We start from the raw sequence: 70,463 nt of genomic DNA, 5'->3' as shown, positions 1-70,463 counted from the left end.
GTAAAGGGCATAGCAGCTGATCTTATGAACTAGAACAGCTAAAAGAGCTAGAAATCTGGATTTTCATGTGAGATGCAAACACTGTGCATCTACCAAACACTTGAGGAAGAAATACAGCTGATTCTGCACATCTCTTCCTGAAAGCACTGCGAAGGAAAACCAAACACACAGGCAGATCACATCCAGGACATACAAGTTTGCAGCCCCTCATCTGGAGCAAATCAAGCTTGCATGTGCTTATGTCCAAAGTGGAGCCAGGGACTTCTGGGTTCTCTTTCAGGAGGAGGGGAACAGGTAGGTTGTATGGATCCAGGGTGCCAGGTGCCAGGCCGTCTGAGGAGCCCTTCACATAGTTTCATTCATTTAATTGATATATAGAGACTTCCCTGGTAGCTTAGAGGGTAAAGTGTCAGCCTGCAATGCGGGAGACCCGGGTTCCATCCCTCGGTTGGGAAGATCCCCTGGAGAAGGAAATGGCAACCCACTCCAGTACTCTTGTCTGGAAAATCCCATGGACAGAGGAGCCTGGTAGGCTACAGTCCATGGGATCACAAAGAGTCAGACACGACTTTGTATAGTTTGTTTGCATAGTAGGCCCATTGCACGCATGTGAAAATGGAGGCTCTGTAAAGTAACTTGCCAGTTTCCTCCACACCCCACAGACTCCTTGTCACTCTGAATGTCCGTCTCCCCTCCTCCTTCTCTGTCCTTCTGGCACCTCCTGCTTCCTTCCTCTGTCCAGGCCATGACCTTCCTGGCTCACTGTCTTCCAGTCCACACAATTGGCTACTGGGCCGGCAGGGTTCAGCCACATCCAGGCTGGGCTCTGAAGGGGGCACCATGCCACACTCACAGATTAGAGTGGAGGAGGGGCTGCTGGGAGACTCAGGCAAGCCTGCTGATTTACAGGTGGGGAAACTGAAGCCAAAGAGGGCACATGCCTTATCCAGGGTCACACAGCAGGAACCCCCATGCCTTTCCTCCAAGCTCTCCCTCTGTGCGATTAAGTGAATCTAAATGCTCCCCATCAGCATCAGACAGAGCATCCTTGTTCATTTCCAACCCCTTCTTCCCAGCTTCGAAGCTGCTAACCAGTCTCCCAGGCCAGGAAAATCCTCGCTCAGGTAGGAGTACTCCTAGATCTTTCCATACTCCTCCTGGATGGCAGCTTTGGAGATTAGAAGCCAAGCACTATGCTAATTTATTTATTTTTTATTGTTTTTATTTTTTATTTTTTTTTACTTTATTTTACTTTACAATACCGTATTGGTTTTGCCATACATTGACATGAATCCACCATGGGTGTACATGCGTTCCCAAACATGACCCCCCTCCCACCTCCCTCCCCATAACATCTCTCTGGGTCATCCCCATGCACCAGCCCCAAGCATGCTGTATCCTCCGTCAGACATAGACTGGCGATTCGATTCTTACATGATAGTATACATGTTACAATGCCATTCTCCCAAATCATCCCACCCTCTCCCTCTCCCTCTGAGTCCAAAAGTCCGTTATACACATCTGTCTTTTTTGCTGTCTTGCATACAGGGTCGTCATTGCCATCTTTCTAAATTCCATATATATGTGTTAGTATACTGTATTGGTGTTTTCCTTTCTGGCTTACTTCACTCTGTATATTCGGCTCCAGTTTCATCCATCTCATCAGAACTGATTCAAATGTATTCTTTTTAACAGCTGAGTAATACTCCATTGTGTATATGTTCCACAGCTTTCTTATCCATTCATCTGCTGATGGACATCTAGGTTGTTTCCATGTCCTGGCTACTAGAAACAGTGCTGCGATGAACATTGGGGTACATGTGTCTCTTTCAATTCTGGTTTCCTCGGTGTGTATGCCCAGCAGTGGGATTGCTGGGTCATAAGGTAGTTCTATTCGCAATTTTTTAAGGAATCTCCACACTATTCTCCAAAGTGGCTGTACTAGTTTGCATTCCCACCAACAGTGTAGGAGGGTTCCCTTTTCTCCACATCCTCTCCAGCATTTATTGCTTGCAGATTTTGGATCGCAGACATTCTGACTGGTGTGAAGTGGTACTTCATTGTGGTTTTGATTTGCATTTCTCTAATAATGAGTGATGTTGAGCATCTTTTCATGTGTTTGTTAGCCATCTGTATGTCTTCTTTGGAGAAATGTCCATTTAGTTCTTTGGCCCATTTTTTGGTTGGGTCGTTTATTTTTCTGGAATTGAGCTGCATAAGTTGCTTGTATATTTTTGAGATTAGTTGTTTGTCAGTTGCTTCATTTGCTATTATTTTCTCCCATTCAGAAGGCTGTCTTTTCACTTTGCTTATATTTTCCTTTGTTGTGCAGAAGCTTTTAATTTTCATTAGATCCCATTAGTTTATTTTTGCTTTTATTTCCAGTATTCTGGGAGGTGGATCATAGAGGATCCTGCTGTGATTTATGTCGGAGAGTGTTTTGCCTATATTCTCCTCTAGGAGTTTTATAGTTTCTGGTCTTACATTTAGATCTTTAATCCATTTTGAGTTTATTATTGTGTATGGTGTTAGAAAGTGATCTAGTTTCATTCTTTTACAAGTGGTTGTCCAGTTTTCCCAGCACCACTTGTTAAAGAGATTGTCTTTACTCCATTGTATATTCTTGCCTCCTTTGTCAAAGATAAGGTGTCCATATGTGTGTGGATTTATCTCTGGGCTTTCTATTTTGTTCCATTGATCTATATTTCTGTCTTTGTGCCAGTACCATACTGTCTTGATGACTCTGTGGCTTTGTAGTAGAGCCTGAAGTCAGGCAAGTTGATTCCTCCAGTTCCATTCTTCTTTCTCAAGATTGCTTTGGCAATTCGAGGTTTTTTGTATTTCCATACAAATCTTGAAATTATTTGTTCTAGTTCTGTGAAAAATATGGCTGGTAGCTTAATAGGGATTGCGTTGAATTTGCAAATTGCTTTGGGTAGTATACTCATTTTCACTATATTGATTCTTCTGATCCATGAACATGGTATATTCCTCCATCTATTATTTTTTATTTTTTAAATTATGAAAATATGATAACACATTTACGGGAGACTTGCAAAATACAGAACAAAGTTACATATGTATATGTAATATAGATATGTATGTAATATCCACTACATATTACAACTACTTTTTAAGTAGATAAAGTACAATTTTTAGTTAGAGTTTTAATAGCAAACTCCCCAAAATTAATAGAATGAAAATGCAGAAACGTATAGTAGACCTGAAAAGCACTATGAACCATTCAACATAATTAAGATTTAAACAATTTTCACACAACAGCAAGATACAAATTCTATTCAAGTTCCCATAGACTAGAAACCCAGAGACACTGGAACATATCCAGCGACATAAAACAAGTGCAAAAATTTTGTGTTCTAAATGTGTTCTGTGGTTCCTCCAGGACACTCCTCCCTGGAGTCATGCTGGGTGGGGGTCTCTCTTCCCTAATGTGGAAGAGTCACATTAAGTTAAGGCAAAACTGGGTGGAGGGGATTCACAACAGTTGCTACTTCCCATGTCATCTTGTTCCCATGGCCTTGCTTAGGGGTCTCCCTTCTCCAATGGGGAATAGTCACATGTGAAGGCAAAACCGAGGGAGGGGATTCACAACAGTCCCTACTTCCCATATCATCTTGTCCCCACGGCCTTGCTCTCACCCCATGGCTCCTCCCTGCTCACCCTTGAGGCTGCCCTCCTCTGGGGGGCAGGGTGGGGGGCTGCATCTCCTCAGACGGCAGCTCCTTCTAGTGATGCTGCAGGGAGGACAGGCCGGGACACTGTGTCTTAGTTTGCTGTGGAAGGAGGCTGTGGCCCTGAAGGCATGTCCTGGGTCCTGGAGCCCTGAGGCTTGATCCTGGGCTCCCACCCGTGGGCCTTGCTGACACGTGGGCTGTAGAGTGAAGTGTTCACACACACAGCTTGGCGTTTTCATCTGGGTTCCCACTTCCTAGCCTAACAACCTTAAGCTCCCTTTTGAGGCAGTCTAAGTGCAGGTTGGAAAAGAATTTCTGGACACAGCATTTCAGAAGGAAGTGAGTTTATTAAAAAGAAAGAACAGAGATAACAAATTGGGCACTGCAAGCACAGCAGGCTGACCTGACAGACCAGGGAGAGTCGACAGTTTTCAACAGTAGCCAATTTTTATAGCTTCAAGACAAAGAAAATTCCTGCTGGAAAGTTGGTGTTAGGTGACTGGTTAGGGCGCTATAGGGTGACTACCAGGGTGGGCTTTTTTTGTCTCATTTGGGGCCAGAAAGCCTGGTGGTGATGATCTGGAGGTCTTTTGGTCATGGTGACAAAGGGGCTCCAGTCATCTTCTGAGGTGACCTGGGTTCTCAGCTACTCTTCTACGGCTTTGGTACAAGGTCTTGAACCTGTGGCCTTGGGGCAGGACTCAACATCTCCCAGCCTTAATTTTCTCATCTGTAAAATGGGTTAGCAGTCCAATCCACAGTCTGTTTTTTGAAACTCTTGGGGTCAGATAAGGGCCAGAACTCAGAATTTTTCAGCTTCAGACTGGTGACATGGTGTATCTACTCCATATGACATAACAACATCCCCTGGGGTCTGAAAGCATCTTGTAAACAAACATATTTGTATATCCTCAACTGAACTTTTGACCATTCACACTAAGTAAAATGTCTGTTCAGGTCAAATTTTGTTACCAAATAATTTTTTAAAATTTTGCTTTCAATTTTGAGAGACTTGAAGGGTTGGGATTGTAGATCACAACCGTCCTAACCTGTGTCTCTGTAGATAATGACACGCAGTCAGAGCAATCCAAAATGTTCATAGTTTGAGGCCAGATTCAACCCAGCTATGAGTTTGGGGATAAGACAAGCCTCCTGACAAGGCCAAAGGTGATGGGTGGGGAGAACCATTCTGGAGAGGCTGTGCTGTTACCCAAGCGTCTGAGTCACTGATTCTAACTCCACAGATCCTGAGCCTCAGCCATCACAGGGCCCTGAGCTTTTTCCAGGCATCTGACTTACTCCCCCTCCACAGCTGGATCTTTCTTTGGTGAGTTTTCAGTGGCCACTGCTATAGCAGTGACTGTCATCTGCCTGACCGTCACAGCGCCGTGTCCACCAGGTGGACATCCCCAGGCCTGGACAGCTGGGTCCATGCGTGCTGCCTCCCCAGCCTGCCTCAGCTCTTCTCCACCTGCATGGCCTTCTTGCTGGTGGTCAACACGGGCGTTGAGAACAGGGACAGAGGTAACTGGTCCATGTTCAGTTGGTTCTTCTGTTTCACTGTGACCCTCATCATCTCCATGTAGAGCTATGTAGGCTCCATCCAGCTTTCCTCTCTTCTGGTACAACCTCCCTGTCACCTACGCCTGCTATGCCGCCCACGTCTGCCTCTCCGCCTCCATCGTCTACTCCATTTCACTCATCCACTCCCTGCCTGTGGTCCTTACTGGGACCAGGGCATCACCACCACCGCATTCTCCAGCTTTGTGTGTGTATATGTCATGGATGTGGCCTTCACATAGAACAGCTACAAGCTGGATGATATCACTGGCTGCGTGCATACCATACCAGGCCTGCTGAAGGTGCTGGGGACCTTCGTGGCCTGCGTCATCTTCATCTGCATTAGCAACACCTTCCTGTACCTGCACCATCTGGCCCTGGACTGGTGTGTGGCCATGTACCCCATCTGCTTCATCCTGGGAGCTGTGGCGCTCCTGCTGAAGCTGGCTGAATGGGAATACCGGTTGCCCATCCTGTACTCCATTTTCCAGCTTGTTGTACTCACTCTGTTTTACATTCTTCTATACTTTAGTGCTCTGATCCTCTGGCAGCTCTACCGGTTCGATGAGGAGTTTGGGGGCCAGCCCCAGCAGTCCAGGGTTGTGAACTGCAGCAACGAGCTCACCTACACCATTTGCACCATGGACCGGGAACTGGCTGTGGCCATCCTGACATTCATCAACCTATTGGTTTATGTGGCCAAACTGGTGTACTGGGCCCACCATGTTTCTGTAGGGTCTCAGGATGTCTCCAGTGCTCCAGACTGTTTGGTCCTATCCGGTGTCTCTACAGAGCTCTGTCGTCTCCCGATGTCGTCTTCATAGCTCCCTCTCTCCCTCCTCACATCCTTCCCCATTCATCTCACTCTCTTTTCTGTTTCCTTCCCTCTTTCTGCTCTGTCTTCTTCCTGTTTGTGTGTTGCCAATATCCTGTTTTGCATCTTTCTCTTGCTGCTCTGATCTTTTCTACATTTTCTGCTTTTTGTTCTTTTTCTGATTATCTTTGGGTTTCTCATCTCCTGTGTCTTGATCCCTTCTCCCCATCTTCCTTCTTCTGATCCATCAGGACCTGAGACTCTTTCCTTCTCTGCCCACCACCCCTTCCCACCTCCTAAGGTGCTGACTCCACAGCACACAGCCCTCTGTGCAGCTGTTCATACCCGGGGCCTCTGGAGGGACCTCATTGCCAAAGCATGCCTGTCCCCTGGTATATGTGTGATGGGTTTGAGAGTGGGGGTGGGTAGCTAGGCAATGGGCCCTCTTTCTCCCAGGGGAGGGAGTATACACCCTCCCCATTAAGTTAAAAAAAAATCTCTCGAGTTCAGTAATTTCCAGTGGGTGGGAGTCTTGAAGCAGAGACACTGGTTCCTAGGCCCTAGGTGGTGTTCAACCCTGCCTGACGTTGGCTCCAAAAATTTTCCAAGCTTACTGAAAACCCACTGCCTGCAGAGGCCATCTTAAAGGAAACAAAGGTTGAATGCCTCCCCATCCCAGCTACCCTCTGGGGAATCAAACTAGGAGCTGGTAAAGAATCCTAGAGTCATGAAGACACCTGTCTGCAGTGTTGATGGGGGGCAGTGATGAGGCCCTCTTGTCTCCGTGATCTAAACAGCAGGTCCTGCCTCTGCAGGGAGAAGAGTAGGGCCATTGTAGCCTTAAAGGTGATGTTAGCCTGCCTGGGATTTTTCCTTTTCTTTTCCTGGTCATGAGGACAAAATTGACTGAATGGACCTGTTCTTAAAGGTGAAGTTTCTTTTCTATTTTTCTGGCGAAGGTGGGTTGACTGAGTGGGGATTTCAGCTGCTGTAGTCAACTGAATTGCAGTACTCGAGTGTGTGGCACACACACACATGTTTCTGCATGTCTGGCTTTTCGCCACTGCTTTCTGCTTCTCTGAGAATCAGGCATAAAGTGACCTATATAAATGTAGAGAAAAATATGTATGGTTTCTTTTAATTACCTAGGGTTTCTGATCCCTGTCAGTCTCTGCTGTCAACCAGAGAGAGAAATCTTGTCTTTTCTTCCACATCCACAATGTTCTTTTTTAAAAACCTCAATATAAAGATAAAATAAAATGAAACCAAAACCGTCAAAGTCCACAGGTCCTAACTGCCCAAATTTGACTAGAAGTCAGAAGCAGCCTAGGTCTTAAAGGGGCCCTGCCAGCCCCTGGATGCCTCTCTTTAAAGGTGTGTGCCTTGTGCATACGGACTGTGTGTGGCTGTCTATGTCAATGGGCAAGCATGCATTAAGACCAGCAGCCCTTTAAGTAACTGGTGGCTGTGAAGTCACCCCAAGCCTTCTTCCTCTCTTACTCTAAGATACAAAGCCTCAGAGCCCAGCATCCTTTATGTCACCAGGGGCAGAGGAGCCAGGCAAGCAGAGCTGTGGGGGAGGGGCAGGGGAAGGACTGCGCTCCCCTCTCACCACCCCAAACCCCGCCACTACCACTCACTCTGTACTGCAAGGAAGCCATTTGATCTTCACCCAGTGGCAGGTGGGGTGAATGGGAAGGGCTCCCAAGAGATGATCCCCATCATGGGGAAATCTTAAGAAGGACTGAAAATTTCATATTATAAGGCAAGGCAAGAAACATTTGAACATAAAATTTCCTCTGCCCCTTTGCGCCTCCTCCCTCCTAGTGAGCATTATGCATCTGCAGTGTGTGCTAACCAACCTCTCTGGGGGCAGAAATACCCGCTCAGCCATAAAGATGAACTGTCCTTCTTTTGGCCCCAGGCATGTAGCTCCTCAGAAGATTAACACAATTTATGACTTTATTAATGTCATAGTTGTATTATTTGTTTTCTGCCTATTTTACAAGATTATTGCTTTGTCCACTAACAAATGTGTGATTGAGCCTCTGGTGAAAAATAACGTTGACCTGAAATGATTGACCTGATTGTATACTCGCTAAGATCCATGATAGTAATAGTGTGACTCTAGATATGGGAAGAAGCAATAGGAAGGAACCATTTCCTGGAGCTGACAGTCTAGTAAGACAGGTGGTCCAGAGGATTAAGTCTACTGTTACCAGGACTGGGTGAGTAATAGCACCTTATGTGACCAGGAATAGACATTCCTAGTGACCTGTGACAAACTGGCCACAAAATGCCTCCCAAACTCTGGTCAAAATTAAGAACAAAAAGGAGAAGACTGTGAAATAAAAAATGTCGCCCACTACCCCATTCTACAAGAATCAAGTAATTAGCCACCACAGTCACCAACATACAATCTACCCTGGAAGGAGTTTAGATCGAACATCAGGATGAGACACTGTGATCTATAAAACTGGACCTCAAATAGCAAGAGTTTTCAAGAGAAAATTTTATGATCCCAGTTTCTTGCATCTTCCCATACCTAGAAAAGCACTAAAACTGTTAACTAAGGGATCCCTTCTTCATGAAGAGCAGTAACATTCTACCAAAACAATGTGCTTGGTTGCATGTACCGCTTCCCTGAAGTCACATACATGCTGGCCTCTCCCCTTACCTCTTCTGAACAGTTTCATAGCTTCCAGAAAGATTGTTGCTCGGGTGGTATTCCTCATTGTTGTTGTTTACTCGCTCAGTTATGTCCGACTTTTTTGACCCCATGAACTGTGGCCCGCCAAGTTCCTCGGTTCATGGGATTTTCCAGGCAAGAATACTGGAGTGGGTTGCCATTTCCTTCTCTAGGGGATCTTTCCAACCCCGGGATGGAACCTACGCCGGGCAGGTGGATTCTTTACTGCTGAACTCAAGTAAAAAATTCTACTCCTTTCTTAGATTGACTAATGATTTATTTTTCATCAAGAAAAGGAAGCATGCATAGACCCTCCCCAGGCTTCCTTGATGGCTTAGTGGAATCCCAGGGTAAGAGAGAGGGGCAGATCTGGGGTCCACGTCTGGGTTCACAGTCATGTTGGTCCTGCCTCCAGTCCAGTGGCCCCACCATTGTGGTTTGGTTCCAGGGATGAACCATGAGGAGTATAGAGAGCAGAACCCAAGAAATCTGGTTTCTAGTTCTAGTTCCACCACCATATAACAGATGAGTCTTGTCCTTGATCTGAGTCTCAGTTTCCCATTGATAAAATGGGATTGGGCTAAAATCATAGTTTTTGAACTATGTTCCTGGAGCCCTTGGTTTCCGGTGAGGTGAAGGGAGTTGAAAATAGGGTGTTGGACTCACCCACCACTTTTTCTAACCATAGAAGCCTGGTGAGAATCAAGGTCCCACTCAAGATCTCTCTCGAAAATAAGATTGGAGAGATTAGAAACAACTCACATGGTCATGTTTGGGATGCTGGTTAATAAACCAAGGCGTAGAGAGAAGAGGGAATACTATACAACTGGGAAAAATGAGGATGCTTTCAAAATAATGATAAAGAAAAATGTCCAGGATACCCTAAGAAAAAATAGTAAGATACAGAAAATGCATTATTTTCTATACATTAGAAAATAACAATTTATAATTTATATACATTATTTACATACATATATAATTTATATACATTATTATATACATGTGAAAGTGCTGCACTCAATATGCCAGCAAATTTGGAAAACTCAGCAGTGGCCACGGGACTGGAAAAGGTCAGTTTTCATTCCAATTCCAAAGAAAGGCAATGCCAAAGAATGCTCAAACTACTGCACAATTGCACTCATCTTACATGCTAGTAAAGTAATACTCAAAATTCTCCAAGCCAGGCTTCAGCAATACTTGAACCATGAACTTCCAGATGTTCAAGCTGGTTTTAGAAAAGGCAGAGGAACCAGATATCAAATTGCTAACATCCGTTGGATCATGGAAAAGCAAGAGAGTTCCAGAAAACATCGATTTCTGCTTTATTGACTATGCCAAAGCCTTTGACTGTGTGGATCACAATAAACTGGGGAAAATTCTGAAAGAGATGGGAATACCAGACCACCGGACCTGCCTCTTGAGAAATCTGTATGCAGGTCAGGAAGCAACAGTTAGAACTGGACATGGAACAACAGACTGGTTCCAAATAGGAAAAGGAGTATGTCAAGGCTGTATATTGTCACCCTGCTTATTTAACTTCTATGCAGAGTACATCATGAGAAACGCTGTACTAGAAGAAACACAAGCTGGAATCAAGATTCCGGGAGAAATATCAATAACCTCAGATATGCAGATGACACCACCCTTATGGCAGAAAGTGAAGAGGAACTAAAAAGCCTCTTGATGAAAGTGAAAGAGGAGAGTGAAAAAGTTGGCTCAACATTCAGAAAATGAAGATCATGGCATCCGGTCCCATCCCTTCATGGGAAATAGATGGGGAAATAGTGGAAATAGTGTCAGACTTTATTTTTTGGTGCTCCAGAATCACTGCAGATGTTGACTCCAGCCATGAAATTAAAAAACGTTTACTCCTTGGAAGAAAAGTTATGACCAACCTAGATAGCATATTCAAAAGCAGAGACATTACTTTGCCAACTAAGGTCCGTCTAGTCAAGGCTATGGTTTTTCCTGTGGTCAGGTATGGATGTGAGAGTTGGACTGTGAAGAAGACTGAGCGCCAAAGAATTGATGCTTTTGAAGTGTGGTGTTGGAGAAGACTCTTGAGAGTCCCTTGGACTGCAAGGAGATCCAACCAGTCCATTCTGAAAGAGATCAACCCTGGGATTTCTTTGGAAGGAATGATGCTAAAGCTGAAACTGCAGTACTTTGGCCACCTCATGCGAAGAGTTGACTCATTGGAAAAGACTCTGATGGTGGGAGGGATTGTGGGCAGGAGGAGAAGGGGACGACCGAGGATGAGATGGCTGGATGGCATTACGGACTCGATGGACGTGAGTCTGAGTGAAGTCTGGGAGTTGGTGATGGACAGGGAGGCCTAGAGTGCTGCGATTCATGGGGTCACAAAGAGTCGGACACGACTGAGAGACTGAACTGATCTGAACTGATAATGTATATAAATTATAAAGTTATAATTTATATACATTAAATTACATTTAATGTAAAAAGAGTGGGAGAGATAGAAAAGAAATCTGTATGGACTTGCTCTGTATCTTGGAGCACTGGAAGGGCTCCCATGAGTGCAATGGAGCAGTTGCGACCTGGCACCGATGAGAGAGGGCAGTGGAGGGGAGAGGGCGTGGAGCACACGTGGAAGCAAGGTTTCTCAATATGTGGCTTTTTGGAGCAATTTTATTTTGAAACATATAAGTAAATTACCTTTAAGAAAACAAAATTTCAGTTTGAAAAATATACGAAGTGAAAAAGGAAGGTTAGAAGAGGGATAGTTGGCAGCTGGTCTCCATGTTCCCTGCAGTCTTGATGGAAGAGCTGGTGGAGGAGCTGAGAGATGCCTGCATGGGCCTGTCTCCAAAGGCAGAGGGGAGGGAGGTGCCCTGGGTCCAGGGGTCTGGGGAGGTGGAGCTGTGGCCCTGAAACCCCCTCTGTTGGATTCCCAGGGCCTGCCCCAGCCCTTTAGCAGAAACAGTTGATGGAGAAGCCCTCTGGTGCCCAAGCCTCAGGCCTTTCTCTTGCTCTCTGCTGCCTGGCCTGGGCTTCCTGCCTCCCAGGACAGTGGCCCTACCCTTGCTCCTCTGGCCTCCTCCACGCAGGGGGGTTTCCAGATGAATCTCCCCCAGACTGTGTTCTGAGCTACCTCTAGAACAGAGCTCAGGGCACAGATGTTCCCATTCTCTGGCTTTTCTTGGAAAATCGTGGCAATGACTTCCTCAATCTAACTTTGAGTGAAGAGAAGAGGAACCTTTCTCTCCTGCAGCCTCAGGCACCTGTCTGTCCACCCTTTTTGGGGCAGCAGTGATGGCTGCCAATCCATGCAGCCCTTGTCTGTGGGGCTGGCTCCTCTCAAAGGTCCCTGTAGAGAGGCTGGTGGGTAGAAAGAGAATAGTTAGGCTCCATTAGCCCCTGCCTTGGAGAAGGAAATGGCAACCCACTCCAGTATTCTTGCCTGGAGAATCCCATGGACAGAGGAGCACGGTAGGCTACAGTCCATGGGGTTGCAAAGAATCAGACATGACTGACTGCACACACACACACACACACACACACACACACACACACACACACACAGCCCCTGCCTAGAATCTCAACATTCTCTGGCGTTTTCTGACTGGCTTTCCAACAGGAAGTGGTCTGGCTGTTGCAGGACCTCTGGTTGGGGCACTGCGGTCAGAACCAGGAGATGATTCCTGGATTGAAGAGAAGAGGGAAGGGGCTCTGCATTTCCTGAGATTCTATTACCTGCTGAATTTTGCAGAGAGACAGACCTGTATTCAAATCCAGTCTCTGTCAGGGAGTAACGTGTGATTTTGTTTAAATTACATAATGTACTCTCCGAGCCTCAGTCTCATCATCTATAAAATGGGGATGACAGTAATAATCTCCCTGAAGATAAAATGAAATAGAGGTAATAAGTCACCAAATCAGACAGAAAAAATATTGGCTACTCCCATTCTCTGGGTATAAGTTGCAAGGTGAATGCCAAGGAGAATCCTACACCCACATGACTGGATTCAAATCCAGTTCTGCCACCTAAACCTGTGTGATCTTGGCCAGTTGACCTCTCTGTGCCTGTGAAAATGGGGACACTGAGTGCATAGTTCAGGGGCTGCTGGGAGGAGCAAACGAATCAACAGCAGAGCTTGACTTGCAGTGAGCACGACACATATGTACTTATATACAACTTATAACTGTTGTGTCCACAGCAGCCCTGGTGCAGCCCAAGTCCTAAGGGCCCCTTTCTCAGCCGACAGAACCTGTGAGCTGTCATCTGAGGTCTCTTCTGAAGCCAGGTTGGGAGTGTGAGGGTTTGCTCCAGTTGGTCTTTTCTGGGTCTGCTTCTGACCAGGGGTGAGGATGTGAGGAGGAGGAGCTCAGTTCAAGCCTAGACCCTCACCCCAACTCCAACCGGCACCTCTTTCCATAAATCCCTCCAGTGCTTTGCCTGGAAGGAGAGTAAGTTTTGTCATGTAACAAAGTTCCTCCAAAGCACCCATCTGGGGCCCCAGGCTGCTCATGGGGTGGGGGGTCCCTCAGGCCTCCTCCCCTCCCTACATTGACCCTGACAAGCCTTAGGGCCAATGACACCCTCTCAGCACTACTGTCAAGGGAAGTCACTTCCCCGTCCCAGCTGCAGCCCCCCTGCCCCTTGAGCTCCTGGCTGCCCACTGCTGCCCGCAGCACACCATCCCTCAGGCCACCTGGTGACTGCAGTGGCCCATGTCCATGCTGAACCGGGGCCAGCTGCCCATCAGCCCAGACTACTGCCCCCAGTAATACTCCTATTGTTAGTGTGGGACCACTCCTTACTCAAATTTTGAAAAATAAAGGGAGTGTGGTTCTTTCTGGTGTTTCAGGGAGAAGGAGGCACTTCCAGAATATTCTGTTCCTGGAGCCTGCAGAGGCTGGCAGGGGGCCAGTCCCTCCATCATCTCTCTTACACTTTACCCCCTCTCCCACAAGACCCAGTTTCTCCTCCATCAGCCAGAGGAGGAGTATCAACCAGAACTTGCTCAAATATAGGCACATGAAGACACCGTTTTCTGTATCTTCAAGCAAATAGGGCAGGGCAGGAACCAGCTCATTCATAACTTTTGTACTGAAATATACCTGACATGTTATGGGTGTATTATTAGCATTATGGTCCTGTTACAAAATGGAAGGGAAAATTCTGCATTCACTTTCAAGGAAAATAAGAGGTTTCCAAGATAAACCCTGGAATACAGATCCACTGAGTAGGGATGCCGTGTCCTTTGTTCACTGTTGTAGTCCCCACGCTGAGGCCCTGGCACATGGCAGATACTTGCTGACTGTATACAGCATAAGACTGAAGCCTCAGGCTTCAGCTTGGATCTCCTAACCAGAATCCATTCCATTTCTTCTGCCTTTAGCAGAAATGTTTAAGAATCACTGATTTGCATATTATCTCATTTTAATCTTCCCAACTGCCCTGTGGCCTTGTGTGACAGACACCTCCCTGCATGGATTCGTTGAGAACCTGAACTCCCTACCATATTTGAGGATGTCCTCCTTCTGTGAGTCTCAGTGAGAGATTGGACCTCACCCTCAATAAGAAACTTAAAAGGCTAGATAAATATTTGAACTGCCCCACAACTGGGGCACACCTAAGGAGCAGATGACACACAGATTCCAGGACAGATCGGAATCCCTTCTGTGGGGCCTGCAGTAGCACTCAGCGTGTGCTTCCAATGGCCAAGGAGCCTGGACCAGCTGCCCTTGGCTGCCTCGCTCCCACCTTCCTGGTCTCTGCCTGATCTCGGGCTGCTGCCTCCCTAATGATTCTCCAAGTTATCCAGCGTCCTTCTAGTACAGCTGTTCTCTGCTTAGGATTCCAGAAATGTTCTCTTCGTGGTGTAATCAAGAGCCTTCATGTCCAAAAAGCAGGTGCTATTAACTCCACTTTCTGGATGAGGAAACTGAGGCTTAGAGTGGCATAGACTGAGCACAGGATGACCGTGTGCCAGGCTGAGCTCTGGTCCCAGTTCAGGGTTGAGGGTGTGTAGACATGCCAGGGGAAAGGCCCTGAGACGACCAAGAGGAACTGGAAGATGTTCTCTGTGGCTGGAAGGAGGGAGGTGAGGAGGCTGGAGAAGTAAAAAGGGGTGTGAGTTTACAGGGCTTTGGAGGTGATACTTTAAAGTTTGTGCTTCATCCCAAGGCAGCAAAGAGAAGCCTTCAAAGTTATCTCAGTTTGAGTTCAGCACAAGCAGACATTGAGGGAAAGAATGGAAATAGAGGAAGCAGCTAGAAGCTAATGGCAGGAATGCAGGTGAGGGGATGGAAGGATCACAGGTGTGTCTTTGTTCAAAGCTGCCTTTCACCAGGGCCCCTCTGTGCCTGGCCCCTCGTATCATTGTCTCTGACACTCACACTAACTTGGGAGGGTTAATTATTATCCCCAGTCTACACATCAGGAACTCAGCAGGGCTAGAGCTCAAGACCTCCCAGCCTGGGAACCACTGAGCAGGGCCAGGTCTCCAGTCTCTGCCCACCAGATTCTCCCTTCCTGAGGCTGCACCTCGGGCCAGGCTCCTGGGGCTTCCAAACAGCAGGGGAGCCCCAGCCGTGGTCACTGTCTTCCAGCCTTTCCTTCCCTTAGAGGGCAGATGCTAGTTACATAGACAGAGTTCTTATTACAAACCCACCCCTCTTTTCTGTAGACTCCAGTGAGTCCTGGTGCAGTTAGACTGAACCACCAGGAATGCCAGCTCCTCCTTAGCCTCAGCTCTTCCTCCAGAAGGAGGGTCCTGGGTGGGGGTCCATCAGGTGGAATGACTCCAGCCTCCACTGAGGACCCCGGGGGTGAAGAGCTGGGATTGGCTGGCAGGGCGGTGTCTGCACCCCTGTCCCTCTATCTCAGCCCTAAACCTTGGAGATAGAAGGACATGAAGAAGTGAAGATGCTCAGTCTTGAGCAAGGGACCAGCTCAGGGCCCTAAACAGGATCCCGACAAGCATCCCTCGGGCTCCAGCACCTGGGAACAGAGGGCAGTGGTTCTTCACAGACATGAGAAGCTGGGCTGATTGGCACCTGCCAAGTGTAACTGACCCTGCACTGAGCCAGAAGCAGAAAGCTCGGTTAGAGATTTGAAAGCTCTTTCTCTGGGAATCCTGGTTCCTTTCCTTCCAAGAAAGCCTGAAACCCTGGAAGGAACCTGGGCTGAGAGGCAGGAATCCTGGGGTCCCCTTCCACATCAGGCTGCAACACTGCCCCAGGCCTCTCTCATCCTCAGCTCGATGGCTGAGAGAGGGCATCTAGAGGGTCCCTGGAGCCGCCTCTAACCAAGTTGGAGACCCAGGCCCTCCTGCTTCCTGCCAGAGCGTCCCTCAGGCTGGTTCTCCCTGCAAGTCAGCCTGGGGGAGAGATGGCACTAGTGCTCCACCTGGTGGCCACTCACAGCCAGACACACAGCCGCCACCAGCAGAGACCCCTGAGAAGTCAAGCTGCACCTCCCCGCCCTCTCACACTGGTTCCCAGGTGTCATAGGTGGGAATGGAAAAACTGCCATTGTAAAGCTGTCTGAATGAAAAACACCGGCATTGCTGTCAGATGGACCTGCATTTGAATTCCTTGGGTTCTTAACCTCACCTGGAGCCCCTCATCCCTGCAGTGGGTTATTTGGGACACATCCTTTGGAGCTGTACCCTCTGTCTGCATGAGCAGGCAGCCCAGGGAGATGTCAGGGGTGAGGCTGGAGCAGTGACTGGAATCCCCCTGGAGGTGCTCAGCTCTTAGGCCAGAGGCTCCTCCGTGGCTGCACATCACGGTTGCCTGATGTGGACAGTGCTTCTCAAAGTGTGGTCCTCGGACCAGCAGCACAACATCAACAGGAAGTTACTGGGAATACAGATTCCTGGGTTCCACCCCAGACCTGCTCAGTGAGAAACTCTGGGATGGGGCCCAGCAGCCCCCCAGGTGATGCTGATCCTGGTCCAGTGTGAGAATGCAGTGCTCTGGTACCAGGGTGCTGAGACAGCTCCTCAGGGGATCCCAGGGTCTTAGGCATCGGAAACATCTGTGAAGGTCAACAGGGGCCACCCCGCCCCCACCCCTCTGCCTCACTCCCCACCCCCAGGGCTTCTGCTTCCATGGAGCTGAAGCAGGACCCAGGCACAGATCTAAATAGTATCATGAAGGTGACCCTAATGTGAGTCACTGCTCTGGCATGGACACTTCGATACGTACACTATGCATGCTCTTCCTTCAGAGGCCAGGCCCTGCAGCACAGGACAGCTTCTCTCTGCTAGGTCACTGGACTGTGCAGAGAATAATCACCAGATATTGACATTTAGTGGTAGCTTGAGCTGGAATCAAGATTGCCGGGAGAAATATCAATAACCTCAGATATGCAGATGACACCACCCTTATGGCAGAAAGTGAAGAACTAAAAAGCCTCTTGAGGAAAGTGAAAGAGGAAAGTGAAAAAGTTGGCTTAAAGCTCAACATTCAGAAAACGAAGATCATGGCATCTGGTCCCATCACTTCATGGGAAATAGATGGGGAAACAGTGGAAACAGTGTCAAACTTTCTCTTTTTTTGGCTCCAAAATCACTGCAGATGGTGACTGCAGCCATGAAATTAAAAGACGCTTACTCCTTGGAAGAAAAGTTATGACCAACCTAGATAGCATATTCAAAAGCAGAGACATAACTTTGCCAACAAAGATCCGTCTAGTCAGTTCAGTTCAGTTCAGTTGCTCAGTCGTGTCCGACTCTTTGCGACCTCATGAATCGTAGCACTCCAAGCCTCCCTGTCCATCACCAAATCCCAGAGTTCACTCAGACTCGCTTCCATTGAGTCAGTGATACCATCCAGCCATCTCATCCTCTGTCGTTCCCTTCTCCTCCTGCCCCCAATCCCTCCCAGCATCAGAGTCTTTTCCAATGAGTCAACTCTTCTCATGAGGTGGCCAAAGTACAGGAGCTTCAGCTTTAGCATCATTCCTTCCAAAGAAATCCCAGGGTTGATCTCCTTCAGAATGGACTGGTTGGATCTCCTTGCAGTCCAAGGGACTCTCAAGAGTCTTCTCCAACACCACAGTTTAAAAGCATCAATTCTTTGGTGCTCAGCCTTCTTCACAGTCCAACTCTCACATCCATACATGACTACTGGAAAAACCATACCCTTAACTAGACGGACCTTAGTCGGCAAAGCAATGAATATACTTTTGAATATACTATACATCTGCTTTTGAATATACTATACCGTCTAGTCAAGGCTATGGTTTTTCTGGTGGTCATGTATGGATGCCGAAGAATTGATGCTTTGAACTGTGGTGTTGGAGAAGACTCTTGAGAGTCCCTTGGACTGCAATGAGATCCAACCAGTCCATTCTAAAGGAGATCAGTCCTAGTGTTCTGGAAGGAATGATGCTAAAGCTGAAACTCAATACTTTGGCCACCTCATGCGAAGAGTTGACTCATTGAAAAAGTGATCGATGGACGTGAGTTTGAGTGAACTCTGGGAGTTTGTGATGGACAGGGAGGCCTGGGGTGCTGTGATTCATGGGGTCGCAGAGTCGGACACGACTGAGCGACTGAACTGAACTGAGCTGTAACATGCTTGGTGCTCAATGATTTGTATGTAACATCTCAGAAGAGCCCAGTGAATTGTTAGAATTCCCTGCTTTACAGATCGAGAAACTGAAGCACAGAGAGGTTAAGTTGTTAGTCACACAGATGCTAAATGGCAGAATCAGATTTTGAACCTATTCTCTCAGACTCCAGAGTCCACCACTTTTGTTTCCTTGTTTTACAAATAAGAGTAGGAATGAGGGGCTGAAGGTCACCAGGCAGGGCACCCATTCACTTCTGCTGTGCCTTTGCCTGAAAACTCCCTAGTGCTGGGGCATCAGCTTCAAGAGGTGATGAATGTGCCTCAGAGCTGGGTGTCACCTTCAGGAAATAATGCCTCCCACCTGGGCATAGATGTAGTTGTAAGAGGACAGTGAGGTGGAGTATTAATTAAGTCACAAGGATTTCATCCTGCATTCACAGGATTCAGGATGTTAAGGAATTTGACACTTGCCCCATCCCAGCTCAAGTGTTCCTTGTAGGGTCTTTAAAAGTAGAGAAAATATAGATTTATTTTACTGTTAAAAATGCATTTTCCAAAAGCAAGAGAGTTGCTATCCTAAAGAGATGAAGGCCTCTAGTCCTTGGAAAGGGGCTGCTACTGTTAGGGGAAGCACACTGGTTGAAACTGCCCACCCTGGCCAGGTACCATAGTAACCATTTGCATGAGTTGTTTTATGGCAGGAGGTCCCAGTAAGGAACATGGAACTAAGAACCCTCCACCAACCAGAAGAGTTCGGGAAAGGTCAAAAGGAGATACCACATGTCCGACCACCTGCCAGAATCCTTCTCTCTGGCATCCATTTGGCTGAACAAGGCATGCACCACCAGGAAGGACTCTGAGTCAGAATGATTGGCTATGGACAATCCGGAAACTAATCCCATCACCATAAAACTGGAGACTGCATGCCATGCAGCAGAGCTGTTCTCCTGAGTTCCCTTACCCTCCTACTCTCCACCTGGGTGCCCTTTCCCAATAAAAGCTCTTGCTTTGTCAGCACGTGTGTCTCCTCGGACATTTCATTTCCAAGTGTTAGACAAGAGCCCAGTTTCAGGCCCTGGAAGGGGTCCCTCTTCCTGCAACAAACCCTCACTGCTCTCGATTCTCCTGGAGATGCGGTAGAGCTCTGTGGCTGCCCTGGTGTCCACCGATTTGTATCCCAGCACGCTGTCCTGCAGACACAGGACAGAGAGGGGCTGGGGGCTGAATCCAGGCACCATGGGACCCGGGCCTTTTCTGCTCACACCCTGACATTGGGCTGAAGTGGGTCAGGGGTGAGTCTCCCAGGCCTCTGACACCCTGGGCTCGGCAGATGTCTGGAGCAGGCCTGGCTTCACCCATGAGCCCAGGGCCCAGGCAGGGCCAGGCAAGGAATCCAGGTCCTGAGGCCAGGTGTGCTGTCCAGGGGCTCCCATCTGCTGCATGGGGGCAGGAACCTGCAGGCTTGGCCTCAGACCCAGAGGGGCTAGAGCAGTTCCCACAGGAGCCCAGGGCCTGGGGAATGGGGACAGAGATGTTTCTAGAGTGCTCCTTGCTCAGCACATTGTGAACAGGGCTCTTCAGTGAATCCAGGAGCTGACACTCTGTCCTGGGTCCCTGGTGCCACAAGCCCTAATAGGGGCCCAAACTCAGGCCCATCCCCCGCCTCCTGCACATCCTGCTCCCCAAACAAGCTGCCCCCACTCCTCAGACTGGGGCTCCAGTTCTCCTCTCCCCAGCCACCCCCTCTGCCTCCTCCACTAAGACTCACCCTTCAGCCTCCACTCAGACCTGATGTCCTGTCTGCCCCCATCCTCTGTCCCTGCTCAGGACACCTGCCCTCCCTTCTGTGGACACAACCCCCAGATGTGCTGATGGTCAGGTCATGGGTCACCCTCCCTTCCACCTTCTCAAGGACAGGCCAAGCCTTGTTCACCCAGGTCCTCAGTCTGTGATCCAGCCTGGCCCAGAGCAGGTGCTTCATAGAACATCCACTGAGAGAGAAGGGCCCACATTTGGTCACAGCTCCTAATGTCCAGTCTGTCTCCCTGGGCTTTTCTACCTGGTGAGCTCCCACCCCCCAGCACATGCCAGCTCCCTCCCAGGGCTTTGAGGGAGCCTGTTCAGTCTGTGGGTTTGGATTCAGTGTTCCTCTCTCACTTTTTGAATCCCTCTCATTAGACTTCTGCTATGTTCTTATCCTGATTGAGGGGGGAGGATTCCCAGAGGCTTCTCTATAAATGAATGGTACCAACATGGGCTTCCCACTGAGTCCCAAATGCTTAATGTGGTGCCCAAGGCTGGGACTGGCCTGTCCCTGCCAGACTCTCCTCTCTCTCTCCCGTAAACATCACTCAGACCGCCTGCCCCCTGTCTTCTGCCCCTTACCACAGTAAGTGACCCTCCCCCAGCACAGCCCTGGTTCAGGAGCCCCTCATTTCCTCACGGTGCACCCTCCAGACCAAAGTCTACTCTCTGAAAAGGGATTAATCCAAATATTGGAAAATACAAAGCAATGCACATTTGCAAATCTTTCAACAGTCACCCTCTAGAGGGTCATAAATGGGGTTCCCCAGGGTCTGAGACTCACAGAGGAGGATCCACTGATCTAGAGAAGGGGGGTCAGTCCAAATGCCCATGGGAGCCAGGTGGGAAGGAAATAAGTAAAGAGGATGGAGAGGACTAGGGTCCCTGGAGAGGACCAGCTGCACCTGTCAGGGGTGGTGGGAAAGATGCCCTGGGCATGACACGAGCTCATGCATATGAAACAGGAAAAAAGATACAGATACTCCCCACAAACACACGCGCATGTATGCACACACATGTCTAAATGTGATTTCAGAGCACATGAAATGTGTTGAAGGCTGTACATGAGGTTGAGCATATGGATGGAGAGGTGGACAATCCTGTGAGCAGCTGGGAAGCCTGGCCACGCCCAAGAGGGGAAACCGGGACATGCGAGATGATCATAGTCCGGCTTTATATCAGTGATAAATGAGAATAAGTGAAATATGGAAAACTACGCAAAGATATGACTGGAAAACAGTATAGAGGACAGAGCAGAGGCTCAGCTCCAGCCACCTCCCCCAAGGGAACACAGCCCAGTGACATCAGATCTCCTGAGGCTTTTAAAGGAGCAGGAAGTTTGGATTTTCACGTGAAAACAATGGGCAGCTACCAAACACTTAGGGAAGAAATAATACCTTTTCTACATCTCTTTCAGAAAACACTGTGAGGGAAAACTAAACGCATTAAGGGATCACCTCTAGTACAAACTGGTTTACAGCCCCTGATCTGGGGCAAACCAGTCTTGCATGAGCTTCTGTTCCGAGTGGGGCAGGGCCTTCTGGATCCTCCTTGCGGGGGAGCGGGAGGGGAACAGGTAGCTGGGATGACTGAGTGTACCATGTGCCAGGCCCTCTGATGAGCACGTCATGTAGTTCTTATTCATCGACTGACACAGAGTAGGTACTCAATCCATTGCACAGATGGGGAAACTGGTTCTGTTAAGTAGCTTGCCAGGTTCCTCTATGACACACAGCCTCCTTGTAACTCTAGTGTCCATCTTCCCTCCTCCTTCTCTGCCCTTCTGGCACCTCTTCCTTCCTTCCTCTGTCCCAGCCATGACCTTCCCGGCTCACTGTCTTCCAGTCCACACGTCTCGCTGCTGGGCAGGCAGGGCTCAGCCACATCCAGGCTGTGCTCTGACAAGGGCACCATGTCCAGGCTCACAGATTAGACTGGAGGGGTTGCTGGGGAGACTTCTGTAAAGCTGCTGCTTTCCAGGTGGTGGAACTGAGGCCCAGAGAGGGCACAGGCCTGACCCAGTGTCACACAGCAGGAACCTCATCCTCTCCTTCTCCAAGTCCTCCCTGTGTGGCATGAGAAGGATCCAAACTTGTCATTTACCCTTAAGCAGCATGTGTTTGTGTCAGTAGCTGAGTTGTGTCCTACTCTTTGCAACCCCATGGACTGTAGCCTGTCAGGCTCCTCTGTCCCTGGAATTCTCCAGGCAAGAATACCTGAGTGGGTTGCCATTTCCTTCTCCAGTAGCATTCACAGGGTAAATTCAGAGAGGCTGTGGGAACAAAGTGGAAGATAGATACCGTGACACCCCCAGTGCCCTCCCCACCCTGGCAGTGCCCAATGGGAGGCCCGCAGGCTCCAGGGCTCCACTGGCAACTGGGGCTCAAGGAGCTTTGTGAGTCCAGGGAGGTTGTCAAGTTTGCTCTGCGTTTCTCTTTCAGCCTCAGCTTGTCCCAGGGTTTATTATCAGCAAAGGTGATATAATAATCCCCTGATGGCAGGAAGCTGACTGGGGCTCAGGGTGCTGGCCCTTCCACCCTGGGGGCCTCTCAGCAAATAGTCCCTTGGAAACAGGGCAGCTGTCCCTGAGGAGGGGGCGGGCTGGGAGGGGCCACACTCCCCCCACACTGGACCCTGGAGGAGCCCCTGTGTGAGCAGGACTGCAGCCCTGGCTGGCGGGACTGTCTTGGGCAGGTGACCTGGGCAATTCCGTGGTCTCCAGGGTCCCTGCCACTCTGGCTACGGGTCCCTGTCACAGCCCTGAAGCCCCTTCAGGCCCCTGTTCTCCTGTCTCAGTTCCAGTCCAGGCCCCTCCTCCATGGGAAGCTTGGCTCCATGCCTGCATCTCTTCTGGGTCAGAAGACCCCTACTGGGCTGCCTCAGGGCCCTGAGACCCTGGGATCCCCCCAGTCATCTCCACTCTGCCCCCCGCCCACCCCAGTCCCGGGAGCATCCTCAGGGTTGTCCCCTCCCAGGGGTCCTGCAGGGCCTTCCTCTTTCAGCTCCTGCCCTTAAAAGGGGGTGATCATCTGTCTATCCCTACCCCCTCCCTGGGTTGCCCTGAAAGTCTCCACGTCAGCATCAGACACAGCATCCTTGTTCATTTCCAATCCCTTCTTCCCAGCTTGGAAGCTGCTAACCAGTCTCCCAGGCCAGGAACATCCTGCTCAGGTAAGACTGGTCCTAGATCTTTCCAGACTCGCATCTGGAAGGCAGCTTTGGCGCTTAAGAGCCAAACCATATGTACATAAATTTATTCTGTGGTTCCTCCATGATGCTCCACCTTGGAGTCATGCTGAGTTGGGGGGGTCTCCCTTCTCCAGTGGGAAAGAGTCACATGTGAAGGAAAAAGTAGGCAAAGGATTCAAAATGTTCGTACTTCCCATGTCATCTCTTCCCCACAGCCTTGCTCTCACCCCATGGCTCCTCCCTGTTCACCCCTAAGGCCTCCCTCCTCTGGGTTGGACTGTGTCCCCTCAGATGGCAGCTCCTTCCAGTGATGCTGCAGGGAGGAGAGGCCAGGGCAGGTGTGTCTCCAGGTTGCTGTGGAAGGAGGCCTGAAGGCAGGTTCTGGGTTCCAGCTCCCATCCGCAGGCCTTGCTGACATGTGGGATGCAGAGCAAAGTGTTCACACTTACGGCTTTGGTATGTTTATCTGGAGTTTCCACTTTATGATCATGCCACCTTAGGGAAGGACTTAATACCTCCAGCCTTTTTCTTCTCATCTATAAAATAGGGTTAGTGCTATAATTGCAATCCCTTCTTCGAAATCCTTAGTGTCTGATCTGCTCCTGAATTCAGACTTTCTCAGCTCCAGATAGATGACATGGTGCATCTACTCTGTAGGGCATAACATTCAACTACGGTCTGAAAGTACCTTGTAATTAAAGACATTAGTGCTTCTGCAACTCATCTTTTGAACATTCACAATAAAATGAAAAAAAAAAAGAGGGAGATCATAAATTGTCTCATGTCTCTTCATGTCAAATTTTGTTACCAATTTTTTAAACATTTGTTTTCAATTTTGAGAGCTTTGAAGGGTTGGGATTGCAGATAATAACCATCCTACCCTGTGTCTCCATAGATAATGGCATACAGCTATTTAGAGAGACCCAAAATGTTCGTGGTTTGAGGCTAGACCACACCCAGCTGTGAGGTTTGGGATAAGACAAGTCTCCTGACAAGGCCAAGGGTGATGGGTGGGGGGAACCATTCTGGAGCAGCTGTGCTGTTACCCGATTATCTGAGCCATTGGTTCCAACTCCACGGATCCTGAGCCTCAGCAGTCACAGGGCCCTGTGTCATTTCCAGGCGTCTGACTTAACCCACCTTCGGAGCCAGATCTTTCTCTGGTGGATCCTCAGCAAAGACCACTGCTGCACTGGTAACAGTGACCTGCCTGGACATCAAAGCATCATGCCCACTCGGGCAACAGCCCCAGACTATGATGACTTTTGGGGAGGGTTCTGGTACTTCCGCTTGCCAGAGCTCTTCTCTACCTGCGTGGCTTTCTCCCTGGTAGCTGACATGGGCTTTGAGCGAGGGGACCTAGGTAACTGGTCCATGTCCATCTGGTGCTTCTGTTTCGCCATGACCCTCATCATAGTCATGGTCGAGTTATGGAGGCTCCCATCCCGCTTTCCTTTCTACTGGTACAACTTCCCTGTCACCTTTGCCTGCTACGCTGCCCTCGTCTGCCTCTCGACCTCCATCATCTACTCCATCGCCTACGTCCAGTTCCTGCTTTATGGTCCTTCCCGGGACCGGGCCATCGCTGCTACTGCATTCTCCTGCATCGCGTCTGTGGTTTATGCCCTGGATGCGGCCTGGGTATGGGATTGGTATGATCTCACTGATATCCCCTGCTATGTGCACACTGTGCCAGGCCTGCTGAAGGTGCTGGAGACCTTCGTGGCTGGTGTCATCTTTGCCTTCCTCAGCAGCACCTCCCTGTACCTGCACCAGCCGGCCCTGGAGTGGTGTGTGGCCGTGTACTCCATCTGCTTCATCCTGGCAGCTGTGGTCCTCCTACTGGACCTGGGTGAACGGGAATACAGGCTGCCGGTCCCCGTTCCCATTTTCCAGCTAGTGCTCACCCTGCTCTCCGTCCTCCTCTGTATCAGTGCTCTGGTCCTCTGGCCGCTCTACCAGTTCAGCGAGGAGCTCGGCGGGCAGCCCCAGAGGCCCAGTGATGGGGACTGCAGGGACGAGCTCACCTACGACATGTGCGCCTGGGACCAGCGCCTGGCTGTGGCCGTCCTGACAGCCATCAACCTGCTGGTTTATGTGGCCGACCTGGTGTACTGGGCTCGTCAGGTTTCTGTAGGGACCGAGGACCAGCCCAGGGACTCCTGATCCTCTGCTCACAAAGGTATCCTCACCAAGCTCTGACGTCCTCTGATGTCCTCTTCCTGGTTCCTCTCTCTCTTTCCTCATATCCTTCTCCATTTCTCCCTTCCCAAAGCACTCAGTGCTCAGGTGCGGGTAGGGTGCTGGGAACACCTGGGATGGGGTCTGAGATGTAAAGGGAGCAGGAGGGAGAGGTGGGGTTGCAGCTGCCCTTGGGGGCACCAAATATCTGGTAATTGCTGCCCCTTCTCTGCCTCTGCCCTTCACTCCTAGAATGTCTTTTCTCAAGGCCCATCATCACATACTTTGACTACAGAATTAGCCTCCATCCATTTTCCTCCTAATGTCAGAATGTCAGTTTCAGAGTGAGCCTCTGACTGATCAGTCCCTCCTTAGAGAATGTCAGTGAGGCCTCCTCACTTACAGCTAAAATCCAACCTATGTCTCTGGTGTTCAGATCCATCCACAGTGGGCCCTGTCTGCTGCTCCTGCAGCACCTCCCTGCCTCCCCATCTCACCTGTCTTGCCCAGGTAAGACCCAGAAGCTTGTGATGACTTGCCTGCACCAGGCTGCTTCACAGAAAGGCAAAGGCTGAGAACTGTCAGTCTGGGAACAATGAGACATGGAGCTGGTGGGATCCAGGGAGGTTTCTGGGAGGAGATGACTTAGAGTCAAGGCTTTAAGGAAAAGTTCAGGGTCACAGGAAGAAGAAAGAAAGGACATTTAGAATTAATTGATTTGCTCAAGGATCTCATGAAGTTTCAGCGGCAGAGCTGATGTGACTGCTGCTTGTGTGTAGCAGGGAGGAAGGATGAGGGAGAAGGGAAAATTGAGCCTGGCCAACTGGAGGCTGGTCTATTTGCCCACCTGGGTCAGGAATCAGGCTTTGGGGTGGCACAAGGTGAGGAGTTGGAGCTGAGACACTTCCCTAAAGCCAGGACTATGGGGCCTGCAACGTCAGAACAAGGGTAGACAAGGAAAGCGCTGCCCTTCAGAGAAATATCATATGACATCCCTTATATATGAAATCTAAAAAGAAATGATACAAATGAACTTAAAAAACAGAAAAAGACTCGCAGACTTAGAGAAAAAATTTATGGTTGCCTGTATACCCTGTTACATTTAAACTGGATAGCCAAGAAGGACCTACTGTATAGCTCATGGAGCCTTGCTCAGTGTTATGTGGAACCTGGATGGGAGGGGAGTTTGGGGAGAATGGATACATGTATATGTATGGCTGAGTCCCTTTGGTGGGCATCTGAACCTATCACAGCATTGTTAATCAGCTATACCCCAATGCACAATAAAAAGTTTAAAAACAAACAAACAAAAACAAAACCATGCCCTTCAGGACAAAGTTGATATCTGCTTCCAAAGGAATTTGGGATTTCTTTTAAGTCTCCATAGGGGAAATAGTATTCTAAGGTCTTCACTTCTGGTGTATTTAGACCAAATGTACCCGATCCCTGAGATCCAACAACTCCAACCTGGGAAATTTACGCAAGTGGGGACCAACAAGCAATTGGCCTGAAGGGTCCTGAGCAGAAGCAGATGCTGTTATTCTGGCGGAAGCTCCCAACCCAAGCAGCAGGATCCTCCCAGGAGAAGGACTCCTGTACAAGGGGCTCACAGCGTAATGACAAAGTATATGAGGGAAAAATCAACTGTGAGTCCCAAGAACTCCAATGAACACATACCAATCTGAAAGAGATAGCAAACAGCTACATGTATGATTAAACACATTAGAAAAAGACACTATGAAAAAAGTACAGGAAGATATGAGAGAGAACCTTAATGAGTCGAAGAGTGACCCCTACCCCCAAAAAATATCCATGTTTATGGCATTATTTAGAAGTAGGGTCTTTGTGGACATAATTATCTAAGGATCTTGAGATGAAAATCGTCCAGGATGGAGGGTGGGCTGGCAATCCAGTGACTGGCGGCCTTATAAGGGAAAGGACAGAGAAGTTTGCACACACTGAGTTGAGAGAAGATGACAACATGAAGGCTGTGGCAGAGATGGAATAAGTGGCCACAAGCTGAGGGGTTTGAAATATTACTAGTGGAAATGAATGAGCCTCACCTGGAGCGCTGGAGACAGCATGGTCCCCCTGGCACCTTGATTTCAGACTTCTCGCCTCCAGTACTGTGGGAGAATAAATTCCTGCTGTGTTAAGCAATCAAACTTAGAGTAAATTGTTCCCGTAGCCCTAGGAAACTAGGATGAGTTTCCAGAAATGAAGAAGAGAGTCTTTGTCATATTTCTTAAGTTTACAGAGAAACCAGCCTTCTGCCGTAGAACACGGTGGTCACATGGATCCCAGACCTCTTGTCATATCCTGTGTCCCCCATGTCTGAGACTCAGAGGGGAGTCTTTAGAGAAAGGTGGTCAGTCCAAATGCTCACAGGAGCCAGGAGGGAAGGAAATAAGTAAAGGTGGTGGAGAGGACTAAGGCCCCTAGAGAGGACCAGCTGTACTTGTCAGGGGTGGTGGAAAAGCAAGATGCGCTGTGCATGACAGGATCTCAGGTTTATGAAACAGGAAAGCAATCTACAGATGTGCCCTACATACATGTACATATATGTCTACATATGATGTCAGAACATGCGAAGTGTGCTGAAGGCTGTACATGAGGTTGAGGACACAGATGCTCCCCAGAAGGAGGGGTGGATGCTCATGTGAGCAGACAGGAAGCCTGGCCTCGCCCAAGAGGGGCAACTGGGCACATGTGAGATGATCATAGTCCTGCTTTATGCCAATTATATATGAGAAGAAGAAAATATAGAATGTGCTAAACAGAGATGAGAACGGAAAACAATATAAAGTAAAGGGCGTAGCAACTGATTCATGAGACTTCTAAAGGAGCTAGAAATCTGGATTTTCATGCGAGATGAAAACATTGTGCATCTACCAAATAGTTCAAGAAGAAGTAAAACTGATTCTACACCATCTCTTCCTGAAAACACTGGGAAGGAAAAACAAACACGTCCCTGGGCCACTTCCAGGACACACAGGTTTGCCTGATCTGGAGCAAATCAAGCTTGCATGTGTTTGTGTCCAGAGGTGGCGCAGGGTTTTCTGGGTCCTCTTAGAGCAGGAGGGAGAGGGGAACAGGAAGCTGGCATGGACTGAGTGTGCCATATGCCAGGCCCTCTGATGGGCCCTTCACAATCTTTCATTCATTTAATTGACACATTCCCTGGTTGCTCAGTGGTAAAGAATTCACCTGCAAAACAGGAAGTGGAAGAGATGTGGGTTTAATCCATGGGTCAGGAAGATCTGTTGGAAAAGGAAATGGCAAACCACTCCAGAAATTCTTGCTTGGAAAATCTCATGGACAGAGTAGCCTGGCAGGCTATGGTCCAAGGGACTGTAAAGAGTCAAATATGACAGCATGCATGCACAGGCATTAAGCCCACTGCAGACATGGAAAAACTGAGGCTCAGTGGGTAACTTGCCAGGTTCCTCCATGCCCCACATCCTCCCTGAAATTCTTACTGTCCATCTCACCTCCTCCTTCCTACCTCTGTCCTGGTTGTGACTTTCCCAGCTCACTGTCTTCCAGTCCACATGCCTGGCTGCTGGGTAGGCAGGACTCAGCCACATCTAGGCTGTGCTCTGATGGGGGCATCATGCCCAGGCTTACAGATTGGAGCAGAGGAGAGGTTGCTGGGAAGCTCAGGCAAACCTGCTGCTTTCCAGATGGGCACAGGCCTTACCCAGGTCACGCAGCAGCAATCCCCATGCCTCTCCTTCCTAAATCCTCCCTCTGTGCCATTAAATGGATTCAAAGACTCCACATCAGCATACAGACACAAAATCCTTGTTCATTTTCAACCTCTTCTTCCCAGCTTGGAAACTGCCATCCTATCTCTCAGGTCACAGAAATCCTCATTCATGTAGGATTACTCCTAGATCTTTCCAGACTCCCACCTGGATGGCAGGTTTGGCACTCTAGCTAAACATTATGTTATTTATTCTGTGGTTCCTCCAGGACACTCCACCTTGAGTCATACTGGGTTGGTGTCCCCTGTCCCAATGAGGAAGAGTCACATGTTAAGGGAAAGCTGAGGGAATGGGATTCAGAACAGTCCCTACTTCCCATGTCATCTTGTCCCCACGGCCTTGCTCTCACCCCATGGCTCCTCCCTGTTCACCCCTGGAGTTTCCCTCCTCCAGGTGGGGCTGTGTCCCCTTAGATGGCAGCTCCTTCTAGTGATGGCTGCAGGGAGGACAGGCCGGAACACATGTGTCTTCAGGTTGCTGTGGAAGGAGGCTGTGGCCATGAAGGCAGGTCCTGGGTCCCACAGACGTGAGCTTTGGTCTTGGGCGCCCACCCACAGGCCCTGCTGACATGCTGGGCTGTAGAGGAAAGCGTTTAAATGCATGGCTTTGGCATTGTTGTATGAGGTTACTACTCCTAAACTTTGACCTTAGAGAAGGCCCCTGATTCACCAAGCCTTAGTTTTTTCGTCTCTAGAATGGGATTAGCAGTGGTTTCTCAGCTGGTAAAGAATCCACCTGCAATGTGGGAGATCTGGGTTTGATCCCTGGCTTGGGAAGATCCCCTGGAGAAAGGAATGGTTACCCAATCCAGTATTCTGGACTGAAGAATTCTCTGGGTCACAGAGTCAGACACCACTGAGCGACTTTCACTTTAGTTTTTTCATCTCTAAAATGGGATTAGCAGTACATCCACAGTCCATTTTATGAAATCCATAGAGTTAGATATGCTCCAGAATTCAGGATTTTTCAACTCCAGTTGCACATAGTGCGTCTGCTCTATAGGATATCCCACCCCACCCCACTGGGGTCTGAAAGCACTTGTAATCAAACACATTAGTGTTTCTGAAACTGAACTTTTAAACACTCATACTAAGGGAAATAGAGATCGTAATTTGTCTCATGTCTGTTCACATCTAATTTTGTTACCAAATAATTAAATTTTTTTTTTTTTAAATTTTGACACACTTGAAGGGTTGGGACTGTAGAAAGGACCATCCTACCCTGTGTCTCTGTAGATAATGACACATAGCTCAGAGGGATCCAAAACGTTCCTGGTTTGAGGCCAGACCCACCCTGCTCTGAACTTTGGGATAAGACAAGTGTTGTGACAAGGCCAAGAGTGATGGGCGGAGAGAATCATCTTGGATCAGCTGTGCTGTTACCCAACTGTCTGAGTCATTGGTTCCAACTCCACAGATCCTGAGTAGCAGCCATTGCAGGACCCTAGGCTTTTTTCAGATGTTTGATTAATCCACCTCCAAAGCTAGATCTTTCTCTGCTAGGTCCTCAGCGAAGACCCAGTCTGATGACAGTGACCAGCCTGATCATCAGGCTCACCATGAGCTTGCCCTCTGGCCTGGCCTCTGCAACCATCAAGGGCTACTTCCTCCGCCTGCTGCAGCTGCTGTCCACCTGCCTGGCCTTCTCGCTGGTGGCTACCACTGGCACTTGGAGGGAGACCATAGGTAACTGGTCCATGTTCATCTGGTGCTTCTGCTTCGTCGTGACCCTCCTTACTTTCATAGTTGAGTTATGTGGGCTCCAGTTCCTCTGGCCCTTTTCCTGGGACGATTTTCTCATCAACTATGCCTCCTACTCCACCCTCCTCTGCCTCTCGGCCTCCATTATTTACCCCACCATGTACATCCAGATCGTCCCTCGTGGCAGCTCCTGGAACCATGCCATTGCTGCTACGGCTTTCTCCTGCCTTGCTTCTGTGACGTATGCCACTGAAGTGGCCTGGATCTGTGCCCGGCCCAGCCATATCACCTGCTATGTGCTCCGCATGCCAGGACTGCTCAAGGGGCTAGAGAACTTCGTGGCCTGTGTCATCTTCGGCTTCATCAGCAACACCTCCCTGTACCTGCACCAGCCGGCCCTGGTGTGGTGTGTGGCCGCGTACTCCATCTGCCTCTTCCTGGGGGCCGTGGCCCTCCTGCTGTATCTGGGAGGCTATAGCAACAAGTTGCCCATCTGCTTCCCCATTTTCCTGTTGGGGTTGGCCTTGCTCTCCATCTTCCTCTACGCCAGCGCTCTGGTCCTCTGGCTGCTCTACCAGTTCGACGAGAATTTTGGTGGCCAGCCCCAGCGGTCCAGTGATGTGAGCTGCCACCATCAACTCACCCACTTGGTGTGCACCTGGGACCAAAGACTGGTTGTAGCCATCTTGACAGCGGTCAACCTGCTGATTTACATGGCTGACCTGGTGTACTGGGCCCGCTGGGTCTTTGTTAGGGACTGAGGACCAGCCCAGGGACCCCTGATCCCCTCTGCTCACAGGAGGTATCCTCACCGAGCTCTGGTGTCCTCTGCTGCCCTCTTCCTTGCTCTCTCCCTCCTCCGTCCTGCCCCCCTCTCATCTCTCTCTCTTTTCTGTTTCCTTCGCTGCTTCTGCTCTGTGTCCTTCCTGCTTAGTGTGGTTGCCCATGTCCTGTTTTGCCTCTTTCTCTTGCTTCTCTCATCTTGTCTACATTTTCTGCTTTCTGTCCCTTTTCTGGTCATCCTTGGTTTTCTTGTCTCCTGTGTCCTGACCACCTCTCCCCATTTTCCTTCTTCTGATCCATCAGGACCTGAGACTCCTTCCTTTTCTGCCCACCGCCCCCTCCCATCTCCTCACATCATACAGTCCTCTGTGCATCTGTTCACACCCTGGGCCTCTGGAGGTCCTCATTGTCAAAGCGTGTCTGTCCCCCTGGCAGTGCCTTAGTTGGTATGTGTGTGTGTGTGTGTGTGTGTGTGCGTGTGTGTGTTGGGGTGGAAGCAGGTTGATAGGCATTGGGCTCACTTTCTCCCAGTAGAGGGGGGTGCACAGTGTGCCTCCCATTTAAATTAAAAAAGAAATATCTGGAGGTCAATAACGTCCAACGGGCAGGATACTCAAAGCAGAGACCTTCGGTCCATGGGCCCCACCTGGTGTTCAGCCTCACCTGAGATTGGCTCCAGAATTTTTGCAGGCTCACTAAACACCGACTGATTAAAGCGCATTTTAGAGGAAGCCAGGGGTGAATGCCCTCCAGCCCAACTACTCTCTGTGGAATCAAAAAAGGAGCTCGTGCTGGACCCCAGCGTCTTGAAGACACGTGTCTGCAGGGTTGGTGAGGGGCAGCAATGTGGCCCTCCTGCCTCAGTGATTAAAACAGCTTGTCCTGCCTCTGCAGTGAGAAGAGCATGAACCCACCAGCCTTAGAAGTGATGTAAATGTGGACAAAGAATGTTGCCTGCATTTTCAGAAAACGGTGAATTATCTTGTCCATCGTGTCCTCAGGCCATCAGCCTCTGTTTCAGCCCTAATATCCTACCCTGATGGGAATTCAGAATGGAGAAAAACAAGGTACTGATCCTAGAAAGTTAAGGTGCATATCAGAGGAATAATTTTTGTGAGCCCAGAGCACTGTATCTTCCCATACATAGAAAAGCAGTAAAATCATTGACTTGAGATATCTGTTTTTTGTGATCAGCAGTAATCCACTGATTTTAACTACATGTGTTCCCCCAGCCCCAGTAAAGTCTCCTGTATATCCTGACTCATCCCTTACCTCTTTGGAACAGTTCCTCAGAGCTATCTGAGAGTGTCTCCTTGGCTAGAGTCCTCAGTAACATCTCCAAACTAAACATAAATTTGTGACTTTTAGGTTTTGCTTTTTTTTTCCAGTCAACTACAGAAGGTACCCAGGGAAGGCTTCTCCTCTTCTCCTGAACTCTATGAAGCCTTGTACCGCCAGAGGCCTCTTGTGCCCATCTGCCTCCTTAGGGAGTCCAGATGAATTGGGGTGAGTCTCTCTTGGGTTTTAGATTTCCTGTTATTGTCTGATAATCCTAAATTTTATTCTGTGGTGTTAAGCTCCTCTCTGGAGGAGTAGGTTCTCCTTGAAACTTAGTTTTTCTCAAAACTAAGTAACTGGTTTATCTTCAGTTAAAAGATGTGGGAAGATTTTGCTCAGTTGAATCACACTCAGTGGTAATGAAATAAAATCCATATTTATGGCAAGTTGAGAAAAATTGAAGCATAAAACTTTTCTCTGCCCGTTTGGGTCTTCTCCACTTTTTTGTGTATTGCGTATCTGCATGAACTAGGCCTCCTTGGGAGACAACATTTTTTCTTGATTTCATCAAAGATCACAGCTTCTTAGGAGATAATATTCCTTCTTAATTCTGTGAGGGACCAAGATGACCCAGGCTTCTCAGGTAGATTCTTCCCAACAGTAAAGGATCCACCTACAAATGTAGGAGATGCAAGAAATGCAGGTTCAGTCCCTGGGTTGGGAAGATCTCCTGGAGGAGGAAATGCAACCCACTCCAGTGTTCTTGCCTGGAAAATCCCATGGTCAGAGGTGGCTGGCGGGCTATAGTCCATCAAATTGCAAGAGTCAGACACGACTGAGCGTGAACAAGATGACTTATACCCATTTTTCTCTTTGTTTGCGTAGATTGGATTGAGCAAACTGACAATAATATATCATTTAATGTATAACTTTTTGTCTCAAAAGCTTATACAACTGTGCTTTGACCTATAACAGGTGGAACAGTCCTCAGAAAGATTTTTGAAAGACTGTCTCTTGGGTTATAATCCTCCAGGTTAGTTCAAATAAAAATTTCCACTTGTTTCTTAGATAGACTACAATTTTTTTTCATGAACATTGGATTATTCTCAGTTGAAGGATACTGGGAATAGTTTATTATGTTCATATAGAGTTTATACTTACAAGGATCTGCTTAATTGATAATTAAAGGAAATCTCACCCTAAATTGGCCAGATTGGGGTTCTTTTGACATTGCAAAATTAATATATTTTTGCACGTGCAGCTAGAGAAAACAGCTTGATAAACCATCCTTTTAAAATTCTTACCTTAAAGGAACAAAAGCCCTGTAGTGAAAACTTACATTTCTCTTCCTGTGTCTTTGTGATTAAATGTACCTGATCTTAGGCATTTCCCCGCCCCTCCCTGTGTTTTAAGAGCTTGGTCTCTGTTATCCAGAGGAACTCATATGGCATCCAGTGAAATACACTGGGATTTGAAGGAGACTTTTTGTCTGGCTCCACCAACTCTTAGGGAAATTAGTCATAAGGGATCCCAACCCAGAAGGGTTCTTGGTCATCCTGACCTTCTTTATACTTTCTTTACTATTTTTAGGAGTAAACTTGCCACATTTTGTGAGGGCTACATCCTTTGTACCTTTGTGGTGGCACCTCCTTTTACTTTTGGTTTGGGTGGGTCTTCACTGCAGCTCTTCGTTGCTATGCAGAGCTGCCCTCTAGTTGCAGTGTGCGGGCTTCTCACAGCAACAGCCTCTCTTGTTGCCTAGCACGGGCTCTGGCATTTGTGGGCACAGCAGTTGTGGGGCCAGGCTTAGTTGCTTCGTGGCACGTGGGATCTTTCCAGACCACGGATCGAACCCATGTTTCCTGCATTGGCAGGCAAATTCTTTACCACCTAGTCACCAGTGAGGCCTTGAAATTGAAGAGTTTTTAATCTTTGGTTTCCAGAAAACCTTTCCTCTTATGCTATGATCTACAACAAATTGATAAGTATACATTTGTAAATAAAGATGTAACATTTATCTTTTTCTCTTTACCTGATCCCTCTAGAACTTGGCTTATCCAGCTTGTTCTCCTGTGGACTTGATGGTTTATTGTGACCAGATTATAACTAGTTATACTATTCACTGTTTTAATTTGTTGTTTCTTACTGTTTTCTAATTATGTATGCCTCATGCCTCTCTCTGCTGTACTATGACTTTATTAATGTCGCCACTCTATCACTTATATTCTGTCTGCTTCTAAGATTGCTATCTCTTATTTTACCCAATGTGTAACCAAGCCTCCGACAAAATTAATGATGGCTAAACATGTTACTCTGGAGAAGGCTATGGCATCCCACTCCAGTACTCTTGCCTGGAAGATCCCATGGACAGAGGAGCCTGTTAGGCTGCAGTCCATGGGGTCGCACAGAGTCAGACACGACTGAGGCAACTTAGCAGCAGCAGCAAACATGTTACTCTATCATATATAAAACTCTACATAGAGTAACTGTAATACTGCAACTCTAGAGTTTAGGAGAAGCAACAAGAGAAAATATTTCCTAGATCCCAAAGACTAGTGAGACAGGTGATCCATAGAATTTTGGGTTATCAACAGGACCTGATCTGAAAAACTAGTGTATTAAGTGGCCTATCAAAAGAATCCTTGCCTGATTTAGGAACGAGTTTTTCTAGTGCCCTCGGACAAACTGGCTATGAAATGCCTCCCAAACCTTGGTCAAAGTTTGACCAGGAGAAATTGCCAAGGACAAAGAACATGGTTTGCCATTTCAGTAAACAATGGATGTCGCCCTCTATGTATCCATCAGCCACTGCAGCCACCTTCAAAAGTGCAACCAGGGAGGAATTCAGAATGGATAAAAACAGGATACTAGTTCAAGATGGTTAACGTGCACATCTAATAATTTCAGTGAGCTCACACTCACTTCCCATAGATAGGAAAGCACTAAGATGGTTAACTTGAGGTGCCTGGGTTTATGGCTAGCAATAATATTTTGATGGTCAACTTCATGCTATTTTTTTTTTTCAGCAAAAACACATGCATATTCTGGCCCTTCCCTTAGCTCTTTGGAACAGTTTCACAGAACTATCTTAGAGGCTGTCTCCAAGGCTATGGTCCTTCATAAGGTTCCTGAGTAAAACATAATTTGTAAAGTTTAGCTTGTGCTTTTTTTTTTTTTCCAAATTGACATTAACCTGGATTTTTTCCTTCTTTTTCCTGGTTATGAGGGCAAAAAGTACCAGTGGCCTATTCTTAAACAGCAAGTTGCTTTTCAATTTTTTAGGGGGTGAAGGGGTAGATTGAGGGCAAGCAGAGGGGTAGGTTTGAAGCCTGCTGCTGTAGGGAAAGGAGTTGCCTTGTTTGCATGTGTACAGCACGCGCACATTTCTATACCAGATGCTTCCTATTGCTCAGAGAAAGACAAGGAAAAAACCAACCAGACAAACAGGCAAAACATAAAATCCACAGACCCTGATTACCCAGATTTGCTTAGAATGCAGAATCAACTGAACAGGTATCAATCTTTACCCAAACCAAGGTTTTTACAAGCCCCTGTTATTGCCTCCCCACCCCAGAGCCTTAGACAGGCCTCATCCCTGGGAAACTAGTGGTTGAGCCCCACCCCAATGCCCAACATCTTATCCTGCAGCTCTTAAAGGTGCCTTGCCAGCACCTCAATGCCTGTCTTTAAAGTTGTGTGCCTGCGTGCTTGCTCAGAGTGTGTGTTTGTGTGTGTGTCCATCCGTGCACCCCCATGCATTGAGATCAATGGCCCTTTACAGTAACCGGCGGCCAGAAATGCACCACAGTCCTTCTTCCTCTCCTAGTGTCAGAACAAAGCCTCAGAGCCCTGCATTCTAGGGTCACCAGGGCCAGAGGGGCCAGGCAAGCAGAGCTGTGGGAAGGCAGGGGAAGGACCCCCACTGTGCCCCTCACTCCTGTACTGTGATGAACCGTGTGATCTTCACCCAGTGGCAGGTGCGGTGGGTGGGGAGGGCTCCCAGGAGGTGATCCCCATGGCAGGTATTCTCAAAAAGTAATAAAATTCATATGTTAAGGCAAGACAAAAATTTCATATGGCCAAATACATTTAACACCATGTTAAAAAGTTAAACAGATTTGTTTATTGCAGGACTTCCTAGGACCTTGAGTAGAGCAGTATGCATTATAAAATAACCAATAGCAGGAAGTGTTTCTCAAAGTTGCACGATCAGGGAACTCTTTCCATGCAGCATCTTGGACTAGCGTTCCATGGAATATCTTTGGGAACAATTAGTTTCAAGCCTCCGCTGGGAGTGATCCAGCAGTGCTGGCTGGAAAGGCTCTAATGTTCTAACATCACCTCCCACCGTGGCCCATCTCATTTGGGGGCATCTTTAATTCCTTAGAGGGTGCAAAGCCCACTTGCCTGGCTCTCTGGAGTTTGAACAGAACAGACCAACTCTTTTCATTTTCAGAGTCCTCTGAAAGTTCTGCTATGTCTCTGGATCTTCTGTCTTCACATCCCCTAGACTAAATGTCTCTGCTTTAAGCCAGATGCTCCTTCAGGACAGGAATCAGCTTTGCTGTGGGGTCTGCAGTGCCCAGCACACAGCAAACATGTGGTAAATCATTGTTTAGAGCAGAAGTGCACAGAGCCTCCCCGGATTGCTCATGCAACCACAATTGTGCCCCATCTCCAGACTTTCCACCCTCCTGGCTGTCTGTGATGAAGAGCTATGGAGCCACACATGGTGCCTCACATGTTTCCAGGGACATTCGGTCTCCACTGCTCATGGTTCCATGATCCCTTAACTCTCCAGATCCCGCAACTCTCTTACGCATAATCTCAAGATGGCGACTCATTCTCTGCTCAAGATCTTGCACAAGCTGTTCTGTCTACCTTCAGCGTGGCCACCTCTTTGTCAGTCTTCAGTTCTCAGCTGAAATGTCACCTGCGTAGGAGGATCTTCCAAAAGTCATCTGCTCTGTCCCAGGACTGTTGTTTTTTTCATCGTGCTGGTCACGTCCTGAGATTACCTTGTTAGAGGATTTAACTAGTCTATGGATTTGTCATCTGACACACCCACTGGAGCAGAGCTCCATGCAAATAAGCATCTTGTCTCTGTGGTCACCTCTGGGTCTCTGGGCCAAGTCCATCCAGGGCATAGTTTGGACAAATGAACAACTGGAATTAATGATCATTGGAAAAGAGGTGTTCTTATCACATGTAGACAAAGTGATAATTATTACGATAAAGTGGATGGGGAGTAATCTTTGGGTGGTGATAGAAAAGTTTATGGCCTTGAGACTGTTGATGGTTTCATGAAGTGTATATTTAGCTGAAAACTCATTGAGTTGTATACAGAACAGTTTCATGTCAATAATACCTAAATAAAGAAGTTTTTTAAAAGCTAACATAAAAAAGTAGTTAAGAACCCCACATGGTAACAAAGAAATCAAGCATAATATTTGAAAAGACAAAATCATATATATTACAATTATAAGGTAAAAATAAGCTTTATATGGATATACATTACAAAGAAACACATTTGTGTTACTAAAAAAAATCGATTGTGGAGGTCTTGTCATCTAGGACCACACAGACTCTCCTCCCACATTTCATCATAAATGCTCCTGTCACTGTTCAGCTAGACATTCTGGGGCACAGCGAGGCTGCAAGGTGCTGACCTTCTACCAGGGGCAGATTCAGGAGCTGCATCTGGCTGCCTGAGCAGCTCCAGGCAAGTTGGGCCTGTGAAGGACCCTTGTCACCTTTCACTGTGTGGTCACTCACCAGGGAGGGCTGGTCTGCCTGAGAATTCTCATGTCTTGATCAGTTCCACCCCTCATGAAGTGCACGAGTCAGGCCTCCAGGTGCAGATGCAGGAAGACCACGTGTATCGGGAGGGTCCTCCAGGAGATGCAGAGGCAGGAACCCAGGCTGCCTCCCTGACGCTCCAGCCTCCATTCCATTTTCCTCCTACAGCCAGAGTGTCAGTTCCAAAGTGGGCCTCTGATGGATCAGCCCCTCCCTAGAGAATGTCAGTGAGGTCTCATCACTTACAGCTAAAAACCTACGTCTCTGGTGTTCAGGTCCATCCACATTGGGCCCTGTCTGCTGCCCCTGCAACACCTCCCTTCCTCCCCACCTCACCTGTTTTTCCCAGGTAAGACCCAGGAACTTGTGATGACCTGTCCACACAAGGCTGCTTCACAGAAAGACTGAAACTATCAATCTGGGAGCAATCAGACATGGAGCTGGTGGGATCCTGGAAGCCTTCCTGGAGGAGGTGATTAAAAGTCAAGTCTTTAAGGAGGAAAAGAAGAGAGAAAGAACCTTTAGAATTAATTGATTTGTTCAAGTTTCTCCTGAATCTTCAGTGGCAGAACTGATGTGACCCCTGTTTTTCTGTAGGAGGGAGGAGGGAGGAGGGAGACTTGAGCATAAATATCTGGAGGCTGGCCTATTTGCCCACTTGGGTCAGGAATGAGACTTTGCGGTGGCACAAGGTGAGGAGTTGGAGCTGAGACACTTCCCTAAAGCCAGGATCACATGGTCTGCAGCCTCAGAGCAAGGGTAGACAAGAAAAATCAGAGCCTTCAGAAAGAGGAAAGGTCAAGGCTGCTACCTACCTCCACGGGAGTTTTTTTTTTTTGGTCTCCACAAGAGAAATAGAAACTTCAGGTCTTCACTTGTGGATTTGGGCCAAGAGGTTCTTGATCCGTCAGGCCCAATGGCTCTGCAAACTGGGGAAATTAACACAATAGGTGCCAAACAGGTGGTTGGCATGGAGGGTCCTGAGCAGAAGCAAGTGCAATTATTCTTTGGTGAAACTTTAGTGAAACTCCCAACACAGATGTCAGGATCCTGCCAGGAAAAGGGATCCTGTAGAAGGGGTCTCACAGTGTAATGACAAAGTACACAAGGGATCAACCCACTGGGAGTCCCAAGAACTCCAGTGAACACAGAACAATCTGAAAAAGAAAACAAATTCACTTAGTATGATAGACACAGCAGGAAAAGACACAGTGAGGACCATAATGGATTGAAGATTGTCCTCCGAAAATGTCATTTCTACTCAGAAAACACATTCATTTAGAAATAGGGTCTTTGGAGACATATTTAGTTAAGGCCTCTGGGATGGAAAACATCCTGGATGGAGTGTGAAACCAAAATCCAGTGACTGGTGTCTTCATAAGAGGAAGGACAGAGAGATTTGCACACACAGAGTTGAGAGAGGATGAGCGTGTGAAGGTGGAGGCGCTGATGGAGTTAAGTGGCCACAAGCTGAAGGGGGGAACTGTCTTGGATTGAGTGTGCCATGTGTCAGGCCCTCCGATGAGCCCTTCACATGTTTTTATTCATTATTCAACACAAAGTAGGTATTAAGCCCATTGCACAGGTGGGGAAACTTCAGGATCATTTAGCTATGAAGTGTCTGCCAAAGCTCCAGAGCCTCTTTGTGACTCTGAGTATCCATTTTCCTTCGTCCTACTTTGCCTTTCTGGCACCTCCTCCTTCCTTCCTTTTCTGGTCTTGACCTTCCCGGCTCACCGTCTTCCAGTCCACATGCCAGGCTGCTGGGCAGGCAGGGCTCAGCCACATCCAGGCTGTGCTCTGACAGGGGCACCATGAACAGGCTCATGGATTAGAGTGGAGGAGGGGCTGCTGGGAGACTCAGGCAAATCTGCTGATTTCCAGGTGGGGGAACTGAGGCCCAGAGAGAGCACAGGTCTTACCCAGGGCCACACAGGAGGAACCCCCATACCTCTCCTTCCCCAAGCCCTCCCTCTGCGCCATCAAATGGATCCAAAGCTGTCATTTAACCTTAGGTGGAATCAAGGGTGACTTTGGAGAGGTTGGTGGAGGGGGAGGCAGTTGGGGAACAGACAGCACGACACCTCCAGACTCCCTCACTCCAGTGCCCTTTCCCAACTCTGGCAGTGCCCACTGGGAGGCCAGCAGGCTCCAGGGCTCCACTGACAACTGGGGCTCAAGGAGCTTTGGGAGTCCAGGGAGGATCTCAGGTTTGCTCTGTGTTTCTCTTTCCAGCCTCAGCTTGTCCCAGGGTTTATTATCAGCAAAGGCAACAAGGCCCCTGATGGCAGGAAGCTGGCTGGGGCTCAGGGTGCTGGCCCTTCCGCCCTGGGGGCCTCTCAGCAAACAGTCCTTTGGAAACAGGGCAGCTGTCCCTGAGGAGGGGGGTGGGCTGGGAGGGGCCTCACTCCCCCCACACTGGACCCTGGAGGAGCCCCTGTGTGAGCAGGACTGTAGCCCTGGCTGGTGGGACTGTCTTGGACAGGTGACCTGGGCAATTCCATTGTCTCCAGAGTCCCTGCCACTCTGGCCACGTGTCCCTGTCACAGCCCTGAAGCCCCTTCAGGCCCCTGTTCTCCTGTCTCAGCTCCAGTCCAGGCTCCTCCTCCATGGGGAAGGTTGGCCCCATGCCTGCATCCCTTCTGGGTCAGAAGACCCCTACTGGGCTGCCTCAGGGCCACTGGGACCCTGAAATCCCTCCCCCCAACCTCAGCTGCTCCCAACATCTCCACTCTGCTGCTCCGACCCAGTCCCTGGAGCATTCTCAGGACTGTCTCCTCCCAGGGGTCTAGCAGTAGCTCCCCTTTCAGCTCCTGCTCTTAAAAGGGGTTAGATTGGGCGGTCCTAAGATGGCGGAGGAATAAGACGGGAAGACCACTTTCTCCCTCACAAATTCCTCAAAAGAACATTTCAACACTGAGCAAACTCCACAAAACAACTTCTGAATGCTGGCAGAGGACATCAGGCAACCAGAAAAGCAGACCATTGTCTTCAAAAACAGGTAGGGAAAAAATATACAAGATGATAAGAGAGACAAAGGAGGTGGGGAGGGAGCTCCGTCCCGGGAAGGGAATCCCGTCCCGGGAAGGGAATGTTAAGAAGAGAGGTTTCCAAACACCAGGAAACACTCTCCCTGCCGAGTCTGTGGCGAGCCTTGGAAACACAGAGGGCAACATAACAGGAAGGAAAAATAAATAAATAATTAAAACCAACAGATTACAAGCCCAACAGTAACTCCCCCAGCGGAAAAGCAGCACAGATGCCTGCATCCGCCATTGGGAAGTGGGGGCAGGGCAGGGACGCGCGGGAGGCGCAGGCTGCAGAGATTTGTAAGAATTGGGCAGGAACGCCCCACGCGCAACCAGAACGATCTAACTTGGGCTAGCAAACCAGACTGTGGGATAGCTACCACGCAAAAAGCTCGAACATAAGACACCACCAGGACCGCGCACAGAACAAAGGACGGAACGGAAAAAGCCAGCTGCAGACCATCCCCCACTGGGGACAGGCAGCCAGAGCCCTAAGGGCTGGAAAAGGGCAATTGCAGCCCCGGAGAGACTCTATCTACCAAACTGCAAGCAGGCTTCTTTGCTAAGACTTCTGGGGGTGCTGGACAGTCACCATCTGCCTCACAAGAGGCGCCAGCAGTACACCCAGAAAACTGAGCAGCAGAGACAGAGAAGGCGACAAGTCGCAGCGACTGCGCTCTCCAAACTCCTGAGCTACTCAGACCTGGGAAGGGCACAAAAAGCAGTCCCAACTGAATCTGAGCCTCTGAGGGCTACCTGAGCGCTGAACCTGAGTGGCTTAGACCGGGCAGGTGCACGCAGCCTAGGGCTGGCCTCAGATGGTTCCTGGCTGAGCATCGTAGAACCGGAGTGGTTTGTGCGCCGCACTAAGGGACAGGTCCAGCGGGGCTGAGACACTGTGTGCACATGACAGTGCTATTTGTTTGCAGCATCCCCCCTCCCCACAGTGCGACTGAACTAGTGAGCCTAAAAAACCAGCAAACAGAAGAAGTTAAACAGAGGGAACCGCCTTGGAAGTGACCCCACACTGCCCACCGCATAAGAGAAGGGCCAGATTTATCTTTACTATTTTTACAATCATTAATTTTTTCCCCCTCTTTTTTTTCTTGCTTTTTTTCCCTAACTTTTTTTTTAAATTGTTAAGTCTTCTATTTCTCCTCTAATTTTTATTGCTATAACCTACTATTACTTTTCAAAAAAAAAGACTCTTTTTTTAAGGCAAACACCATATATAGTCTTTATGTGGTTGTTGTTGGAGTTTTTAAACAATTCTTGTGGCTTTTTTTTTTTCTTGCTTCTGCTTCTTTTCTTTAATATTGTATTTTTGAAAATCCAACCTCTACTCTAGATTTTTAATCTTTGCTCTTAGGTTTTTGTTGTCAATTTTGTACATTTAAAAACCCAAACTTCACTACCCAATTTTACCTGAGAGCGAGATTACTGGCTTGACCACTCTCTCCTCCTTTGGACTCTCCTTTTTCTCCACCAGGTGTCCTCTGTCTCTTTCCTCCCCCATCTCTTCTCTATCCAACTCTGTGAATCTCTGTGTGTTCCAGACAGTGGAGAACACCTAAGGAACTGGTTACTGGCAGGATTTGTCTCTCTCCTTTTCATTCCTCTCTCTTATCCTCCTGGCCACCTCTGTCTACTTCCTCCCTCTCCTCTTCCCTGTATAACTATGTAAATACCTCTGAGTGGTCCAGACTATGGAGCACGCATAAGGAAGTGACTACTGGCTAGCTTGCTCTCTCCTCTTTCGATCTCACCGCATCTCATTCCAGTCATCTCTAACTACCCCCTCCCTCTTCTCTTCTCCATGTAACTCAGTGAACCTCTCTGGGTGTCCCTCAATATGGAGAAACTTTTCATCTTTAACCTAGATGTTTTATCATTGGTGCTGTATAGATGGAGAAATCTAGAGGCTACTGTAAAAATAAAACTGAAAACCAGAAGCAGGAGGCTTAAGTCCAAAGCCTGAGAACATCAGAGAACTCCTGAATTCAGGGAACATTAAGCAATAGGAGCTCATCAAACGCCTCCATACCTACACTGAAACCAAGCTCCACCCAAGGGCCAACAAGTTCCAGAGCAAGACATACCACGCAAATTCTCCAGCAACACAGGAACACACCCCTGAGCTTCAATATACAGGCAGCTCAAAGCTACTCCAAAACATTTGATGTCTCATAACCCATTACTGGTCACTCCACTATACTCCAGAGAGAAGAAACCCAGCTCCACCCACCAGAACTCCAACACAAGCCTCCCTAACCAGGAAACCTTGACAAGCCACTGATACAACCCCACCCACAGTAAGGAAGCTCCATAATAAAGAGAACTCCACAAATTACCAGAATATTAAAAAGACACCCCAAACGCAGCAATATAACCAAGATGAACAGATAGAGGAATACTCAGCAGGTTAAGGAACAGGAGAAATGCCCACCAAACCAAACAAAAGAGGAAGAGATAGGGAATCTACCTGAGAAAGAATTCCAAATATTGATAGTGAAAATGATCCAAAATCTTGAAATCAAAATGGAATCACAGATAAATAGCCTAGAGACAAGGATTGAGAAGATGTAGAAAGGTTTAACAAGGACCTAGAAGAAATAAAAAAGAGTCAATATATAATGAATAATGCAATAAATGAGATCAGAAACACTCTGGAGGCGACAAATAGTAGAATAATGGAGGCAGAAGATAGGATTAGTGAAATAGAAGATAGAATGGTAGAAATAAATGAATCAGAGAGGAAAAAAGAAAAATGAATTAAAAGAAATGAGGACAATCTCAGAGACCTCCAGGACAACATGAAACGCTTCAACATTCGAATTATAGGAATCCCAGAAGAAGAAGACAAAAAGAAAGACCATGAGAAAATCCTTGAGGAGATAATAGTTGAAAACTTCCCCAAAATGGGGAAGGAAATAATCACCCAAGTCCAAGAAACACAGAGAGTTCCAAATAGGATAAACCCAAGGCAAAACACCCCAAGACACATATTAATCAAATTAACAAAGATCAAACACAAAGAACAAATATTAAAAGCAGCAAGGGAAAAACAACAAATAACACACAAGGGGATTCCCATAAGGATAACAGCTGATCTTTCAATAGAAACTCTTCAGGCCAGGAGGGAATGGCAAGACATACTTAAAGTGATGAAAGAAAATAACCTACAGCCCAGATTACTGTACCCAGCAAGGATCTCATTCAAATACAAAGGAGAAATCAAAAGCTTTACAGACAAGTAAAAGCTAAGAGAATTCCCAAACCAGCTCTCCAACAAATTTTAAAAGATATTCTCTAGACAGGAAACACAAAAGGGTGTATAAACCCGAACCCAAAACAATAAAGTAGATGGTAACGGGATCATACTTATCAATAATTACCTTAAACATAAATGGGTTGAATGCCCCAACCAAAAGACAAAGATTGGCCGAATGGATACAAAAACAAGACCCCTCTATATGCTGCTTACAAGAGACCCACCTCAAAACAAGGGACGCATACAGACTGAAAGTGAAGGGCTGGAAAAGATATTCCACGCAAATAGAGACCAAAAGAAAGCAGGAGTGGCAATACTCATATCCGATAAAATAGACTTTAAAACAAAGGCTGTGAAAAGAGATAAAGAAGGCCACTACATAATGATCAAAGGATCAATCCAAGAAGAAGATATAACAATTATAAATATATATGCACCCAACTTAGGAGCACCGCAATATGTAAGACAAATGCTAACAAGTATGAAAGGGAAATTAACAGTAACACAATAATAGTGGGAGACTTTAATACCCCACTCACACCTATGGACAGATCAACTAAACAGAAAATTAACAAAGAAACGCAAACTTTAAATGATACATTAGACCAGTTAGACCTAATTGATATCTATAGGACATTTCACCCCAGAACAATGAATTTCACCTTTTCCTCAAGTGCTCACGGAACCTTCTCCAGGATAGATCACATCCTGGGCCATAAATCTAACCTTGATAAATTTTAAAAAATCGAAATCATTCCAAGCATCTTTTCTGACCATAATGCATTATGATTAGATCTCAATTACAGAAGAAAAATATTAAAAATTCCAACATATGGAGGTTGAACAACACACTTCTGAATAACCAACAAATCACAAAAGAAATCAAAATATGCATAGAAACTAATGAAAATGAAAACAACAACCCAAAACCTGTGGGACACTATAAAAGCAGTGCTAAGAGGAAAGTTCATAGCAATACAGGCATACCTCAAGAAACAAGAAAAAAGTCAAATAAATAACCTAACTCTACACCTAAAGCAACTAGAAAAGGAAGAATTGGAGAACCCCAGAGTTAGTAGAAGGAAAGAAATCTTAAAAATTAGGGCAGAAATAAATGCAAAAGAAACAAAAGAGACCATCGCAAAAATCAACAAAGCCAAAAGCTGGTTCTTTGAAAGGATAAATAAAATTGACAAACCATTAGCCAGACTCATCAAGAAGCAAAGAGAGAAAAATCAAATCAATAAAATTAGAAATGAAAATGGAGAGATCACAACAGACAACACAGAAATACAAAGGATCATAAGAGACTACTATCAGCAATTATACGCCGATAAAATGGACAACGTGGAAGAAATGGACAAATTCTTAGAAAAGTACAATATTCCAAAACTAAACCAGGAAGAAATAGAAAATCTCAACAGACCCATCACAAGCACAGAAATTGAAACTGTAATCAGAAATCTTCCAGCAAACAAAAGCCCAGGTCCAGACGGCTTCACAGCTGAATTCTACCAAAAATTTCGAGAAGAGCTAACACCTATCCTATTCAAACTCTTCCAGAAAATTGCAGAGGAAGGTAAACTTCCAAACTCATTCTATGAGGCCACCATCACCCTAATACCAAAACCTGACAAAGATACTACAAAAAAAGAAAACTACAGGCCAATATCACTGATGAACATAGATGCAAAAATCCTCAACAAAATTCTAGCAATCAGAATCCAACAACACATTAAAAAGATCATACACCATGACCAAGTGGGCTTTATCCCAGGGATGCAAGGATTCTTCAATATCTGCAGATCAATCAATGTAATTCACCACATTAACAAATTGAAAAGTAAAAGCCATATGATTATCTCAATAGATGCAGAGAAGGCCTTTGACAAAATTCAACATCCATTTATGATAAAAACTCTCCAGAAAGCAGGAATAGAAGCAACATACCTCAACATAATAAAAGGTATATATGACAAACCCACAGCAAACATTATCCTCAATGGTGAAAAACTGAAAGCATTTCCCCTAAAGTCAGGAACAAGACAAGGGTGCCCACTTTCACTGCTACTATTCAACATAGTTCTGGAAGTTTTGGCCACAGCAATCAGAACAGAAAAAGAAATAAAAGGAATCCAAATTGGAAAAGAAGAAGTAAAACTCTCACTGTTTGCAGATGACATGATCCTCTACATAGAAAACCCTAAAGACTCCACCAGAAAATAACTAGAGCTAATCAATGAATATAGTAAAGTTGCAGGATATAAAATCAACACACAGAAATCCCTTGCATTCCTATACACTAATAATGAGAAAGTAGAAAAAGAAATTAAGGAAACAATTCCATTCACCATTGCAACGAAAAGAATAAAATACTTAGGAATATACCTACCTAAAGAAACTAAAGACCTATATATAGAAAACTATAAAACACTGATGAAAGAAATCAAAGAGGACACTAATAGATGGAGAAATATACCATGTTCATGGATTGGAAGAATCAATATAGTGAAAATGAGTATACTACCCAAAGCAATCTATAGATTTAATGCAATCCCTATCAAGCTACCAACGGTATTTTTCACAGAGCTAGAACAAATAATTTCACAATTTGTATGGAAATACAAAAAGCCTCGAATAGCCAAAGCAATCTTGAGAAAGAAGAATGGAACTGGAGGAATCAACCTGCCTGACTTCAGGGTCTACTACAAAGCCGCAGTCATCAAGATAGTATGATACTGGCACAAAGACAAAAATATAGATCAATGGAACAAAATAGAAAGCCCAGAGATAAATCCACACACGTATGGACACCTTATCTTTGACAAAGGAGGCAAGAATATACAACGGAGAAAAGACAATCTCATTAACAAGTGGTGCTGGGGAAACTGGGCAACCACTTGTAAAAGAATGAAACTAGAACACTTTCTAACACCATACACAAAAATAAACTCAAAATGGATTAAAGATCTAAACGTAAGACCAGAAACTAAAAAACTCCTAGAGGAGAACATAGGCAAAACACTCTCCGACATAAATCACAGCAGGATCCTCTATGATCCACCTCCCAGAATTCTGGAAATAAAAGCAAAAATAAACAAATGGGATCTAATTAAAATTAGAAGCTTCTGCACAACAAAGGAAAATATAAGCAAGGTAAAAAGACAGCCTTCTGAATGGGAGAAAATAGTAGCAAATGAAACAACTGACAAACAACTAATCTCAAAAATATACAAGCAACGTATGCAACTCAATTCCAGAAAAATAAACGACCCAATTAAAAAATGGGCCAAAGAACCAAATAGACATTTCTCCAAAGAAGACATACAGATGGCTAACAAACACATGAAAAGATGCTCAACATCACTCATTATTAGAGAAATGCAAATCAAAACCACAATGAAGTACCACTTCACACCAGTCAGAATGTCTGCGATCCAAAAATCTGCAAGCAGTAAATGCTGGGAGAGGGTGTGGAGAAAAGGGAACCCTCCTACACTGTTGGTGGGAATGCAAACTAGTACAACCACTATGGAAAACTGTGTGGAGATTCCTTAAAAAATTGTAAATAGAACTACCTTATGACCCAGCAATCCCACTGCTGGGCATACACACCGAGGAAACCAGAATTGAAAGAGACACATGTACCCCAATGTTCATCGCAGCACTGTTTCTAATAGCCAGGACATGGAAACAACCTAGACGTCCATCAGCAGATGAATGGATAAGAAAGCTGTGGTACATATACACAATGGAGTATTACTCAGCCGTTAAAAAGAATACATTTGAATCAGTTCTGATGAGATGGATGAAACTGGAGCCAATTATACAGAGTGAAGTAAGCCAGAAAGAAAAACACCAATACAGTATACTAACACATATATATGGAATTTAGAAAGATGGCAATGATGACCCTGCATGCAAGACAACAAAAGAGACACAGATGTGTATAGCAGACTTTTGGACTCAGAGGGAGAGGGAGAGGGTGGGATGATTTGGGAGAATGGCATTGAAACATGTATACTATCATGTAAGAATCGAATCACCAGTCTGTGTCCGATGCAGGATACAGCATGCTTGGGGCTGGTGCATGGGGATGACCCAGAGGGATGTTGTGGGGAGGGAGGTGGGAGGGGGGTTCATGTTTGTGTTCGCATGTACACACGTGGTGGATTCATGTCAATGTATGGCAAAACCAATACAGTGTTGTAAAGTAAAATAAAGTAAAAATAAAAATTAAAAAAAAGGGGGGGTTAGATTCTCTTGGATGGCAGCTTTGGAGCTTAAAAAGCTGGCATTTTAATATTTGTTTCTTGGTTCCTCCAAGACACTCACCTTGGTGTCATGCTGGGTTGGGGTCTCCCTTTCCATGTGGGGAAGAGTCACATGTGAAGGCAAAATTCCCCAGGGTGGGGAGGATTCACAACAGTTCCTATTTCCCATGTCATCTTGTCCCCACGGCCTTGCCCTCACTCCATGGCTCTTCCCTGTTCACCCCTGGAGCTGCCCTCCTCCAGGTGGGGCTGTTTCCCTCAGATGGTAGCTCCTTCTAGTGATGCTGCAGGGAGGACAGGCTGGGACATGTGTGTCTTCGGGGGCTGTGGAAGGAGGCTGTGGCCCTGAAGGTGGGTCCTGGGTCCCAGAGTCCCGAGCTTTTGTCCTGGGCTCCCACCCACGGGCCCTGAGGACATGTGCACAGTGGAACAAAAGGTTCAAACTCACAGCTTTGGCATTTTCATCTGAAGTTCCCACTTCCTAGGCATAGGACCTTAGGGTAGAGATTTTTTTCCCTCAAGCATTAGCTTTCTTATCTGTAAAATGGAGTTAGCAGTACAATCCATATTGCCTTTTACGAAATTGTTGGGGTCAGATATACTCCAAAATTCAGAATTTTTCACCTTTAGGCAGGTGGCATGTTGCATCTGCTCTGTATGACCTCACACCACAATGGGGTCTGAAAGCACCTTGCAATCAAACGCAGTAGTGTTTCTTCAACCAAACTTTTGAACATTCACACTAAGTGAAATAAATATAGGTCATAGATTGACTTATGTCTGTTCAGGTCAAATTTGTTTCAAATGACTTTTTACAAGTTTCTACATTTTTCAGAGCCTTGAAGGGTTGGGCTTGCAGATAAGGACCATGTGTCTCCATAGATAATGGCACGCAGCACAAAGAGGTGAAAAACGTTCACGGTTTGGTGCCAGACCCAACCCAGCTGTGAGGTTTGGGATAAGACAAGTGTCCTGACAAGGCCAAGGGTGATGGGTGGGGAGAATCATTCTGGAGCGGCTGCGCTGTTATTCAGGTGTCTGGGCCACTGGTTCTAGCTCCACGGATCCTGAGCCTCATCCATCACAGGACCCTAAGCCTTTCCCTGGTATCTGACTTAATCCACCTCCGGAGCTGGATCTTTCTCTCGTGGGTCCTCAGCGAAGGCCAGGGCTTACCCGGGACAGTGACCAATTTGACCATCTGAACCACCATGCCGGCCATGTCGTCACCCCCAGGCCTTTGCTCCTGGACTGTGGTGGGCTGCTCCATCCGCCTGCTGCAGCTGCTCTCCACCGGCGTGGCCTCCTCCCTGGTGGCCAGCATGGGCACTCAGCGGGTGGGCGTAGATAACTGGTTCATGTTCTTCTGGTGCTTCTGCTACATTGTGACCCTCCTCATCATCATTGTGGAATACTGTAGTAACCTCTGGTCCCACTTTTCCTTCCACTGGTACAACTTCCCCATCAACTACGCCTGCTATGCCGCCCTCTTCTGCTTTTCAACCTCCATCATCTCTGCCACTACTTACGTCCCGTTCTTGCCTCAGGGCCCCACCCGGAACCACGCCATCACTGCCACAGCATTCTCTTGCATTGCTGCTGTGGCTTACGGGACCGAATTTTTCTGGACCTGGGTGGGTCACCGGCCCAGAAGGATCATCACCTATGTGCATACGGTGCATGGCCTGCTCAAGCTGCTGGAGAACTTTGTGGCTTGCATCATCTTCGCCTTCATCAGCAACACCTCCCTGTACCAGCACCAGCTGGCCCTGGTGTGGTGCGTGGCTGTGTACTCCACCTGTTTCATCCTGGGGACCCTGGCCATCCTGCTGGGCTTGGTCTACTGTGACAACTGGCTGCCCATCCGCTTCCCCGTTTCCCAGCTTGGGCTGACCCTGTTTTCCATCCTCCTCTACATCAGCGCTCTGGTCCTCTGGCCGCTCTATCAGTTCAATGAGGAGCTGGGCGGCCAGTCCCAGCGATCCAGTGATATGACCTGCAGAGATGAGTTCACTACTTACGTGTGCAACTGGGACCAGCGACTGGCTGTGGCTGTTCTGACAGCTATCAACTTGCTGCTTTATGTGGCCGACCTGGTGATCGCGAGCTGCCTGGTCAGTGAAAGGCTCCACCCACGGACTCCAGATTCCCTCTACTTATGGAGATATTATGTTGTCTGATGTCGTCTCCCTGGCTCCCTCTCTCCGTCCTCACATCCTTCTCCACTCATTTCACTCTCCTTTCTGTTTCCTTCCCTCCTTCTGCTCTGTGTCCTTCCTGTTCTGTGTGGTTGCCCACAATCTATTTTGCCTCTTTCTCATTTTTCCTACATTTTCTGCTTTTTGGCCCTTTTATGTTCTTCCTTGGCTTTCCCATCTCCTGTGTCCTGACCATCTCTCCCCATTTTCCTTCTTCTGATCCATCAGGACCTGAGACTCCTTCCTTCCCTGTCCACCACCCCGTCCCACCTCCTAAGGTGCTGACTCCACAGCACACAGCCCTCTGTGCAGCTGTTCACACCCTGAGCCTCCGGAGGGGCCTCATTGCCAAAGTGTGTCTGTCCCCTTGGTGGTGCCTTAGTTGGTGTGTGTGTGGAGGGTGGTTTGGGGTGGTGGTGGGTAGCTAGTGATTGTGTCCCCTTGTGGTGGGCGGTATACAGTGTTCTTCCCTTCTAACTGAAAAAAGCAAAATAAAACTCACAGGGTTAGTAATTTCCAGTGGGCAGGAGGCTTAGAGCAGGGACATTGGACTCTGAGACCCCACCTGGATTGCTCAGCCCCACCTGAGACTGGCTCCAGAACTTTTGCAAGCTCACTAAATACCTGCTGCCTAGAGGGTGTCTTAGAGGAAGCCAGGGGTGGATGCCTTCCATCCCAACTGCTCTCTGGGTATCAAACAAGTGTAACAGAAAGCAAGCTCTTGTGCCTTATGCACTGTAAGGCCAAGCAATAGCGGAATGTCTGAGTTTGGAGTATAAAAAACTGCAGGGTCGTGGGAGGAAAAAGGTGGCTCATGTCCAAAAGCCCTAAACTCCCCTAAGAGTATCAGCATATTTAAAGGCCAGGTAAGGGAGGAGGGTCTCAGGATAGTGAGGAGTTCCTATGCAATGCTGTGATTATCAGTCCTTACCTCTAGGAGGCCTGGGGGCTATGTGCTCAAGGTCTTGAAGTGGTTCTGTTTAGCTCAGTTTAATTGCTCAGTCATGTCTGACTCTGCAACCCCATGGATTGTAGCACGCCAGGCTTCCCTGTCCATCACCAACTCCTAGAGTTTACTCAAACTCATGTCCATTGAGTCGACGATGTCATCCAACCATCTCATTCTCTGTTGTCCCCTTCTCCTCCTGCCTTCAATCTTTCCCAGCATCAGAGTCTTTTCAAATGAGTCAGTTCTTCACATCAGGTGCCAAAGTATTGGCATTTCATCTTCAGCATCAGTCCTTTCAATGAATATTCAGAACTGATTTCCTTTAGGATGTACTGGTTAGATCTCCTTGCAGTCCAAGGGACTCTCAAGAATCTTCTTCAACACCCCAGTTCAAAAGCATCAATTCTTCAGTGCTCAGCTTTCTTTATAGTCCAGCTCTTGAAGTGGTTAAGGTCTCACATTCACTCAGGGTTTTTCACATCTGTAAAACAACTCTGGAAATGTGCATCAGATAGTGTTTTCTAGGTACTTCAAAAGGAGCTAAAGCAGAGGATTTGAGGGAGGGATCTCCAGTATTCTTGCTTAGAGAATCCCAGAGGAGCCTATGGGCTACAATCCATGGAGTTGCAAGAGTTGGACATAACTGAGCGACTAACACTTTCTTTCTGGTCCAAGAAGCCCCCATAGGGTCCTGCTTGGTTACAAAAGAAACGATCAAAAAAAATCTCATGGTCTTGGAGACACCTGCCTGCATGTTTGTGAAGGGCATCCCTATGCCCTCCTGCCTTAGTGTCCCCAGGCCTCTGCAGGAAGAAGTAATGGCCACTGCCAGCCTTAAAGGTGATGATAGGATGGGTATTTCCTGTTTTGTTTTTCTAGTCTGGGTGGTAAAAATTACTGGGTGACCCTATTCTTAAAGGGAAAGTTTCTTCTCAAGTTTTTCTTGGGAGTGTGGGGTGGGTGGATGGGGAAGGAGGGAGGCCGGCAGAGCACAACATTTAAAAGAATGATATAGCCCAAGGACAGGACATAAATTATTACTGAGGTAGGGGATAGATGGGCCCCTGGAATAGACAGCTGGTGTTTGTCAGATGGGCTAAAACTGAAGCTCTGTTCTCACCCAGACACTCCAAGGACAAAGCTAGTGGCAAAAGCTGAGCTCTGTTAAAGCAGAGAAAAAGTTCCCACTCCTAAGGTCAAGGAAGACTTCCCCATCTGCACATATGTGGAAGGCTCCTTGTAGTTCAAAAAGGAAAAGGGCAGCACCCCATAATAAGTGTGGACATGCACCCACAGGCTTCTGCACTGGGATTCATCTTAGCAAAAAGTTGCATACACATCTTGGTCAAACGTAAACAAAGACCTTGAAGGATTATCCTATATAAGCAACATAAATCACCTCCTATTGCACTCCTCTCCAAGTGTCTATTTCTGGCCTCCTTCTGACTTAAAAAAAATTGTTTCTCTGTGTGTTTTCCCACACGTTATGCTGTGTCTCTAATAATAAACTGTGTACCTGTTTTTATGGTTTTTGCCTTCTTGAAACGTTCTTGCTTTCAAACGAGGGAAAGAGCAGGGCCACTTTTATTCTAGCCTCCAGCTCCTGGTGGCGAGGAGTCTTAGTTTTCATCCAGGCTACCCAGGTTCAATTCCTGGGCAGGAAGCTAAGATCTCTCATCAGGACCATTCACAGCTGTCTCTCCGAGGTCAATGCCAGACTGCTTTAGTTAAAGAAAGTGGTGGGTGAGGCCAACATCTTACTTGCAACAGGCAAAATAGGATGTGGGCAAACCAAACAGGAAGAAAGAGCGAAAGGAAGGAAGCAAACAGAAGTCTGTTTAGAGTCAGATGGGCCTGGAATGAATCCCTTAGGTTCTTAATCTCATCTGGAGACACTCATCCATGTAGTGGGCTGTTTAGGACACGCCCTGCAGGGTTGTGCCCTCTCTGCATGAACAGCAGCCAAGGGAGAGATGGGGGTGAGGCTGATGGTGATAGGAGTCCCCCCAGTGGTGCTCATCTCCTAGGCCAGTGGTTTATCCATGATGACACAGCATAATCACCTGATGCTCCAGCAGTGCTTCTCAAACGCAGTTCCCAGGCCAGCAACAGAGTATCAGCAGGGGGTAGAGGGTGTCGAATTTAAAAAAAAAAGGACATGGCAGTTGTGCGTTAAGTTTTATTTGGGGCAAAATGAGGACTGCAGCCCAGGAGATAGATCTCAGGTAGCTCTGAGAAACTGCTCCAAAGAGGCAATTTATCTATGATTTTCATGAAGGGGGAATATGTGCAGTCAAGCACATGTTTTTCCAGAAGGTTCCAGCTAGTCTCATGAAGCTTTTGCTAGTCACGCAGAACAGTGGTCACCATGAAGGATTTAGTGCTTTTGTAGATATGAGGAGGTACAAGAATTGGGCTCATAAAATCGGCTCCTGAAAATATCTGTCTGAAGACCTGCCCTGCCAGTACCCCAAGCACAGAGTGCCTCATTTCTGCTCTCCAGCCTGAACTCCTTTTAGGGGGTGTTGAAGGTCAGCAGCTGCAGTAGCACATGATTTAATCCTTGTAGAGGTAGATGGCAAGTGTCAGTTTATAGCTGATAGGCGGGGAACTTGTTGGGAATGCAGATTCCTGGGTTCTACCTGAGACCTGCTGAATCAGAAATTCTGGGGTGGGGCCCAGGAGCCCCCAGGTTATGCTGCCCCTGGTGAACTGTGAGAACACGGTGCTCAGGTCCTGGGGTGCTGAAAAACTCCTCGGGTGATTCCAATGTCTTAACATTCAGAATCACCTCTAGAATGGGACTTCCATGGTAGTAGTGGTTAAGAATCTGCCTTGCAGTGCAGGGCACATGGGTTCAGTCCCTGGTCAGGGAACTAAGATATCACACGCCATGGAGCAACTGGGTCCACTGCAACTAGAGAGTCTATGTGCTGCAATGAAAGATCCCACAAGATTAAAAAAAAAAATCCAATGCAGCTAAATAAATAAAAGAAAAGAATAACTCTAGAAGTCAAAATACTAGCAGGTTTCTGCCCCAACCCCATTGCCCAACCCCAGCGATTCTGGTTCAGTGAACCTGAAATGGGACCCAGGCAGAGATTAAAAAACAACTCAGAAACTGTTTCCAATTCACAGTCACTACTCTAGTTTGGACCCTTCTCCCCACACACTACGCACAACCTTTCTTCACAGGCTGGACCCTGGAGCAGAGGATGACTGGTCTCCTAGGTGGGCCTGTGGTGCAGAGAATAATCACAGTTACAGACGCTTGGTGGCTGCTTGATCTATGACAGGCCTGGTGCTTGGGGGTTGTATCAACATCTCATGAGAACCCTATGAATGGTTACATTCCCCTACTGTACAGAGGGTGAACCTGAGGCACAGAGAGGTTGAGTCCCTCACCCTAGGTCACACAGCTAGCAGAACCAGGATTCTATCCTAGTTCCTCCAGACTCCAGAGTCCACTAACTTGCTCCCTCTTTTTATAAATGAGAGGAAGTATAAGTGAGCAGGAACCCATGAGATCTTCCCAGGACAGGCCCCTCCCCGATATCCTCTGCTTTAGCTCCTCTCTGAAGTTTCTAGATAATAAATAGTAGGTGATGCACATTTCCTGAGATGTTCTGCAGATGTGAAAACCAACCCCCTCTCCAACAAACGGAAGAGGTTAACTGCCTGATGACCAGAAGCACATAGCCCCAGGTCTCCTGGAGCCTAAGGGCCGATAGAGTTCAGCTCTGTGACACCACCCTGCTATCCCACCATCAGCCAATCAAAGAAAGGTGCAGGAGCTAATCACAGACCCTACGACACTCCCTGCCCCCAACGTGGCTTTCAAAAGAGCTTTGCTGAAACTCCTCAGGGAGTTTTTTAAGGCACAAGCCACCTGTCTTCTTGCATGGCCCTACAATAAACCTTTTTCTGGTCCAAACTTCAACATTTCAGTTTGTTTGGCCTTCACTGTGCACGGGGCCCAAGAACTTGTAGGAACAGAGGGATGAGGTACTGAAGGTCAGCAGGGGGCACCCATCACTCCTCTTGTACCTTTGTCTGGAAGCTCCCCAGTGCTGGGGCGCCAATTTCAAAATGGGATGAGTGGACCTCTGAGCCAGGTGTCACCCCCAGGATATAATGCCCCCGTCCCAAGAGCAAATGGAACTGGAACAGGGAAGCAGAGGGAGGGGTATTGATTCGTCACATTGTCTGCTCCCTGGGCCCACAGGATTCAGGGTATTCCTGTCCCGGCTCAAGTGTTCATCGCCCTCTCAGTGCTGGGTGGGGTCCACCAACACTTGACTCAGAGAGAATAAAGAAAAAGAGGAGGATCCAAGGGAGTAGAGAGAATATGGAACCATTTTACTATTAAAAAAGCATTTTCCAAAAGCAAGGGGATATTTGCTCTGGAAAGATGAGGATCTAGTCCTCGGGCAGGGGTGGGATACTCCACCAGGCAGGCAGCCATACTGCTCTCGAATTCTCCTGGAGATGCGGTAGAGCTCCATGGCTGCCCTGGCATCTTCCACGGAGTCGTGTCCCAGCACGTTGTCCTGCAGACTCAGGACTGAGAGGGGCCTGGAGGCTGAATCCAGGTACCATGTGACCCAGGACTTCCCTGCTTACACTGTGAGACCAGGACTGAAGTGGGTCGGCAGTGAGTCTCCAGGGGCTCTGATACAGTAGTCTCAGCAGGTGCTGAAGCAGGCCTGGCTTCAAGCAGTTCTCACAGGGAGCCCAGAGCCCGGGGAACATGGACACAGATGTTTCCAGAGTGCTCCTTGCTCAGCATGTTGAGAACAGGGATCTTCAGTGAGTCTAGGAGCTGATACTCTGCCCTTGGTCCCCGGTGCCACAAGCCCAGCAGAAGGGCCCAAATTCAGGTCCATTCCCCGCCTCCTGCACATTCCTGTTCCCCAAACAAGCCCCCCTCCTCCACTCCTCAGACTAGGGATCAGGCTTTTCCCTCCCCAGTACCCCCTTCCTGCCTCCTCCACTAAGACATACCTATACCCTCCACTCGGACTTGGTGTCCTGCCTGCCCCCTGTCCTCCGTCCCTGCTCAAGATACCTGTCCTCCCCTCTGTGGACACCCCCCCCCACCAGAAGTGTTGATGGTCAGGTCACGGGTCACCCTCCCTTCAATCAAGAGTTTCTCAAGGACTGGCTGGGCCTTGCTCACCCAGGTCCTCAGCCTCTGGTCCAGAGCAGGTGCTGAGTTGGAAGGGCCCCTGTGTGGTTGCAGCTCCTAGTGTCCAGCCCGCTTCCTTGGGCCCTTCCACCCCAGTGAGCTCCCAGCTCTCAGCACACACCTGCCCCTGCCTGGGACTTCAGGGGGACCATCTTTGCCTGTGAGTTTGAGCTCACGGTCCTTCTCTCATTTTTTGACCCCTTCCCCCCCGCTCATTGCATATCTGCCACTTTCCTATCTGGAGGGGAATTCCCAGAGGCTTTTCTATAACTGAAAGTTAGTCCCCAGGTTCCATCTCAACAATGGCTTCCCACTGAGTCCTAAGTGCTTGATGTGACACCCAAGACTGTGCATGTCTGTCCCTGTCAGACTCTACTTGCTCTCTCTCCCATAAACATTGCTCTGTGCCCCCTGCTCTGGCTTCTTCTATGGGAAGTACCCTTCCCCTATCATCTCCTAAGGATGCGAACTCCAGACTGCAATCATTCTCTTAAAACAGCTTAATCCCAATAGTGGAAAATATAGCACCTCACCTTCCCCAAAGGCTTCAGTAGTCACCTTCTGAGCGTCCTGTGATGCGGGTCCCAGAACTCCTGAGTCATAAAAGCAAAAGGGGACCTTGAAGATGAGTGCAGGTATCATTGTCAGGACTCAGACTTCTTGGTCTGCCTCCAGAGGACTCTCTCGTCTATCTGGGGACCTCGGGCATTTGGGGGGCACCACAAGGGGGAGCCCTGAGTATGAGCCCAGAACTCTGCTCACCCACACCTGAGAAGAAGGTAGTGCAGGAATCACCTGACTTACCTCTAAGGTCGGCTTCCTAACCTGAGTCCTGTGGGTCCATTAATGTCCTGGGAGATGGGTTCTAGGAGTTCTGTAACAGCCTTGTAATAGAATGCAATGTTTCCAGGGTATGTGAGTGCATATTTCTGGGATAGTCATATTCTCAATGGGAATTGTGTACTGGAAAAACTGAAATGTTTCCAAGGGGCTTTCTTGTATCTCCAAAAGAAGTAGGGTTTCCTAATATTATGTGCCAAACAGAATAATTGAGGGAGCAAAAATTTAGGATTCTCTCTGTGTTGTCCATCTGGAGCAGTGACTTCCCTTGGCATCAAGAGAAGCAGGTTCAGAAAGATCTGGTAGCCTCTTTGGGCATTTAATTTCCCCTGCTTGTCTCTTTCCCAAACTACAGCATCGGAGCAGCCCTGGATTGAACTACAACTTTGTATTCTTTGACAACGCCTCCCCGTTTCCCCACCTCCCTACCCCACCACTGTTCTACTTTCTGCCTCTGTGAATCTGTTTTTTTTTGTTTGTTTGTTTTTTAAGATTCCACACATAAGTGCAATTGCAGTAGTTTTTCTGTGTCTCCCTTTCAACTCGGTGTAACGTCCTCCAGGTTTATCTATGTTGTTGCTGATGTCAGAATTTCTTTCTTTTTTAGGGCTGAATAATATTCCGTGTGTGTGTGTTTCTTATTCTATTCACCCACTGATGGACACTCAGGTTATTTTCATCTTGCCATGATGAAATATCAGATAAGATGAAAGGGCAAAAACTGAAATTGCAGATTTGGAAAAACAGAATTTCTACAGATTGTTATAAAGTGTTCCATTATTTAAAACACTATCAAAAGATGGCATATACACATCCTGATACTGCTTGTTGTAAAATGTTATCAAACACTTTATAGAATGGGAGAACTTCTTGAATTTCATTTTCCATCAAAAGATAATCAGTGCACCAATGTGTTGTAAACTACTGTTATAATATAGAGCAATATAAACACCCCGCAAAGTTTCCACATGCCCTTTTGAGTAAATCCACCTCCCCAACCCAAGAGGGGACCACTTTCGATCTGCATAGTAGATTAGTTTAACCTATCTCAGAACCATACTGTGTGTATTCTTTTGTTTCTAGAATCTTTCAATTATCACAAAGTTTTTGAGATGCATCCATGTTTTGTGTAGTTTATAGTTCATCCTTGTATTGTAATACTCTAGGTTTGACTATATTACTGTGTTTATTCCCCTGTTGACTGATATATTGCCTGCTTCTAATTTGGGATTATTATGAGAAAACTGCTATAAATGAACATTCTTATATAAGACTTGTAGAGGAAGATTTCATTTCTGTTGAGAAAATACTTATGGTTGAAATTGCTGGGTCATGGGGTAATTTATGTTTGATTGTATAAGAAACTGTCAGACCCTTGAGTGTAGCTTTTACACACCCACAGTGATGTACACTGCCTGGAAAATCCCGTGGACGGAGGAGCCTGGTGGGCTGCAGTCCATGGGGTCGCTAAGAGTTGGACATGACTGAGCGACTTCATTTTCACTTTTCACTTTCATGCATTGGAGAAGGAAATGGCAACCCACTCCAGTTTTCCTGCCTGGAGACTCCCAGGGACGGGGGAGCCTGGTGGGCTGCCGTCTATGGGGTCTCACGGAGTCGGACATGACTGAAGCGACTTAGCAGCAGCAGCAGCAGTGATGTATGCACGTTCCAGTTGCTCCACGTGACCACTGCATTCTGCACTGCTTCTTCACTGACCTCCATTTCATTTTCTTCCTAACAACCGGAGGGGCAGTTCCAATCTGGGCATCTGAGTGGCCCAACCGTAGAAAATGTTAGTGAGGCATCATCACTCACGGCTAAAATCCAACGTATTTCTCTGGCGTTCAGGCCTATCCAACACCTCTGTTACTCTGCACCTCATTTGTGATGCTCAGATAAGATGCAGGACTCTGTAGTGACCTGTCCACAATCACTGCTTACCACAGGGTAAAGGCTGAGCAGTATCAATCTGGGAGCAATGAGAGGTGGAGCTTGTGGGATCCAAGAAGGCTTCCTGGAGGAGGTGATGTGGAGGTCAAGACAAGTTAGAATTACAAGGCAAAAAGGCAGGAAAGAGTTGCAGGATTAAATGCTTTGCTCAAGGATCTCATGAGTCTTCTGTGGCAGAGCTGATGTGACTGCTGCTTGGGTGTAGGAAGGAGGAGGGAGAAGGGAGAATTAAGCCTGGCTAACTGGAGGCTGATTCATATCCTCGCGTGAGTCAGGAATGAGGCTTTGGGGTGGCACAAGGTAAGAATCTGGAGCTGAGACACTTCCCTAAAGCCAAGACCACATGGCCTACAGCCTTGGAGCAAGGGTAGACAAGGAAAAACTATGCCCTTCAGCTAGAGGATGGTCAAGGCTGACATCTGCCCCACACGAGTTTTGCGGGGTTTTTTTAAGTTTCCACAAGAGGAATAGGAATTTCAGGTCTTCTTTTCTTGTGAGTTTGGGTCCAAATGTGCATGATCCCTGAGATCCAACAACTCCAACCTGGAAAATTAACACAGTCAGTGCCCAATAGGCGATTGATCTGGAGGGTCCTGAGCAGGAGCAGGTGCAGTTATTCTGGGTGAAGCTCCCGACCCAGTAGGACCCTTCCAGGAAAAGGGGTCCTGTAAAAGAGGGTCTCAGCTTAATGACAAAATACATGAGGAACAACCCACTGTGAGTCCCAGGAACTCCCGTGAACACACATCAATCAGAAATACTCAGTAAACAAATTCACTTTATATGATAAAACACATTAGAAAAAGAATCATGAAGTAAGGACAGGAAGATGTGAAAGAGGACCATAAAGGGCTGAAGAGTGTCTTCCCATAATTCATGTCTACTCAGAACTTCAGAATGGGCCTTATTTAGAAGTAGGGTCTTTGCAGACATATTTAGTTAAGAATGGAGGGTGAGCCTGAAATCTCATGTCTGGTCTCTTTATAAGAGAAATGAGAGAGAGAGATTTGCACACACATAGTTGAGAGAAGATGAGTACATGAAGGTGGAGAGACATAGATAAGCAGCCACAAGTTAAGGGGCCTCCAGAAGCTAAAAGAGGAAAGGAAGGGCCCTCTTTCTGAAGAATCTGAAGCAGCACAGCTCTGCTGACACCTTGATTTCAGACTTCAGGCCTCCAGGACAGTGAGAGAATAAATCTCTGTTGTTTTAAGCCATCAAACTTGTACCAACTTGTTGCAATAGTCCTAGGAAACCAAGATAAGTTTCCAGAAAGGAAAAGAGTTTTTGTCTTATTTTTTAAAAGTTTACAGAGAGAATGCCTGACCTCCTGCCCTAGAGCATGGTGGTCACATGGATCCCAGGACCCCTTGTCATATCCTGTGTCCCCCAGTGTCTGAGACTCACAGGGGAGGATCCACTGATCTAGAGAAGGGTCCAAATACCCACAGGAGCCAGGAGGGAAGGAAATAAGTAAAAGGGATGGAGAAGACTAGGGCCCCTGGAGAGATTAGCTGCACTTGTTGGGGGTGGTTAAAAAGTAAGAGGCCATGTGCATGGCATGGTCTTATGTTTATAAACCTGGAAAAAAACTACAGATATGTATCACAAACGTGTGCATGTATGTACGTGTGTGCATGCTCAGTCCCTCTGTCGTGTCAGACCCCATGGACTATAGCCCACTAGGCTCATCTGCCAGTGACATTTTCCCAGACAAGATTACTGGAGTGGGTTGCCATTCCCTTCTTCAGGGGATCTTCCTGACCCAGGCATCAAACCCATGTCTCCTGAGTCACCTTCATAGACAGGCAGATTCTTTACCAGTGAGCCACATGGGAAGCTGCATATGTACACACATGTCTATGTATGATTTCAGAGCATGTGAAAGATGTTGAAGGCTGTACATGAGGTTGAGGATATGGATGATCCCTGGATGGAGAGGTGGACACTCCGTGAGCAGGCAGGAAGCTTGGCCATGCCCAAGAGTGTAAACCGGGCACATGTGAGATGCTCATAGTCCTGCTTCATGTCAATTATACATGAGAAGAAGGAAATATAGAAAATGCTAAACAAAGGTGAGAATGAAAAGCAGTATAAAGTAAAGGACATGGCAGCTACTCAGCTTCACCCCTCCTTCCAGAGGCAACACGGCCCAGTGACACCAGATCTCCTGAAGCTTCAAGAGGAGCTGGGAATCCAGATTTCCATGTGAAATTAAAACACTGCAGCTACCAACACTTCGGGAAGAAATAATACTGATTCTAAACAATCTCTCCTAAAAACTCTATGAAGAGAAACCAAACACATCCCTGGGCCACCTTCAGGACCACCTTCAGGTGTTTGCAACACCTGATCTGGAAGAATGAAGCTTTCATGCACTAATGTCCAAAGTGGGGCTAGGGCCTTCTGTGTCCTCTGTGAGAGGGAGGGGAACAGGTAGCCGGCGTGGATTGAATGTGTTTTGTGCCAGGCCCTTTCATGAGCCCTTCACATGCTATTATTTATTTAATTGACATAAATCAGGTATTAAGTTTCCTCATCCTACACAAATGAGGAAACTGAGGCTTTGATGACTAACTTGCCCAAGATCATTCAGTTATGAAGTGTCTCCTCCAGCCCCCGCAGCCTCCCTGTCACTGAGTGTCCATCTCCCCTCCTCCTTCTCTGCCCTTCTGAACTCCTCCTCCTTCCTCTGTCCTGACCTTGACCTTCCTGGCTCACTGTCTTCCAGTCCACATGCCTGGCTGCTGGGGCAGGCAGGGCTCAGCCACATCCAGGCTGCTCTGATGGGGGCACCATGTCCAGGCTCACAGACTAGAGTGGAGGAGGGCTGCAGGGAGACTCAGGCAAACTTCCACTTCCTGCTTTCCAGGTGGGGGAACTGAGGCCCAGAGAGGGCACAGGCCTGACCCAGGGTCACACAGCTGGAATTCCCATGCCTCTCCCACCCCAAATCCTCCCTCTGTGCCATTAAAAGTCTCCAGAATTATCTTTCACCCTTAAGTGGAAATCCCAGTGGCAGATCAGGGAGTTAAGTTGGTAACAAACTGGAGTACAGAGCATTAACATCCCAGAGTAACATATATCTGGTGCCCCTCCCCACCCCAGCAGTGCCCAATGGGAGGCCCGCAGGCCCCAGGGCTCCACTGCCAGTTGGGGCTCAAGGAGCTCTGTGACGCCAGGGAGGTTCTCAGGTTTGCTCTGTGTTTCTCTTTCCTCCTCAGCCTGTCCCAGGTTTTATTATCAGCAAAGGTGATATAATAATCCCCTGATGGCAGGAAGTTGGCTGGGGCTCAGGGTGCTGGCCCTTCCACCCTGGGGGCCTCTCAGCAAATAGTTCCTTGGAAACAAGGCAGCTATCCCTGAGGAGGGGGCGGGCTGGGAGGGGCCTCACTCCCCCACACACTGGACCCTGGAGGAGCCCCTGTGTGAGCAGGACTGCAGCCCTGGCTGGTGGGAATGCCTTGGGCAGGTGACCTGGGCAATTCCACGGTCTCCGGGGTCCCTGCCACTCTGGCCATGTGTCCCTGTCACAGCCCTGAAACCCCTTCAGGCCCCTGTTCTCCTGACTCAGTTCCAGTCCAGGCCCCTCCTCCATGGGGAAGGTTGGCTCCATGCCTGCATCTCTTCTGGGTCAGAAGACCCCTACTGGGCTGCCTCAGGGCCACTGGGACCCTGGAATCCCCCACCCAGTCATCTCCACTCTATCATCCCCATCCCCCACTCCAGTCCAGGGTGCATCCTCAGGGCTGTCTCCTCCCAGGGGTTAAGGAGGTGCCTCCTCTTTCAGCTCCTGCCCTTAAAATGGTCCATCTGTCCATCCCTATCCCCTCACTGGGAGGTCCTGAAAAGCTCCACATCAGCATCAGACACAGCATACTTGCTCATTTCCAATCCCTTGGTTCCCACCCTGGAAGCTGCTAACCAGTCTCCCAGGTCAGAAAAATCCTGCTCATGTAGGACTACTCCCAGATCTTTCCAGACTCGCATCTGGATGGCTCCTTCGAAGCTGAAAAGCCAAACATTGTTTACTTATTCTGTGGTTTCTCCATGACTCTCCTCCTTGGAGTCATGCTGGGTTGGGGTCTCCCTTCCCAAATGAGGAAGAATCAAACGTTAAGGCAAAATTGAGGGAAGGGGATTCAGAATAGTTGCTACTATTACCAAAAGGTGTGGGGTCTGGTTGTTCACTGCCCAAAAGTCAATAAGCAGGCCAGGTTGGTGGGAAGGAAAGTTTACTTCATTTCAGATGGTGGCAATTTGACGGGAGAGTGGATGTCTATCCCAAGGCTGACTCCCCTCCCCCTCCTATCCACCGTACACCCCTGCCAAGCAGGAGGTGAGAGCCTTTATAGGCTGAGGGAGGGGGCTACATGCAGAAACGGCACAGTCAGCTCTGACAGTCATCTTCAGATGGGTCCTCGGTGGTCTGACTAGCGTCATCTTGATTGTTTTAAGTACAGTTAATCTGCAGCTCTAGGGTTGGTTTGTTTCCATTTGTTTGAGGCCAGTTCTCAGAACTGACAGCTTATGTCATGGCTACAGTCTGATCATCACGTAGTTGACTTCTTCCACCTGGTGGGGGTTCCAGTACCTATAAGACGGCTCACGGGATACGGCTCAGAATACAGGATAAGGCTCAGAATACTATCTATAGCCCTCAAGGAGGAACTAAAGATCCTTAACTACACCTAATGAGCTCATTATTATTATTTGGTCTCCTTTGTCTGTTTTCCTTTGTTTCTGCATGTTCTCATTTCTCTGATTAAACTCATTCTTTAAAGTTTTCCATAGACAAAAGGCAGGCAGAGGTCATGGAGGGAAGGACCATAGAGTCCTGCTCTGTTTCACCACTTCCCACATCATCTTGTTCCCACAGCCTTGCTCTCGCCCCATGGCTCCTCCCTGTTCACCCCTGAAGCTGCCCTCCTCCGGGTGGGGCTGTGTCCCCTCAGATGGCAGCTCCTTCTGGTGATGCTGCGGGGAGGAGAGGCCGGGTCGTGTGTCTTCAGGTTGCTGTGGAAGGAGCTGCAACTGTTGCTGCTAAGTCGCTTCAGTCGTGTCCGACTCAGTGCGACCCCATAGACAGCAGCCCACCAGGCTCCCCCGTCCCTGGGATTCTCCAGGCAAGAATACTGGAGTGGGCTGCCATTTCCTTCTCCAGTGCATGAAAGTGAAAAGTGAAAGTGAAGTCGCTCAGTCGTGTCCGACTCTTAGCAACCCCATGGACTGCAGCCCTCTAGGCTCCTCTGTCCATGGGATTCTCCAGGCAAGAGTACTGGAGTGGGGTGCCATGGCGCTATAGCCTTGTCCTGGGTCCCAGAGCCCCGAGCTTTGGTCCTGGGCTCCCACCCATGGGCTCTGTTGATATATGGGCTATACAGCAAACCATTCAAATCCACACATTTGGCATTTTTATCTGGGGTTCCCACATCCTGTTCATGCCACCTTAAGGAAAGCACTTAATTCTCTGAGCCTTAAGTTTTGTCATGTGTAAAATGGGGTTAGCAGTACAATCCTCAGTCCCATTTCTGAAACTCTTGGGGTCAGATATAATTCAAAATTCAGTTTTTTCAGCTTCAGGTATGTGACATGGTACATCTCTATGTGACATGACACCCCACTGGGGTCTGAAAAGACCTTGTAATCAACCATATTAGTGTTTTGTTTCTGCAACTGAACTTTTGAACATTCACATGAAGTGAAATGAATAGAGATCACCAATTGTCTCATGTCTGTTTAGGTTAAATTTTGTTATTAAAATTTTTTTTTAATTTGTTTTCAATTTTGAGAAACCTGAAGTGTTGGGATTAGAGATAAGGGCCATCCTATCCTGTGTCTCCATAGATAATGGCCCATAGCTCAGAGAGATGCAGGATGTTCATGGTTTGAGGCCAGACCCAACCCAGCTGTGAGTTTTGGGATAAGACCAGTCTCCTGACTAGGCCAAGGGTGATGGGTGGGGAGAACCGTTCTGGAGTGGCTGTGCTGTTACCTGAGTTTCTGGGCCACTGGCTCTAACTCCATGGATTCTGAGCCTCAGCTGTCACAGGGCCCTGAGCCTTTTCCAGGTGTCTGGCTTAATCCACCTCCAGAACTGGACCTTTCTCTGGTGAGTCCTCGGTGAAGACCACTGCCGTACTGTGACCGTGACTTGCCTGACCATCACAGCACCATGTCCACTGGGGTCACATACCCAAACCTGGAGGCCTGGAATACAGTGTGCTGCTTCCTCCGCCTGCCACAGCTCTTCTGTACCTGTATGGCCTTCTCCCTGGTGGCCGACATGGGCATTTCGAGAGGGAACATAGGTAACTGGTCCATGACCATCTGGGGCTTCTGTTTTGCTGTGACACTCATAATAGTCACAGTCGAGTTTTTTGATTTCGAATCACGCTTTCCTTTCTTCTGGTACAACCTCTCCATCACCTGCGCCTGCTACGCCACCCTCCTCTGCCTCTTGGCCTCCAGCATCTACTCCGTCACCTATGTCCAGTTCCTGCCTGATGGACCTCTCCAGGACCGGGCCGTCGCAGCCACTGCAGTCTCCTGTATCGCTTCTGCACTTTATGCCATAGATGTGGCCTTTGTGTGGAGCTGGTATGAGTTCGATGAGATCACCTGCTATGTGCACACTGTGCCAGGCCTGCTGAAGGTGCTGGAGACCTTCACGGCCAGCATCATCTTTACCTTCCTCAGAAACACCTCCTTGTACCTGCACCAGCCGGCCTTGGAGTGGTGCGTGGCCGTGTACTCCATCTGCTTCATCCTGGCAGCACTAGCTATGCTGCTAAAACTGGGTGGCTGGGAGAACATACTGCCTGTCCGCTTCCCCATTTTCCAGTTGGGGCTAACCTTGTTCTCCGTCCTTCTCTACATCAGCGCTCTGGTCCTCTGGCTGCTGTACCAATTCTATGAGGAATTTGGCGGGCAGCCCCAGTGGTCCGATGATATCAGCTGTTTCGATGACCTCATGTGCACCTGGATCCAGCGACTGGCTGTGGCCATCCTGACAGCCATTAACCTATTGATTTATGTGGCTGACTTGGTGTACTGGGCCTGCCAAGTTTTCTATCGGGACTGAGGACCAGCCCAGTGACTTCTGATCCCCTCTGGTCACAGGAGGTCTCCTCACTGAGCTCTGTAATCCTTTGATGTCCTCAATGGATGTAAACTTGGGCAAACTCTGGGAGATGGTGAGGGACAGGGAAGCCTGGCTTGCTGCAGTCCATGGGGTCGCAGAGAGTCAGACACGACTCAGCAAGTGAACAACAGTGATGTCCTCTGATGTCCTCTTCCTGGCTCCCTCACTCCCTCTTCACATCTTTCCCCACTCATCTCTCTCTTTTCTGTTTCCTTCCCTCCATCTGCTCTGTCTCCTTCCTATTTTCCTTGGTTGCCCATGTCCTGTTCTGCTTCTTTCATCTTTTCTACATTTTCTGCTTTTTGCCCCTTTTCTGGTCATCCTTGATTTCTCATCTTCTGTGTCCTGACCACCTCTCCGCATTTTCCTTCTTCTGATCCATCAGGACCTCAGACTCCTTCCTTCTCTGTCCACTGCCCCCTCCCACCTCCTAAGGTGCTAACTCCACAGCACACAGCCCTCTGTGCAGCAGTTCACACCCTGAGCCTCCAGAGGGGTCTCATTGCCAAAGCAAGTCTGTCCACCTGGGGGAGCCTTAGTTGGTGTGTATGTGGGGAGAGTTAGGGGGTGGGTTGGGAGGGGTTGGTGGCTGGAGGTATGTAGCTAGAATTTGGCCTCCTTTCTCCCAGTGGAGAGGGATGTACAGTGTACCTCCCCTTTAAGTCACACAAAAATCTCTGGAGGTCAGTAATTCCCAGTGAGCAGGACCCTGGATCCCTGGGTCCCATCTTGTGTTCAGCCCCACCTGAAATTGGCTCCAGAGTTTTTCCAGGCTTACTAAATATCTGCTGTGTAGAGGTCATCTTAACAGAGATTGGGATACATTTTATCCCAACTACTTTCTGGGAAAATAAAAAAGGAGCTGAAAAAAATCACAAGGTCTTGAAGACATCCGTCTGCAGTATTTTTGGGGGGCTGTGATGTGGCCCTCCTACCTCAGTGATCAAAGCAGCAGGTCCTGCCTCTGCAGGGAGCCATATCCTGGAGCTGACAGACTAGTAAGACATGTGGTCCAGTGGACTCAGCTACTTTTACTAGAACTAGATGAGCAATAGCACTTGAGTGGTCTATCAGTGAAATCTTTACCTGGCCTGGAAATGAGCATTCCTACCAACCTGGGCAAATTGGTTAACGATGTATCTGAAAACTTGGTTGAAATTAAGATGGAACTAGAGGGGCTGTGTAATAAAGAATGCTGTCTACCATCCAGTTCTACAAGAATATAGTCATCAGCTACTGCAGTCACTGATCTACAATCCACGTTGAAAGGAATTGAGGGCAAAGATCAGGATAAGGCACTTTGTGCTCTGGGAAAACTGGAAGAACTGGCCTCAAAGAGATATTTTCAGGAGAAACTTTTATGGATCTAATTTCTTGCACCCTCTCATGCTCTTGCAGAAAAGGGCTAAAACTGTTAAATAAGATGCCTGTTCCTCAGGAGGACTGTTTATTATTCTGAGGTTGGCTTGAATAAAATTTCCCATTTCTTTCTTAGACTGTTGATTTATTTTTCATTGACAAAATCAAGTATGCACTGATGTCTACAAGTCTGGGTAAAGAATCTCACATTCTTCTATTTTCCTAAATCAAACTGAACACAACACTGGGAGCTCACTTCCAAGAGGAGACGCCTCTGTGCTTTAGTAAAAGAATTGTCCAGGGTGGGCTCACCTGAGGGGCTCACTGTCCAAGCCTGTGGTTCATGACGGCGGCTACTCCCTCCTGTTCCGGGTGGGGGGGGAGTTAAGTGTCATTTGTCATTTGTCACAATTCCAAGACTGGTCTTATCCCCTCACTATGGAGCTCAAAAGAGAGTGTAAATGTCCTCTGCTTAGTCCAACCCTCTTGTCATAGAGGAGGAGCAGCTGGACCCCAGGGAGGGGCAGGACTTGTCCAGAGTCACCCTGTGTGTGGCAGAGTCAGTCAGGACGCAGGTGTCCTGTCCCCAGGCCGGCTGTCCGTTCACGGACGCACACTGCTTGTGACAAGTGTGGCAGCAGCATCCTCCAGGCTGGGATTCTGCCCCGTCTACCCTCGTTCTGCACAAACCTGCCCTGTCCCCCCGAGGAGGGCACTCACTGCTGCTGAGTCAGTTTCCTCATCTGCTAGATGGGGGAGGGGTGCCAGAGACCCCTGGTCCCTCCCAGCTCCCCTCTTCCCAGGGCGCCTGGACTTGTCAGTCCTGGAGACTCAGACGTGGAGATGGCAGCCGGCTGCCTCCCCTCTGGCCACCCTCTCCGCTTGTTTCCTCCTGGCTGCTGGGTCCTGTTGATTGGTCATATCCTTTCTGATTACACAGACCCTCCTTCCCCACAACCTCTGCTTGGTGGGAAACACGTTTCTCTTTTATAACATGAGTTTCCTCAGTCACTTCCCAGTGTTCCAACTCTCTAGTGATTTTTGTCAAAACACAAACTGCTTCTAGGTGCCCCCACAGTCTGAGGTGTTCCAGACTTCCTTGTTCCTGCACATTCTTGTCCTCCCACTTCTTCAGAGTCCAGCTCAGCAGTCTGAATGCTCTCACTCTGTTTGGAGAGCTCATGTTACCTTTAGGGAACACAAAGTTCATTCTGTTGAGAGTACAGAGAGACTGACCATATGCAGGGGAAGTGGAAACAGAAGCCCAGAATGAGAGGCAGACCTGGGGTCCCCGGCTGGGTCCACAGTCACAGGTGCTCCTGGCTCCGGTCCAGCGGCCCCTCAGCCCTGGTCTGGTCTCCCTGGGGATGAATGGTGATCATGCGGAGAGCAGAGCCCAAGAGATCAGCTTTCTAGTTCCGATTCTGCAACTCATCTGCCATGAGCACAGA

General features: G+C 47.9%; 4 protein-coding genes across 36 annotated transcripts; all 4 read left to right on the top strand.

Annotated features, from left to right (window-relative positions):
* The first annotated feature begins 24,302 nt into the window (after positions 1-24,302).
* On the top strand, positions 24,303-38,413 carry LOC105603084 (myeloid-associated differentiation marker-like). Of its 22 annotated transcripts, none has more exons than XR_009597195.1 (5): positions 24,303-25,481; positions 30,750-30,932; positions 32,625-32,797; positions 33,119-33,236; positions 37,690-38,413. XR_009597195.1 is itself a non-coding variant. In XM_012099121.5 (2 exons), the coding sequence occupies exon 1, from the start codon at positions 24,527-24,529 to the stop codon at positions 25,463-25,465; it is 939 nt and encodes a 312-aa protein (XP_011954511.3). In that variant the 5' UTR covers positions 24,303-24,526; the 3' UTR covers positions 25,466-25,481; positions 30,750-38,413. The 22 variants fall into 22 exon arrangements, 1 of the variants encoding a protein (XP_011954511.3); XR_009597190.1 differs by having other exon boundaries at positions 37,465-38,413; XR_009597187.1 differs by having other exon boundaries at positions 33,984-38,413.
* LOC132657137 (myeloid-associated differentiation marker-like) lies at positions 30,642-46,342 on the top strand. 12 transcript variants are annotated; one of them, XM_060401627.1, is made up of 4 exons: positions 30,642-31,749; positions 32,625-32,797; positions 33,119-33,236; positions 39,157-46,342. In XM_060401627.1, exon 1 carries the CDS (start codon positions 30,773-30,775, stop codon positions 31,706-31,708), a length of 936 nt encoding a protein of 311 aa, XP_060257610.1. In that variant the 5' UTR covers positions 30,642-30,772; the 3' UTR covers positions 31,709-31,749; positions 32,625-32,797; positions 33,119-33,236; positions 39,157-46,342. The 12 variants fall into 12 exon arrangements, with proteins under 12 accessions (XP_060257610.1, XP_060257606.1, XP_060257603.1 ...); XM_060401623.1 differs by lacking the exon at positions 39,157-46,342 and adding an exon at positions 37,690-38,413; XM_060401620.1 differs by lacking the exon at positions 39,157-46,342 and adding an exon at positions 37,465-38,413.
* Positions 46,343-50,387: 4,045 nt separating this feature from the next.
* LOC101120869 (myeloid-associated differentiation marker-like) lies at positions 50,388-54,053 on the top strand. Its single transcript, XM_012098443.5, has one exon. It carries the CDS (start codon positions 50,593-50,595, stop codon positions 51,559-51,561), a length of 969 nt encoding a protein of 322 aa, XP_011953833.3. The 5' UTR covers positions 50,388-50,592; the 3' UTR covers positions 51,562-54,053.
* A 12,373-nt stretch (positions 54,054-66,426) lies between these two features.
* On the top strand, positions 66,427-69,147 carry LOC101120610 (myeloid-associated differentiation marker-like). Its single transcript, XM_012098444.5, has one exon. The coding sequence runs from the start codon at positions 66,685-66,687 to the stop codon at positions 67,591-67,593; it is 909 nt and encodes a 302-aa protein (XP_011953834.3). The 5' UTR covers positions 66,427-66,684; the 3' UTR covers positions 67,594-69,147.
* The last annotated feature ends 1,316 nt before the right edge of the window (positions 69,148-70,463 follow it).

This window comes from Ovis aries, chromosome 18 (genome assembly GCF_016772045.2).
Source record: "Ovis aries strain OAR_USU_Benz2616 breed Rambouillet chromosome 18, ARS-UI_Ramb_v3.0, whole genome shotgun sequence".
Classification (NCBI taxonomy): domain Eukaryota; kingdom Metazoa; phylum Chordata; class Mammalia; order Artiodactyla; family Bovidae; genus Ovis; species Ovis aries.
The sequence above is the reverse complement of the archived record's forward strand: the minus strand, read 5'-3'. Positions and strand labels throughout refer to the sequence as shown.

Excerpts from the sequence above, each read along its gene's own strand:
- LOC105603084 (XM_012099121.5), top strand. The coding sequence starts at position 24,527 with ATGCCCACTCGGGCAACAGCCCCAGACTATGATGACTTTTGGGGAGGG.
- LOC132657137 (XM_060401627.1), top strand. The coding sequence starts at position 30,773 with ATGACAGTGACCAGCCTGATCATCAGGCTCACCATGAGCTTGCCCTCT.
- LOC101120869 (XM_012098443.5), top strand. The coding sequence starts at position 50,593 with ATGCCGGCCATGTCGTCACCCCCAGGCCTTTGCTCCTGGACTGTGGTG.
- LOC101120610 (XM_012098444.5), top strand. The coding sequence starts at position 66,685 with ATGTCCACTGGGGTCACATACCCAAACCTGGAGGCCTGGAATACAGTG.